The following is a 72,089-nucleotide window of genomic DNA, read 5'->3' as shown; positions in this document are numbered from 1 at the left end:
TGTGACATCGACCCTTAGAATTGCTTTGGGTTTGCCGTTCTTACCATGTTTTTTTTCTTACCATAGGCTGTACAGTGCAGCCGCTAGGCTACACACAACACTTTGGGGGGATTTATCATCCTGCATAAGAGTAGACGGAAAAAATTAACAACATTTTTGTTTAAATGCAATGAAAATTTAGGGATCTTTTTTTAAGTTTGCAGCTCACACCAGAGAGGGGCCGAAACAGTGGGTATGGCTGTGAACAGACAGGGCATGGCCTCAGGTGTCAGATTGACAGGCGCCTGAGGAAGGAGGAGCCTGTCCTCCGAAACGTCCGCAGGACACCAGGTAGACGCTTGGGTGTGTGAGCAGCCTGTGAGCTGAATTGTACCAAGTATCCTGGAATAAATTATATTTTGGATAGTATCCAGAGTTCGTGGATTCCTTTAATCACAGGTATCCCGCTCAGAAATAGCAGGTACAGGTGTATTTAACACCAGTTTACTCTCACTATTTTCTTTGTTATATGGAACTTAAGGAATTGGTGGAGATCCAACAGTGAGTGCATTGCCTGTAGGCGGATAGTGCGATTGACTTTCTTATATATAAACTACAGATTCTGGTAACACATAAACACAATAACCCTTTGCGATCCTTCAGCTGTGCAGCTTCCATATACTAATACACAATACAGCGACATCTAGTGGCCAACTCTTAATACTACTTCCATCATAATAAGACCACAAAAAGTACAGACTTTTGTGAAGGGTGTATGTAACAGTAACACCTGTTGAATACTGGTTCATAAATAGAACTTAGACCAAAAATCTGTGAAAAATCGAATTATTCACAAAAAAATAGGCGCAAAGCCCTTGATAAATTTCCCTCTTTGTCTTTTTTACAATTTTTTACAACCTTATTAACTATATAACTACAACTGTTTTATTGTGGATTCAATGATGTACAAAGAAATAGGTAAGTAAGGAGATAAAGTTTACTTAAAGTGACACTGTCCCCCCCTTTTGTGCATTCTGACATCTCTACACAGGTGTAAAGGGTAAATTTAGCAGTTTTCACACCCTATTTTATATCATACGTCATGGTGCTTGTTCAAGTAAAAAGTGACCTTTTATGAACTGCAGATTGGTTTAAGTGGGCGGGGTCTCGCTACATTAGCCCCACAACACCACCGTTGGCCCCGCCCCCTTGGCGGCCATTGGTGGGCCGACCTAGAGGGGGTGGGGCCTAGACCTTTAGGCCAGCCAGTTCCAATGGCTGGCGAGGGGGCGGGGCAAACAGTGGCGTTGTGGGCGGGGCTAAGTGGCGCTAATGTCGTGAGGCCCCGCCATTTAACATAATCTGCAGTTGATAAAAGATTACTTTTTACTTGAACAAGCACCATGACGTATGATATAAAATAAGGTATGAAAAACGCTAAATTTATCCTTTACACCTGTGTAGAGAAGTCAGAATGCACAAAAGGGGGTGACAGTGACAGTGTCACTTTAAGTACAAAATAACAAGTGACGTACAGGATATCCAAGAGCGTAAGTAAATAAAAATGTTTAAAAAAAACAAACATAAAAAAACACACTTAGATATGAAGTAAGAATCTTACAAACAATCCGGGGGAGCCCTTTGTTGGCCCATGTTCAACTCCCGGAGGCTGAAAGTAGTTTTACACAAACATGTCTCCCTCTTATACACTCTCTAAGCCTTCGTTAATCATCCAGAAAAAAAAATCTACTTTTTCTGCTGATACAACAGAAGTACATCTGTCACATTGGAGCCCCATGTGCAGGAGGGTGTACTAAACCATTGTTTTAGTGCCAAGTCTGGTAGCCCCCTGGTTCATTTTAGGGTGAGCTGCTCTCTTGTGGCATTGTGGTCCACCCTTGGTGCACCTTCAAAGCCAACATTCTCCTTGTGGTCAGCCACATGTGGTGATCCTCGGTTTCCACGCCACTTATTCACAATGGTGCCATTTGTCCACTCAAAATAGACCTTCACCACAGCGGCACATGAACAGCTCACCGCGATCCTTGCTCCGAAAACCAAAAATGATTCCTTTTACCTATTACAGCAACAAGGGATATGTGTGAGGACCATCTATCGCACATCTTATCATATTGTAAACTCAACCAGCCACAATACAGGACTTTCTTCATGAGCTATGTGGTGCTTAATTTGAAAAAGATCAGGCCTTTAGATAATATTGTACCTACAGAATGTAATAGACAACTTCTGTTGTGGTATTGCCAAAAACATTTTGCTTTTTTTTTTATTTGAAAAAAGTTATCCATCCCATTAATGAGACTATCCTGTCCATAGACAAACCTACTGTTAAATTGTTAAAGATTTGATTGTTACTGTATGGTAATATACCACATCATTTATCATCGAGGTTCAGCTGCCTTATAGAATGCTGATCAAGCGCAATGCCTTACGAAAGATGTCCCTGACTGCTGTGTCCTAATGGCCGACATGTTATCTACCTTCTTTTCCTCGTGACTGTTTGGCAACAATGTTGAATTGTATTTTTATCTCTCTGTGTTTGTTTGTTTTCTGTAGTTCTCTTTGTCACCTTTGTCACAGTCACATTGTTCTTTTTCAAGGTTATAGAGAATTTTGGGTCTCAGCAATCTCCTTAACCCCTCAATGCCTTTTTAGGCCCTGGGACGATCATTGGTAAGGAGCGGTGCTAGAAAATAGAAAACCACCTATCCTCGGCTAATGGGAACATTTGTACGGCTTTAAAATTTACTGCTATTGGCTGTACATCACCTTGTGTAAACGGGGGATATTCGGCAAATAGCAATACATTTAAATGGCCGCACAAACAATACAGCGATTGTTTATCAGCCCCAGCTGCACTTTCTGAAGGCACTGCATAAGAGTAATTTACAAATTTCCGCTTTAAGGCTGGGTTCACACTACGTATATTTCAGTCAGTATTGTGGTCCTCATATTGCAACCAAAACCAGGAGTGGATTGAAAACACAGAAAGGATCTGTTCACACAATGTTGAAATTGAGTGGATGGCCGCCATTTAATGGCAAATATTTGCTGTTATTTTAGAACAACGGCTGTTATATTGAAATAATGGCCGTTATTTACGGTTATATGGCGGCCATCCACTCAATTTCAACATTGTGTGGACAGAGCCTTTCTGTGTTTTTAATCCACTCCTGGTTTTGGTTGCAATATGAGGACCACAATACTGACTGAAATATACGTAGAGTGAACCATAAAGAGAGAAATGCTTTTTTCTTCTTGAGAATGAGAAATTAGTGCATCACATAGAGATTACATAGAGCTCACAGAGTATTACAGAAAGAGAAGCAGTCACACACACACAATGTAAGGTAAGTTAATTTCTCTGCACACTGTCACCACCAGTTTCTTATTGAACAAATATTTTTTAGTGATATTTATGCTAGTAATCATATGTTTTTTTTTTGTTTGTTTTTTTGCTCCTGTGGTTACCATTCTGAGAAGCTCTCTCCTCAAGGGATGTTGGTATTGCTGAGTATGGGCCCTTGCACACTACGGAAATTTCGCGGATAAGCTCCAGTGGATTCCGTGCACTCGCCCCCCCCCCCCCCCCCCCCCCCCTTGCTCCTGTGTGAAGATCTGGCCGTCCCATAGGCTCCATTCTATTCAGGCAGGTTCCACCATCTGCCCAGAAAAGAATTAACATGTCAATTCTTTGGATGGACGGCAGAATCCACTGGACCATAGAATGGAGCCTATGGGACGGCCGGAGCTTATCTGCGCAGTTTCCATAGTGTGCAAGGGCCCTATGGGTATGTGCACACTGAGGAATAGGTGAGGAATTGAAGAGGAATTTGCTATTAATTTCCACTTGAAATTCCTCCTGTAAAATATGAACAGAGCAATGTCCCATTGTGTTCAATGGGATTTTCATTCTGTTGTTCACACTGCAGAATTTCCAAACAGAATTTTCTGCTGCAGATCTGCTTTCTGCCCAAAGAATTGACATGTCAATTCTTTGGCCAGATTCTGCTTGAGGAATCTTATAGAAGTCAATGGGGGCTTAAATTCTTGTATTCTGATTGCATTCCGCTCGAATTCTGTTCAAATTCTGCTCTTATTTAGAGATGATCGAACAGCGCTGATGTTCAGTTTTGTACAAACTCGAACCATTGGTATGCACAGTGTGCACATAATCTTTCTTTCTTTCTTTCGATACGGTTAGTGGCGACCCCTTCCCCACCAGAGCAGCGCACGTCTTCCTTCTCCCGGGGCCGCGCGCAATGACGTCATTTCATCATGCGCCGCCTGCAGGAGAAAAGGCTAGAGGGGAGAGAAGAGGACCTGGGCAGCGTGGGAGCGGAGAAAAGGTGTGTGGGATGTTAATTTTTTTATTTGGGACAGGCACTCGGGGTTAACTAGGCTACCAGTGACATGACTGGGGGGGGTGTTAACTAAGCTACCAGGGACATGACTGGGGGGGGTTAACTAGGCTACAAGGGACATGACTGGGGGGTTAACTAGGCTACCAGGGACATCACTGGGGGGGCTAACTAGGCTACAAGCGGTATGACTTGGGGGTTAACTAGACTACAAGCGGCATCACTAGGGGCTAACTACAATAGCAGGGGCACTAAAGGAACAATACTTTGCCTTGCCCCGGATGCTGCAAACCCACGCTACTAACTGCCGCGCACAGTATGCGGCCCTCGAATGATTTTATTAATGCCCGACCGGCCCTTGACATGGAAAAGGTTCCCCACCCCATATCTAATTGTTTATCATCTACATTAAGCATTGAAATTGCAACACAAGTAGTCATGAAATGCTGGAAATGACAAGATCAATAGACATGTTAATGATATGTAAATGATGAAAAAGTTGAAACAAAATAAATAGATTAAGTGTAGACGCCACGGGCATAAATACACGCACTTACATGTCTTGGCATACTATCAGTGAGGTTATTATGGTTGTCTGAGGAAAGTTCCACTACACTGAAAGCACTTGGGCACACAAACCATCAGGATCCGCTGCTGGCAGCTCCCACTGCAATTACCAACCAATGACATCCTATGGGAGACAGGTCTGGAGACGCTGCAGGCTCACATTAGCAAGAAAAACATATGGTTTGGCAATAACCATGGTGAAAAACAGTTCCTGGAACACGACCAAATCAAAGTAACACTGAACTGTTAATCTGCCTGGAATAAAAACTGGTAGATTCTGGCTACTGGGAGTAGTACCAGGACCGGTATTTTTAAAGTGTCACTGTCGTTAAAATTAGTTTTGCAGAAATCAATAGTCCAGGCGATTTTAAGAAACTTTGTAATTGGGTTTATTAGCCAAATATGCCATTATCTGCATGTAAAAAGCCTTTTCCCAGGTCCCCCCCTCCTCTTCTTTCTGTCATCCACTCCTCAGAATCAGAAAATCTCGACTGTTTTTCATCAGTCGGATCTGTCTGGTCTATGAAGAGGGGAGGGGAGAGGGGGAAGGAGTGAGATTAGCCGGCAGCTGAGAGCCGAGAACAAAGGATTGCTCAGCAGAGGAGCTATTCAGAGCCCTAATTAGTGGTCAGAGAGGTCCATGGTGCCTGTCAGAGGAGAGATGCCACCATGTGAATGTAAATTAACTCTTTGTTCTGTTTTGCTGCTTTTACTTTCTCTTTCCATAGGAAAACCATGAAGACAGGAGGAGAGCTTCAAACTGCTTTTTCATGATAAAAATTCCTTTTTCGGCTAATAAAACCAATTACAAAGTTTCTTAAAATCGCCTGTACTATTGATTTCTGCAATAAAAATTTTAACGACAGTGACACTTTAAGTGCTTTATGAACTATATGAGGGATTCATTTTTAGGCTGTGATCTGTAGTTTGTATCACTACCATTCTAGGGTAGATATATTTTCAATTTCTTTTTATTTCATCTTTTTTTCTAAAGGTAAGGTGACCAAAAATGTGTAATTCTGGAAGCGTTAATCTAAAAAAAAAATATGTTCTTCGTGGATTATCCCTTTTAACGACTGAATCATATGAAATAGCACTGTACCATGCAGAGGCTGCTGCAATCACAGGTCTATATTAGCTCGCCAGCTTAATGTTACACCTTCCATTTCCGCAATGAGATGTATATCGGAAGAGATGTAACCCCTCTGGAAGATTATTAAAGGAGAAGTCTAGCGATTTATAAAACCCGGCAGTGACAGAGGAGGAAATTGATTACAAGTACGAACTTACCTCTCTCGGTGCATGTGGTGAGCAGCGGGACCGGTCCCAGGACATCAAAATGTCACAACTCAGGGGAAAATGCCTGTCCCGGCTGTTGGATTGGCCGCTCAGCCAATCAGTGACTGGAGCGGTGTCCTGCCCCAGTCACTGACTGGCTGAGTGGCCAGTCCATCAGCCGGGTCGTGACGTGTCAGCTCTGGAGATCCCAGAGCCCGGCGGAGTACCTAATACTGACCTCTAATGTACCCCTCTATTATCTGTGAGCTAGTCTGAGTATGTTCTATTATTAACCACCCTCTGTGTCCTATCACATATATTCTTCCCTAGTCCACCAAACTTGGCATTTGGTACAGTATCAAATGTCTTTGAAAGGTCCAGATACACAGCATCCATAGGCGGATTATAATAAGGCCAATCTGGGTTACCGCCCGGCGCTCCAGGGGGCCCAGTAAGATTGCCCCATAATAATAAAGTGACCGCTGCTGCCTGCTAGACTGCCAACACTTGATTGCTTGTTGCAGAGCAGGAGCCGGGGCGCCAGCAAGATGCCATGTGCTATGTGCCGAAGCTGGACACTCACATCTCTGTGCATGGCTTTAGTTTGTGCTGCTTCCCAGTGGCTCTTGTGCAGAATGCGTGGGTTGTTCCTGCGCTAACACTTCCCGTGAGTATAACACTGCAGGGATATAGGGCACAGCACTGACAGTTCAGACCCAGGGAGGAGCGGCAGACAGCGGCCATGTCTATAGTAAATCAAGGCAGAGAAGTGCAGTGGTAAAGACTGAGATATATATCTGGCCACTAGGAGGCAGTGTGTCAGAGGAGCTGTTGTGTTGTGTCCAGTGTATGACACATAGGGGGAGATTTATTAAACATGGTGTAAAGTGAAACTGGCTCAGTTGCCCCTAGCAACCAATCAGATTCCATCTTTCATTTTCCAAAGAGTCTGTGAGGAATGAAAAGTGGAATCTGATTGGTTGCTAGGGGCAACTGAGCCAGTTTCACTTTACACCATGTTTGATAAATCTCCCCCATAAATCTCTATATGTATAATCTGTGCTCCTAACTGTCTTATATGCCTTTATGTCGGGAAGGGAGAGACTACTGACCGACTAGGATTCAGTCAGGAGGACAACATGGGGAAAATGCCAGGCTAAAAACCCTGGATATGTTTGCCTGTGGTTGTGAAGGGATTAATGATCATGTCTGCTAAATAATTAAGAAAATTACTATATTTATAGCCAAAAAGACCTGGAAAAACATCTATATAACTGAGGTGGGGCAGTGGCTTGGAAGGAGCCGTGGTTAGTGGGTTGGGGGCAGGCCTCGAGGGAGCATGGTTAGCAGGGGGCCCTCAATTTCTGAACAGCCCGGGGCCCATGGTAGCCTTAATCCATCCCTGACAGCATCCACAGCTTGGTATCTGCATATGTGCTGGTGCTCTGATGTGTCATCTGGTAATGAGAAAGTACTGGTATGAGAAAGATGGTAGTTGGGTACAGTAGTGCATAGTATACTCTACTCCTTGGTGCACTTATATAGCTGTCTACCTGCTATTTTACCACAACCGTATTGAGTACTCAGAGTGCCCCAATGGGCTAAAATACCAACCTTGAATGGTTCTATTAGCATATTGAAAAAGCAGAAAACACCAGAGCACCATATGAAAGGCACCATGTGTTGGTCTGTAAGGGTCTTACTGATTTTATGGTTAGTTCACATGTCACATCAGGCCAGTAGAAGCGCGTGGTTCTGTCATTTTGTCTCCCCCATGTTTGTCGGTGATTGCACACAATAAACGACAGTATTGCATGAAGAGGTGAGTGCCGCTGTCTTTATCTGCAAGTGCATCCATGTTCCCACTATGGGGGACATGTATGAAAAGGCGTAAATGCCTTTTTTAGGAGCAGATGGGGAAAATCGGCATAAAAATATTCGCAAATGGTATTTTTGCGAATATTTTTTTGCATCTGCGCCACCTTCGCCACTGGGGCGGAGAGGGGGCGTTACGGGGGGTGCGGCAGCACGCAGAGGGGGCATGGCCTCTGAGTGCGCCGCATTTATCATTTTTCCGGTGGAAAAATTATACTGAAACCTACGCCAGCTCTGAGCACGAACAGGCTCTGTGGGATCGGGATTTATGTAGAGGCAATGCACTTCTACATAAATCCCCTGAGCTCAGGAGCTGCGGGGACATTTGTAAGTAAAAAACGCCGGACTTTATAAATGTCCCCGTATGTCTTTCTAGGACGCCCATTATTTTGAGTCCAAATAATGGCCATTATCTCCAATTGGTTTGGGGGTTTATTTGGCATATTAGTGGCTGGTTTAGGCAATTATTTCCTGCACTAAAGGACTGGCAGTACCCTGGTAATAAGTACACAATTTCTAAAAGGACTGTTTATTCTATTGTTTTCTCCTCCCTGTTTGTCTTTCTTATCTTATATTTGACAAATAGTTTTCTCTAATATGGTAACCATTGATCGGCAAGGAGTACAGCCAGGAGGCTCTGGTTAACCCCTGTCAGCAGACAACTATTGACTTAGCTGGGAAAAAAAAAAAAGGATTGGTTGATTTGGGCCTTGATTGACCACCCAGGTCATGTGATGGATAAGTGTGTACGTGACGCTGGGGAAAAAGGGGGAAAGGCCAATGTGAATTGAGAATGGGATGGGTGAGTATAAAAAGGTGTGTCACCCTGCAATCCCAGGGACTCAGGAACTGCACGTATGTTATGCTATCTGCTGGATTTCAAGACACCTGTAGAGTAAGTGCAACAGAAGCCTGGGCTGTATAGCTTTATATGTAATCCTGTATATAGCATTCATCTCTTTGTATTCTTTCCTGCTCTTCGCTCTGTGGTGTACATGTGCTGAAGTGAAGCTTAGCGTACAACGTGTAGAGATTTAGTGTGGCATGGGAGGGAATTGCCTGCATCTCGCTGAAGGAGCTTGTAGAAGATTGTGTAAAGTGAAAGTGTATGAGACGCACACCTGGGAGAATCAACAAAGCCGCTGAAGATGTCTATAAGCAGGACTTTCCCCTATGTCTGATATTGGCCAGGTACTGTCTGTATAGGAAGTGCTGGAGGGACGCTGACACCCTCACAGTGAATAGCACTTCTGTCCTGGGGACAACTTCACAACCGCGTATCAAGCTGCTACATGTTATCTTCCTTCCGGATCTCTTGACTTTCCTTATAAATATATACGTTATTAGGCTATGTTTACACAATGTTTTACCACGACAGTTAGTAAAACCGTGGCCGTTATTTTGAGTATCAAATAATGGCCACTGTATAACATAATTTGGCTTCTCTACGTTTATGTTCACCATGGACACCTTTTTACATCCTTTTGGTTGTGGCTATTTTTGAAAGTCCAATTCAATATAGTGAAAAATTACGGTGAAAGGACAGTGCAAAAAAAAATCAATGTGTGAACAATAAAATAATGCTGCGAACAGCGGCCTTTATATTATACATTGTGTGAACATACGGTCGTTGTCTTCAATGTGGATATAAATCACAAACTTACTTTTATAATCTCTCACGCTGTATGTAAATTTTGGGCAAGTAGTCATCTAGTCCCGGGCGGGTTTAGCTCTGTAATCACGCCCCTTGGATGTGATTGAAAGCACTGTTCTCCTGTGGTGTCACCTGGGGGCTGGCATTGCATGGCAGCGTGCAAATATCTTTACTATGCCGCACATGCGCAGTACAGCAGTGTCTTCACCCACTGTACTGCGCAGGTGCAGCGTAGTAAAGACGTCACCCCCGAGTGACGTCACAGGAGAACAGTGCTTTCAAACATGCCCAGAGGGGTGTGATTAAAGCACTAAAACCCGCCCAGGACCGTGACTAGATGGAGGAGCCACACGCCCAGATGACTACTTGCCCATAATTTACATACAGAGGGGAGATTATAAAGGTAAGTTTACGGTTTATATACACATGGGGCGCAGGCTACGAAGTTATGTTTGGGAAGCAGAACCCCACAAAGATCTAGGGTTACCAACAGCCAGGGGCGGATTAACTTTACCATGGGCCTCGGGCTGTTCACCAAGCTTGGGCCCCCCAACCCACTGTAACTATGGCAGCACTAGCTTTAGTCTTTCTCCTCCATAATGCAGCCTGTAAAGGACCTGTGGTGACATCATTGTCACATGATAAGGTCCTTCAGTATGTTCTCTAATGTTACTGCATTGTCTCCTGGCTACAGCTTTGCCCTGATTTGTGCAAAATTGCAGTAAAAAACTGTGATTTTTATGCAAATCATGGCAAAACTGTAGCCTGGAGATAATACACCACTGAAAGTATAAGTCTGTTTGGGTGGCCATGGGCCCCTCATTAGCTCAGGGCCCCGGGCTTCTGCCTGAAACTATAGGAGATGGACAAAACATCCCTATTTGTACATATTTAACTCTTCCTGACACGCCTGCCATTATCGGTAACTCCCCTTCATTCTCCTAGTCACGCAGTTTATATACTGTTGATTAACTTTATCACTTGTACTTTTCTAAAATCTGTATATTTGTTTTAGGGGTGTGAGAATAGCAAAGGGAATGAATGGTAGACAGGTGTGTCTACAGTCCCTTAAAATACTGCAGAGTTTAATGCAAGTCCAAGGGCATCAGTATCAGTGAACAGACACCAGGACCAGAGTGTTTTTTGGCTACAATTTAGTAAAATGCTCTTCCGTCCCTCACATGAAGCTTTGGCTTTTGGCCACAGCTACGTTTGTCTACAAATGTTTTGACGGACTCTGTGTAGTGACACATGATCAAAGAAATGGTAGACCTTGGCACAGCCATCAGTTTACCCTTACCGGGTGCATGTCAGAATTACTTTCCCTTTTGAACTCAGGTCTGACATATGACACCACTGATAAAAGTAATTAAATGGATCAACAGCAATATTAGCCAGGTGACAAAGAAAAATAGGGTGTGTTACTGGTGATGGCATGGTTGTCAGGAAAAGCCCAACTGTAATATAGGGGTGTTCTGGTTATTTTGACTCTTTATAATAAATAAAGGTCAATTAGAGATTATAGGGAGGTGGGAACACAGAGGAGGCCCTGCTTACAGTGTTACAGTATACCAGCACTGAAAAAATTGGACCCTTTTAGTGGTCACCCCTCTTTACCTTGTGTAAATAAGCCATTTTTCTAATCATCACCCGGTTCCCACCATCTGCGCTGGTTTCCTGACATGCAAAAAGGGCCGCCCTATGCACTGGAGATGTCCCGGTGCCCCCAGTACACCAATATCCCCTCCGCTCGGTATGTATGGGAAGGGGTAAGCTGTAGCCAGGTGGTTAGGGTGTAGTAGGGTCAGGGTTTAGCCTCTGACCACCAGCTATATGGAGGGCAACTATATGGAGATAAAATTACCTGCATCTCCGAAACCCATTGAAAATCCTTCTCTCTATTCACTTTGTTTATTTATATAATAGTAATAAACCTGAATGTTGTTGGAATAATATGGAGAGACTCTAAAAATTATGAATATGAATCTTTGCTTACAGGATGGATCTACACTCGCTAGTTACGGTCCTCTTGGTGATTCTTATAACCAGTTTGATAGCTAAGTATGCAAAGCTATTGATAGATAGGTCCAAGCTACCACCGGGGCCAACTCCTCTTCCCATCATCGGCACTATTCACAAGATGAACTTCAATGATATTGCGTCATCATTTTTGCAAGTGAGTAAAGAAAGAAATAAACCTATAGCACACAGTAGAATTTCTTAAAGGGAAACTATCAGCAGGTAAGAAGCTCCTAACCTAGTTAAATGTCCCTATAAAGCACAGGGCACTTTTCTTACCTTGAGCCTCAGTGCTGTTTTTGAGAACTTTGTAGTCTCTCAAATATGTAAATGAGGCAGTTTGGGCCCACCCTCCTAATGAATATTGGGGTAGCGCTCTACAGTGATGAGCACCAGAGTGACGGAGTGAGGTCAGATGAACATTAGGATGGTGGACCGGCGATGGTAGATAAGGGCAATAGTCCTGCCCCCAGTGCACCAAAGGATATCAGTCAAATGGCAGACCTTATTAGTGATGGAATATTGCAATGATTATTAGGGGGTTGTATCTGGTGGTTTCAATCTTAAAGGAGTTATCCACCAGAAAACTGTATCTGAGCATTTCCCTCTGTCCTGCCGCTGAACTCCACCTCCCCCTTCGGGGAAGTTCACGTGACTAGCATCTCTGGTCCTCTGTCTCTGCTTTCTGTAATGCCAGACAGCCAGCCAGGAGGGTTTTTACAGTGAGGTCACTGCTAACTTGACCTCAAACGGGGGCGGCTGGCAGTGTAGAGACAGCTGACCAGAGAGGCTGGTCACATGAGCGTCCCCAAAGGGAGGGGGGAGACGGGGTTCAGTGTTGGGACAGAGAGGAATGCTCAAAGTTTTCATTTGTCTTGAGCAGAAGGAAGCACAGTCTGATCTCAAGGAAGAAGACTGATAAGGTGATAAACCATTGATCAGATTGTTAGTCTGCACCCGACAATGTCCGTTATCTGGGTGTAAAATTATGCACGTCCAAACTCCAAATTAAAAAAAAAAAAACTCAAGCAGCCATAAACAAAGAACAAAGACATAATGTGGTTGCGGCCTAGTAAAGTATAATTTTCCTAATTATATGGTTCTGTGCTCTCAGTGTCTGGGGTGATGCCCACCATGTAATTGTTTTGGGTGAACATGCCTTAGGGGCGTATTCCACAGAGCGATAATCGACCGATTATCGCTCGGTGGAATAGAGAAAATGATCAGCCGATGATCGTGTCATCAGCTGATCGTTTATTTAGGCCCAAACCTAAAATGATCAGTCACCCACCGCGCATCGCTGCGTAGAAGAGCGGTGCGCGGTGGGCGACCGTCGATTCAAGAAGCATACATTACCTAGCAGGGCTTCTTCTCCGCTCCGTCTTCATCCCGGTCCCACGCGCAGCAGCAGCTTCGGTGCGGCCTGACTGAGTTGTCAGACCGCTCAGCCAATCACAGGCCGGGACCACCGTGGGCAGTAATTGGCTTAGCGGTCTGACAGCTCAGTAAGGCCGCTCAGGAGTTGATACTGCGAGCGGGACCGGGATGAAGACGGAGCGGAGGAGAAGCCCTGCTAGGTAATGTATGCTGCAAGGGCTGCAAGGACATCGGTAATGATGTCCCTGCAGCCCTCACTAAATGATCATCGGGCCATGGAATAGGCCCAGTAAACAAGCGCCGATCTAGCAGATTATTGATCAGCCTGTGGAATAGGGCCCTTATAGTCTACTGGATGGAGCATGTCAGGGGACCATGTCAACATCTTACCTTGTCTGGTCTGGTTCAAATAATTTTCTGTTTTCCCTCCTAGTTGTCAAAAAAATATGGTGACTTGTTTACAGTGTATGAATGGGACCAACCAGTGATCGTGGTATGTGGTCCTAAAGCCATCAAAGATACTTTAATTGACAATCCTGAAGAGTTCACTGGCCGAGCCTATTATCCTACAGTTTTTGATGTTACTAAAGGAGATGGTGAGTCCGGAAAATGGTTTACTTTTGTTTGTTTCCTAAATTTAGTCAGTTGTCAAATGGGCTGGAACTCAATTAATAATCAAAGTGAATATCAGGTGAAAGGCAGAATTTATAGAGTATGTATTTGGAATAGGTACATTCACTTCACCTCTGTATAATCACTCCCATCACCTGATATTTACTCCCATTATTAAAATCGAGTTCATGCCCATCTATTAACTGAATTGTCAGGCAAACTTTAAACCCACATATCTTAAAAACGGGGCGGTGGGGGGGTTCAAGAAGCTCAGAGGTGCAGCCGATAGCAATGCAGAGGTGCAGCCGATGACAATGAATGTTAATGGCCGTCCGACTGATACATCGATCGTTCGTGTGGCCCAGCCATGAGATTAATCATGTCTTGTAAAGTCATTGAAAGCCAGCGCTGATCTCGCTGATTGGCGATTGTTTGCGCCCTTGTTTCTGGATCCCTAATGTCTAGGGTTATTAAAATAAATTGTTATTGCAAGCTTTGCATAGCTCGTAATAGAATGATAGATTTGCTTTCTTATAGAATTTTCTTTTGTTCTACAGATATAGCATTTAGTAATGGTGAAAAATGGAAGGAGCTGAGGCGTTTCGGCATGCAGACATTGAGCAATTTTGGATTTGGAAAAAGTAGTTTTGAGGAAAAGATTCGGGAGGAGGGCTCATATCTGATTGATGTGCTGAGAAAAACAAATGGTAAGTTTTAATAACTATTCTTGAACACGGTTCTAGCTTGATATTGCAGTGTTACTTAGCGGAAAAGGAACTGCTTTTATTATTTCACACAACATAAAAATAAATTGTTTTCAAATCAACTGGTGTCAGAAAGTTATGATGATTTGTAAAAGACCTCTTTTTAAAATTCTTAAGTCTTCCAATACCTATTAGCTGCTGTATGTCCTGCGGGAAGTGGTGTACTCTATCCAGTCTGACACAGTGCTCTCTTCTGCCACCTCTGTCCGCAATAGGATCCGTCCAGAGCAGGAGAGGTTTTCTATCACGACACAGAAAACATAGCAGGACAGAAAGTGCCCTTTTCCAACTCTAACAATTGGTGAAGTTCTAAAAACCTCCAATCAAAATTTTGTCACAAGTTTTTTTTTTCAAGTGACAGGGACACTTTTAAGTCCTGATATTGGAAAATATTAGAATGTTTGTGTAGTTGGTCATCAACTCTTTCATGTATGAAACCATACTATGCTTGTTGTGACAGAGGAAACCCTACGGTACTATAAATCCTGTTCTCGAAGTCTACCTAAACTGCAGAAAAAATCTTTACAAACAGGTGTCCTATTTGGAAAACTATGATGAGACTTTGCTTTTGTGCCCTTTGACCTCTAGTTATTCTATTGATTTGTTTTTAATTGTTATTTTAGGATCCCCAATAGATCCCAATCACCGTATAGAACGCGCTGTATCCAATGTATTTTGCATTTTGATGTTCGGCAGCCGGTTTGATTACAATGATGAACAATTTCAAAAGATCTTGAAATGTGTTGGCGAAAACTTCAAGTTAATGAGCTCATGCTGGGGAATGGCAAGTATTTCCTAAGATTCCATAGGGTATTTCTAATACAGGGGTACCATGGTTTAAGAGTAACTTGGTTTAAGAGCTCCCGGTACTGGGTGGGAGGGAAAGTTGGGGAGGGGTATGGTCTACATAGGGTGGTCTACAGCCCTGTACTCTGACTCAGGAAGTCTCCCTCACCTTCCAAATCATAGCAGATCCACTTCAGGCTGAGGGGACATCAGGGGACAGGACTATGGAGGTATTCTCTTTATATCTGGTCTGTACCTGACTGTGGCAATAGACAGCTAAGGGGGTTCTCCAAATTTCTTCTTGCTCAGGTTAGAGAATGCTAGAGGACTTCTTTAAAAGGCCACGGATGACAATACCTTAGGTCAACAGAAAACACCTGTGGTGGGGTACTCCATATTCACATGTGTGTAACTGTGTAAGATGTGTATTAGTATATTTAAACTGACCAGGCCATTGTTTTTTTTAGCTGTACAACGTATGCCCAAGTGTGATGAGACACTTACCTGGACCTCACCGTAGAATCAAGGAAAACTTTGGTACCCTGGCGGAGTATCTAAAGTCAAGGATGGAAAGTAAAATGAAGACTCTGGACAGTAATAACCCGGGGGACTTTATAGAAAGTTTCCTGATCAAAATAGAGAAGGTACAAAAAACTGTTATTGTCCCACATGTCGTAGAGCAGTTCTCAGTACTCTAAGTACAAAGTAATATGGAACAGTACTTACTACTCTGTACGCTGAATCTTCATATCTTCATCTTTTCCTCAAACACAGGAAAAAAAGACCAACGCAGCAATTTTTAATACCAATACTTTGGTAATGACCTCTGCGAGCCTGTTTTTTGGTGGGTCAGAAGCAGTAACTCAAATGCTGAGATTCATGCTCTTATATCTCATGAAGTACCCCAGAGTAGCAGGTATGTGAGTTAGGTCTTAATAAAAGAGTATTAAACACAATGCAGATCTTGAAAGGACAATATGTAAAAGGTATATTTTTGATTTTCTTAGAAAAAGTCTACAAAGAGATAGATGATGTACTTGGCCAACGTCCACCAACATACGAGGACAGACACAATATGCCTTATACAGTAGCTTTTCTAAATGAGGTCCAACGATATGCTGATCTAATACCAATGGCCATTCCTCATAAACTGATCATGGATACTCAGATTCGTGGCTATAAAATCAAGAAGGTAAATATCAACCTGTGCTATGCTGGTTTCACACATGGCAGTTTTTTTTGGAGAACTGTCACTGCAATTTTTGTGTCAAAACCAGAAGTGGATCTAACAGGAAAGAGAAGTACAAGTCTCCCTCTTACGTTTTCTATCCCGTTTTAATCCACTTCTGGCTTTGACATAAAAACTGCAGTAGCTTTTTCACAAAAAATTGACAAGCACTAAGAAGAAAAGAAATATAATACAAAAAGTTCACTTCTGTCTTTAATATTTTCTAAAACGCAGGGAACAACTTTCATACCATTACTTAAAAGTGTGAACAGTGATAAGACACTGTTCGATAACCCGGAGAATTTTGATCTGAACCACTTTATAGATGAAAATGGGAAACTTAAGAAGACAGATACCTGGACGCCATTTTCTGCAGGTGAGGATGAAACTAAACTTCCTGTTCTGTAGAGATTCCTTTCCAGCAGTGTCCTCCTTACCATCACATATAAGATTAAAGGTAACTACAGTATATAGATAGTGGAATAGGTAAAACTCACTGCTCAGCCTCCCCCTCCCTAAGGAATGACCTCTGACAGTTCACAGAGCATGCTCAGTAGACTTTTCCATTCTAGTGAATAGGGTCTGGGTCAGTCTATAGTGTGCATGTCTATGGGGCTTGCTGTAAAGCATGTTTGTGAGTGTAGGTATATATGTGTATGTAAATATGTATACATGTGAAATATATATTTTTATATATATATATATATAGATAGATAGATAGATATTTAGATATATATGTGTATGTTTGTGTCACAATGTGTATATGTAAACTCATTTTATAATATAATATAGAATATCATCTATTTTTTCCTATACATTCACTGAAATCTCTTTATAGGTAAGAGAATGTGCTTTGGCAAGAGCTTAGCAGTTGTGGAGATCTTCATTTTTACCACCATGATGCTGCAGAGCTTCAAAATCAAGTCACCAGTGCCTCCTGAAAAGATCTCAGTCACCCCAGTGGGAGTTGGGTTTGGACATGTTCCTCCTAACTTTGAGGCGTGCTTTTTACCCCGTTATTAAGATGACACGATTATAACGTCTCTGAATATGAGACATTTAGAGTTGAGCGAACTACGAGCATGTTGGGGTCTGTCCAAACTAGAGATGAGCGAACCGGGTTCGGGTTTGAGTCCATCCAAACCCGAACGTTCGGCATTTGATTAGTGGCGGCTGCTGAACTTGGATAAAGCTCTAAGGTTGTCTGGAAAACATGGATACAGCCAATGACTATATCCATGTTTTCCACATAGCCTTAGGGCTTTATCCAACTTCAGCAGCCACCGCTAATCAAATGCCGAACGATCGGGTTCGGATTGACTCGAGCATGCTCCAGGTTCGCTCATCTCTAGTCCAAACCCAACATCCAATCCAAACATTTGATTAGCAGTGGCTGCTGAAGTTGGATGCAGCCCTAAGGAGTCCTGGAAAACATGGATACAGCTATAGGCCCTCTCGGGTTCGGACGATTTCAAGCGTGGACGAAGTTTGCTCAAATCTAAAGACTTTGTGTAATTAGAGAGAAGCTTAAAAGTGCAGTAAGCGACTTGGTTTTGGGAAGAACCATAAAATATTCTCAATATTACTCAAAAATTGATTAGCTTATGAAATATTCTGTATTACTATGTAAGGTAAGAGGCATTGTACGAGATTAGAGGGTGGAGTCCATGGGTTGCCTTGGGTAGTAAATCTCTATTAAAGTAAATAGGACTGTGCTGTAATGCGAGACACCAGACATCCTAAGGACAAGAGTGGCAAGTCTCATAAATCCCTTTAGGGTTTAGTAGTATATGGTTGTGTTTGATGTAAGCTATTAAAGGAATGGTTAAAGATCAATTTAAGTATCAAATGGAATTGTGAAATGCATTACATAGTGATAAGACAAAGTACTGAAAAGCTGGGCCACTATCCGGGTAATACTGGTGATACTTATGTCAGGGCCCAAGCATACAAGGGACCCAAACTCTCCAATGGGCAGGTATTCACCCCTTATTGATTAGTTGCTGCTGGGAGTTACAAAGTTTTGCTTAAAATTATATTCAGGGCATAACTATTGGCATTCTACATCTACCATCTCCCAGTACATGATGTCCCCGTATCATTAGAGATGAGCATTTGTAACAAACTTTGTAAAAAAACTTGATTTGTAATCACTCACAATTTAATACACACACACAAAAAAAAAAATAGCCTATACATACTTGTCCACATTTCCCCCATGTCTTCCTGCAGGTCTCTAGTGTCCCCCACTACTTATGACAGCATGTATTCGTTCCAATGTTGTTGTTGGAGAGGAAAAACAGCAACATTGCAATGAAAACATGCTGTCATAAGTAAATATACACAAAAGAAGCTGGTGGGGTAAAAAGCAACCGACATGGGGATCGCATCTATGGAAAGTTAGCATACTAAAAACTTTGCAACTGCTCAATCCCATAAATAAATATAAATTATATTATTTTAAGGGATTAAAAAAAAGTTTGGGTTTGTCCAAACCAAACCAGAACTTTGTTTCAAAGTTCAGCGAACCTTGCTGACCTCTACTCATCATATATCATGTAAGTGTGAGGTACAGGCCCCAATTAGTACTTTAGTCCCCCTTCCATGGATTTACAAAAATGTGGACCTGCAAAATAGTTACATTATTCTAGAATTTTTCATAATTGATGAGTTTCTGTTTGTGATAAGAAGTATAACAATCATCCTCCCAAGATGGAGGTCATTGGGGACAATCAAGAGTTCAGGGTACAGAAGGCCCAGTTATTCAGCCCTGCTAAAATGTGTCCATTGATGTCATTATTTGCTTTACTTATTATATAAGTTGCATACAGTAAGTACATTGTAATACTTTTATCATAGCGGAAATGTATGTGTCTTTAATTTGTTTATATCTTTGTGTCATATTGGAAATTTCATGCATTGTGTGTTTTGTATATCTTTGTGATGTTGTATTCTATAGGTTGTGCATAGTCTCAAAATAAAATTCTTTGCTTTCTCTATTCATTGTGTTACTTTATTGGCGACTATTTGCGCTGTTTACTATATCAGAATTTATTGAAACTTCCAATGGATTTGCTATGACTACAGGGTTTATACTATGGAGTAAGCACCCATATGGTAAACGGTTGGTTGGTTGGTATGGTAAAGGGCTGATAACATGGGCATTGCTCTATGACTATTACAACATGACACAGTCAGGCTAAACAATGGGATATATGATGCTTTCTTGTGACCACTATGGGCAAGGAAATGCATCTATGATTTGTTGCTCATGTTGCTGCTTAAAGATAAATGAATAACAGGTTACAAGAATCTAACCTTCTGTAATGTTCCCTCAATTCCCGGGGCATTGAGGAAGCAGGTAGTTTTATTACTTTCACCCTCACTGCTGTTTTCCTGCAATCCTGTTAATATTCTAATTAGGTGGTTAGGTGCCCTGGGGGCAGTACTACAGCCTTAGGGTCCTATTACACTGAGCGATTTTTAACGATTAATGACTAACGATAAACGATCGCAAATGAGATTGTATATCGTTAAACTGAAATCGTTTACCATATTACACAGAACGATAATCGTTATTGCGATCGTTACTATGATCGTTTATTCCTTCTGATCCCAGAAAAACAATGAACAATGTGCAATTACACTGAACGATTAGTGAAAAAATGCGGAACTCGAGCGAACAAACTTGGAATTACAGCGAACGATTAACGTTAATTTTAGGTTCAGATCTATATCAACGATCAACGACATTCAAACGATTTTTCAATCGTTGCCTGCAATTGCACAGTACAATTATCATTTAAATTCTAACGATTTAACGATTTTTGCACGATAATCATCCCATGTAAAAGGGCCCTTAGGTGCAGCATCCCACCACTCTTTGTGTATATTGATCCTGCGTTCTGCAGTGAGTGCGGCTGGAGTGATGTCACTGCAGAGCCCTGCCTTAATATCCATAGGGAGGCAATGAACGAGTGTGACCTGGATGCCTAAAGCACTATGCACACTCCTGATCCTGTCAGCTACTGCACAGGCACCTACCTGTGCCTGCAAAGATCGGTGCTGTCTGTCAGCACCAATATTTAATACTCTGCTCACTAGTGCCCATGCCCAGTCCTGTCATTGAGATACGTACTAGAGCTGTCTTTCCCATTGGGCAGGGTAGGCGGCGCCCGGGGGCCAATGACTCATGGGGGGCCCCTTTACGCACTACTGTAAAACAATATAAACACAGGGCCACGGACCGCACTGCAGGCCACCCCACCCCGCCTGCCACACTTCCTAGTGGCTGTGCTGCACTTCAAAAAACCCTGTGACGAGAGGCCAACGCATTACATTATCATAATCATTGTGCGTTGGTGCGGTTGACATGTGGCTGGGAAGGCAAGATGGGTCGCAGAATTGTAGGGGTTTGGTCAGCGGAAGGGGGGGGGGCATTCAGCTTACAGCTCTACCCATGGGCTCAAAATACTGTTAAGACAGTCCTGATGCATACTAGGAGCAGGAGACGGCAGAGCATGGCGGCACAGGGCACAGGAGTGTGACAGCATGGGGCAGACACAGGCAGTGACCAGTGAAGTATTAGGAGAACGTTTTGGAGGAAGTTGCAGGGTGGGATTTGTAGTTTCCAAGAGATGACAAGCACAGTGTCTGAAAACTACAAGGGGGAATCAGGACCCGTATGAGCTTATTGTACTACTATTGTAATACCATACCCAAGTAAAATGTATAAAAAATATAATGTGCTGGCCAACCCCTTTTATTTCCTTGTTTTTCCTCATAAAGTCCATGTAGAGTAGTCGATTCATTTTGACATTTGCTTAAAGGGAAATTTCGACGATCCCAGAAAAATTTAAAATGCACAAAAAGCAAATAGGTGCACTCACAATCCCCCACTGATTGTATGACACCTTTCCCATTTGTCTATGCTGCTACTAGTTCCATGTTCAAACTTTAAAAAATTATCCCAGTTTTCCATCACGGCACTCGGCATAACATATGCTGCGAAACCGGAAAAAAATCATTTGCGCTGTCAAATTGAAAAAAAAACGAATTTGTTTTGATTTCGGGGAGTTTTGCATTTACGCCGTCCGTCCTATGGTAAAACTGACTTGTTATGCATGTTCCTCAAGTCGTTACGATTACTATGATATATAACATGTATGACTTATATTGTATCGGATGGCCTGTAAAAAATTCAAACCATTGTTAACAAATATACGTTCCTTAAAATCGCTCCATTCCCAGGCTTATAGCGCTTTTATCCTTTGGTCTATGGGGCTGTGTCAGTTTTTGCGCCATGATGTGTTCTTTCTATTGGTACCTTGATTGCGCATATACGACTTTTTGATCGTTTTTTATTAAATTTTTTCTGGATTTGATGCGACCAAAAATGCGCAATTTTGCACTTTGGAATTTTTTTGCGCTGACGCCGTTTACCGTGTGAGATCAGGAATGTGATTAATTAATAGTTCAGGCGATTACGCGCGCGGCGATACTAAATATGTTTATTTATTTATTTATTAATTTACATTTATAAAATGGGAAAAGGGGGGTGATTTGGACTTTTATTAGGGGAGGGGATTTTTTATTAATAAAAACACTTTTTTACTTTTTTTTTTACTGTAACTAGAAGCCCCCCTGGGGGACTTGTATATAGACAGCACTGATCTCTCATAGAGATCAATGCTGTGTATATACACAGCAAAGATCGATTAGATCGGTCATAGATTACTATGGCCTGCTGCAGGCCATAGCAATCTATTGCCGAGCCGGGATCAGCGTCATTCCGACGCTGAGGCCCGGCATGGGCAGAAGAACGAATCTCCCCCCCGCGATCGCATCGCGGGGGGGAGATCCGTCCCACTAGACACCAGGGATGTGTTTACCTAAGCCTCTAAGTGCAGCTGTCAGGTTTGACAGCTGCACTTAGAGGCTTAATTAGCCGGCGCGGCAACGGGACCCGCGCCGGCTAATAGAGGCACTGCCCGGCTGCACATGTCAGCCGGGATCAGCGCCGTTCAGAGCGGGGTCCCGGCGGGACCCCGCTCTGAACACCCCGAGCGGCACCATGACGTATCAGATACGTCATGGGTCGCTAAGGGGTTAAAATCGCTATATTCCCATCCTTATAACGCTTTTATTGTTTGGTCTATGGGGCAGTGTGAGGTGTCATTTTTTGCACCGCGATCTGTTCTTTCTTTTGGTACCTTGTTTGCTTATATGTGACTTTTTGATCACTTTTTATTACATTTTTTCTGGATTTAATGTAAACAAAAATGCACAATTTTGCACTTTGGCAGGGTTTTGCACTTACGCCGTTTACCGTGCAGGAATGTAATCATTTAACAGTTGAGGCGATTACGCATGTGGTGATACCAAATATGTTTATTTTGTTTATTTATAAAATGTAATAATTTTCACTAACAGTAATTAGAAGCCCCCTGGGGGACTTCTATTTACACAGCATGGATCTCCCTGGGGGACTTCTATATACACAGCATTAATCCCCCTGGGGGACTTCTATATACACAGCACTGATCCCCCTGGGGGACTGCTAAATACACAGCACTGATCCCCCTGGGGTACTTCTATATACACAGCACTGATCCCCCTGGGGGACTTCTATATACACAGCACTGATCCCCCTGGGGGACTTCTATATACACAGCACTGATCCCCCTGGGGGACTTCTATATACACAGCACTGATCCCCCTGGGGGACTTCTATATACACAGCACTGATCCCCCTGGGGAACTTCTATATATACAGCACTGATCTCCCGTTAAGATCAATGCTGTGTATATAATAGAGCACCGATCCATCAGATCGGTGCTTTATTATAATGGTCTGCTGCAGACCAGCTACATGGATTGCCGAGCCGGGATCAGCGTCATTCCAACGCTGAACCCCGGCCGGCTCATTACAACGGATCTCAACTCCGCGTTCGCATCGTGGGGGGGAGATCCCTTACTAGACACCAGGGACAGGGGGCAGAGTCACTATGGGGAGCCCTGTCTGATCCCCCTTAACGGTCGCATGACGGGTATACAAGTCATGCTTCGTTAAGGGGTTAAAGGGGTTGTCCAGCGGAAATCTTTTTCTTTCCAATCAACTGGTTTCAGAAAGTTATATAGGTTTGTAATTTACATCTATTTAAAAATGTCAAGTCTTCCCATACTTTTCAGCTGCTGGATGTCCTGTAGGAAATGTCTTCTTTTCGGTCTGACACAGTGCTCTCTGCTGCCACCTCTGTCCGGGACAGGAACTGTCCAGAGCAGGAGAGGTTTTCTATGGGGATTTGTTACTGCTCTGGACAGTTCCTGTCTCGGACAGAGGTGGCAGCAGAGAGCACTGTGTCAGAGGGCAGGACATACAGCATCTAATAAGTATGAGAAAACTTGACATTTTTGAAACTTTTTGAAACAAGTTGATTTGAAAGAAAAACATTTTCGTTGGACAACCCCTTTAAGATGTTTGTAAGGGTGAGAAACATATGATTCTACATTTAGCTTGTGTTAGTTATCATTGTTTGCTGTTTTGGGTGTGTTTTTATAAGTGCTGTATGTTGTAATGTGTTAAATAGCATTTAGTAATAGTTCTGTTCTGTTCTATGGCCCTGCTTCTATATTCCTTGTGGAGCTCTTTTTTTGTATTTGTGAAGTCAGAAGTCTGATTAAACAATAGGTACCCTTTAAATGGAACTGCATAGCAATTTTTTATTATATTGCGACTATTAAATGGTGGCCATATTGCTATAAGGGTCAGTGGCAGATGCCACCCTTTTATTTCATCACATGACTTCTGCAGTACCCCCTCTCAACAGACATTAATCAGATGCAGCTTATACAGTATACTTATATTGGAAGAAATACGTACTAACCTGATCACATTTGGATTGGACATGCGAACCCTCCCTACAATGATATTAACCCATTAAGGACGGAGCCAGTTGTCATTTTTGCGCTTTCGTTTTTTCCTCCTCATGTTTAAAAGGCCACTGCTCTTGCATATTTCCCCCTACAGACCCACATGAGCCCTAATTTTTTGGGACACCAATTATACTTTGCAAATACAGACTTAATTATTCTATAAAATGTGCTGGGGGGAAAAAAAACTGAAAAAAATTATATGTGCAGTGAAATTTGAAAAAAAGGTGCAAGTTCTCTCTATGGTAAAACAGACATTTTATCTATGTTCCTCAAGTCAGTACAATTACAACGATATGTAACTTGTATAACTTTTATATTATTTGATGGCTTTTAAAAAATTTAAACCTTTTAAGAAAAACTAAATGTGTTTAAAATCGCTCTATTCCCATCCTTATAACGCTTTTATTGTTTGGTCTATGGGGCAGTGTGAGGTGTCATTTTTTTGCGCCGCAATCTGTTCTTTCTGTTGGTACCTTGTTTGCATATATGTGACTTTTTGATCACTTTTTATTACATTTTTTCTGGATTTAATGTAAACAAAAATGCGCAATTTTGCACTTTGGCGGGGTTTTGCGCTTACACCGTTTACCGTGCGAAATCAGGAATGTAATAATTTAATAGTTTAGGCAATTACGCATGCAGTGATACCAAATATGTTTATTTTTTTTATTTATAAAATGGGAAAAGGGGGGTGATTCAAACTTTTATTAGGGGAGGGGATTTCTTCTTAATAAAATCACTTTATTTTATTTTCACTAACAGTAATTAGAAGCCCCCTGGGGGACTTCTATATACACAGCACTGATCTCCCTGGGGGACTTCTATATACACAGCACTGATCCCCCTGGGGGACTCCTATATACACAGCACTGATCCCCCTGGGGGACTTCTATATACACAGCACTGATCCCCCTGGGGGACTTCTATATACACAGCACTGATCCCCCTGGGGGACTTCTATATACACAGCACTGATCCCCCTGGGAGACTTCTATATACACAGCACTGATCCCCCTGGGGGACTTCTATATACACAGCACTGATCCCCCTTGGGGACTTCTATATACACAGCACTGATCCCCCAGGGGGACTTCTATATACACAGCACTGATCTCCCATTGAGATCAAGGCTGTGTATATAATAGAGCAATGATCCATCAGATCGGTGCTCTATTATAATGGTCTGCTGCAGACCAGCTACATGGATTGCCGAGCCGGGATCAGCATCATTCCAACGCTGAACCCCGGCCGGCTCATTACAACGGATCTCAACTCCGCGATCGCATTGTGGGGGCGAGATCCCCTACTAGACACCAGGGACAGGGGGCACAGTCACTATTCAAATGCAGCTGTCAGCTTTAACAGCTGCATTTGAATAGTTAATTAGCCGGCCGCGGCGGCTAATACCCACGGTCCCTGGCTAAACATAGCAATCGGCGACCGCGGGCTGCAGAGAGGGCTCACACCGGCAGCCCTCTCTGAGCCCCTCTCTGAGCCCCCTTAACGGCCGCATGACGGGTATACCTGTCATGCGTCGTTAAGGGGTTAAAGGGATTGTCCAGCGGAAATCTTTTTCTTTCAAATCAACTGGTTTCAGAAAGTTATATAGGTTTGTAATTTACATCTATTTAAAAAATGTCAAGTCTTCCCATACTTTTCAGCTGCTGGATGTCCTGTAGGAAATGTCTTCTTTTCGGTCTGACACAGTACTCTCCGCTGCCATCTCTGTCCGGGACAGGAACTGTCCAGAGCAGGAGAGGTTTCCTATGGGGATTTTTTACTGTTCTGGACAGTTCCTGTCTCGAACAGAGGTGGCAGCAGAGAGCACTGTGTCAGAGGGCAGGACATACAGCAGCTGATAAGTATGGGAAGACTTGAGATTTTTGAAAATAAGTAAATAACAAATCTATATAACTTTCTGAAACAAGTTGATTTGAAAGAAAAACATTTTCATTGGCCAACCCCTTTAAGATGTTTGGAAGGGTGAGAAACATATGATTCTACATTTAGCTTGTGTTAGTTATCATTGTTTGCTGTCCTGGGTGTGTTTTCATAAGTACTCTATGTTGTAATGTGTTAAATAGCATTTAGTAATAGTTACATATTAAGTGGATTCTGTTCTATGGCCCTGCTTCTATACTCTGCATTTGTGACATGTCAGAAGTCTGATTAAATTATAGGTACCCTTTAAATGGAATGTCAAAGCAATTTTTATTATGTTGCGACTATTAAATGGTGGCTATACACCATTATATATATAATATATACTGTATGAATATATATATATATATATATATATATATAGCCACTGTTTATTTCCATCAATTGCAAACAGATTCCAAACAGAATAACAAGATGCAGAAAACACATAGGGGGACATTTATTAAGTCCGGGTTTTTTTACGCCGGACTTATAAATGTCCCCGCATTTCCGGCGCTACGGGGATTTATGTAGAGGCGGACTGCCTCTACATAAATCCTGTGCGCTCTGGTGCGCACCGCCGAAAACCTCCCCTCCCCCCCTCCCTACCCCCCGGCGTACCCCGGTGGAAAGTGCCGATTTGCAAATATTTTATTCGCAAATCGGCCATTTGAGAATAAAATATTGCGCAAATCGGCACTTTCCGCCAGGTACGCCGGGGGGCAAGGAGGGGGTGTGAAGGGGGCAGGACGGAGGGCGCGCACCAGAGCGCACGGGATTTATGTAGAGGCAGTCCGCCTCTACATAAATCCCCGTAGCGGCGGAGATGCGGGGACATTTATAAGTCCGGCGTAAAAAATAACCCCCGGAACGCCAGATAATACATGTCCCCCATAGAGTATATAGCATATCTCCCAGCTTTATTGGCGGCCAAATAGGGACACTTGCGGTTCATGCTAGGAAAATTTTACAGACATTTCTATACTTTTTAATTCAAGGATGCATCCACATATAGAGGATCTAATGCAGATTGATGCAATCACACATACTGGGCCTGCTGCAGATTGATTCAATCACACATCCAGGACCTGCTGCAGATTGATGCATCCACACATACAGGATCTGCTTCAGATTGATGCATTTAGTTAGATTGAGATCTGCAAATCTGCAGCAGATCCTGTATGTGTGGATGCATCAATCTGCAGCAGGTCCTGTATGTGTGATTGCATCAATCTGCAGCAGATCCTGTATCTGTGATGGCATCAATTTTTAGGATCCAACTTGCACCATATGATAGAATTATATGCTTTATACTTGCTAGAGCAACATAAAAAGGTTTATTAATACAAATCTCATTTCTAGGTCAAAAAGAGGGACATGTAAGGGGCAAAGAGAGACAGAAGGACGTGGGTCAAAAGTAGGGACTGTTCCTCCAAAAGTAGGACACTTGGGAGGTATGTATAGCGAGCCAAAACGCTGTTCTACAAGTTTGAAACACTTTTGCAATATTCCTAGAATGGTACAAACAAGTACAGTAATAACTTGTGAATCTATAGCCCCAGGATACATTGCACCATATCACATTAATCTTCTAATCTTTTCTATTACACTCTCAGTGAAGGAACATTTTTAGGTGATAGGATAATTAAAAAATAAAATAAAAATACAAACATTTTGCAAATGTATTGACAAAATTGCTTGTCTAGAAAAATCTACTTTTTTTTTTATCCTGTGGATAGGGGAAAAGTAAGGCCCCATTCACACGTCCGTGTCAGTTTTTACTGTCAGGAAATCCTGATCAGGAGACCTCAAATGTCATCAGGATAGTATCAGGATTTCCTGACAGTAATCCGTTTTTACCATCAGGAAACCATCAGGAAAAACCTTCAGGATTTCCTGATGAGATGGTCTAGTATGCCAACATAAATCACAGGTACCCGTGTACCTGGATGGCCACAGGCTGCAGAACTACAACTCCCATCATGGCCTGTCAGCAAGGCATGATGGGAGTTGTACGTCTGCAACGTGGATGGCCACAGACTGCAGAACTACAATTCCCATCATGGCCTGTCAGCAAGGCATGATGGGAGTTGTAGTTCTGCAGTCTGTGGCCATCCAGGTTGCAGAACTACAATTCCCATCATGGCCTGTCAGCAAGGCATGATGGGAGTTGTAGTTCTGCAGTCTGTGGCCATCCAGGTTGCAGAACTACAATTCCCATCATGGCCTGTCAGCAAGGCATGATGGGAGTTGTACGTCTCCTACCTGGATGGCCACAGACTGCAGAAGTACAACTCCCATCATGGCCTGCCAGCAGAGCCATGATGGGAGTTGTACTTCTGCAACCTGGATGGCCACAGGCTGCAGAACTACAACTCCCATCATGGCCTGCCAGCAGAGCCATGATGGGAGTTGTACTTCTGCAACCTGGATGGCCACAGGCTGCAGAACTACAACTCCCATCATGGCCTGCCAGCAGAGCCATGATGGGAGTTGTACTTCTGCAACCTGGATGGCCACAGGCTGCAGAACTACAACTCCCATCATGGCCTGCCAGCAGAGCATGGTGGGAGTAGTAGTCCTAAGGGGTAATCTCACCTGTCCCGGATCCTGCTCTGTCGGGGCCGCGAGGTTGGCGTCCGGGTCCGGGTGCAGTGCTGAGGTCCGGGCAGCGGCGGCGGTCGGAGGTGTGGAGCATCCGGCGGGCGGCCCGGTGGTGAGTTCCGGGGGGGGGGGGGCGGTGTTCCGGTGGTGAGCGGCGGCGGCGGGTATGGGGGCGCGGGCTGGTTGTCGTGGGCTAGCGGGTACTGGGGGTTAGGCGGCGGCGGCGGCGGCGGCGGCGTGGGGCGGGGGGCGTTGGGGGATCTGCACCGCACTCTGGCGGCCAGCCCTGTAGTGCCGGGCAGAGTGTGCGGTGCGGAGCGGGGGGGGGGGGTGGGGGTGTGCGGGTGATCGGACGGCGGCCGGGGCTGGCTCTCTACCAGTCCGGAATCGCGGGCACTTTCCTGATATACATCAGGAAAATGCCCGTGATTCCGGCGCTCCCATAGACTTCTATGGGGGCGTCCGTGCCGGATTTCCGGACGAAAATAGGACAGGATCTAAAAAATCCGGTCCTATTTTCCGGAACGGACACCCTTCCGGAAAAATCCGGAAGAGTGTCCGTGTCTAATGTTAGTCTATGAGTCCGGAAATCCGTCCGGATTTCCTGATAGGAAATCCGGACAGATTTTCCGGACGTGTGAAGGGGGCCTAAGACATTGTGGGGGTCTGACCTCTGTACCCCCGCCAATCTCCTTATCAGGCCCCCAGCTGCTTGGTTATAAATAGAGCCTCAGCCGCGGGTACAACACATGACCCGTGGCTCTATTCATTCTGATGGAGTCGCTGGAGAGAGCCGAGTAAGAACTCGTCCGGCTTACTTGGCTCTTTCCAGCAGCTCTGTTCTTTCTTATGGAGCCGCCAGAAACAGCCAAGTAAGCACTCTTCAGGCTTACTCACCCCTATTTCGGAAGCTCCATAGGAATGAATAGAGTTGCTTGTCACATGCCATACTCTCGGCTCTATTCATAACAAGAAGGCCAGGGGCCTGATATGAGATCGGCGGGGGTGAGGGGTAGACATCTTGATAATAAAACAAGTTCTATGTACATCCCGGGAAGGTCAGGACATTTCCTTTCTGGACACCTGATGTACTTTCACACCCCATTGTAACCAATTAGCGCTCACCATTACACGAAGAGATTTTTAACGATTAACGACTAACAATAAACGATCGCAAACGAGATTGTTTATCGTCAACCTAAAATCGTTCACCATACTACACAGAACGATGGTCGTTAGATACGATCATTACTATGATTGTTTATTCCTTCTGATTCCAGAATGGACATAATGGACTATGTGCAATTACACTGAACGATTAGTGAAAAAGTGTGGAACTTGAGCGAACAAATGTGGAATTACAGCGAACGATTAGCGAACAAGTAACAATAATTTTAGGTTCAGATCTAAATCAACGATCAATGACATACGAACAATTTTTTGATCGTTGTCTGCAATTACACAGAACGATAATCGTTTAAATTTGATCGATATAATGATTTTTCGCACGATAATCGTCCTGTGTAAGGGGCCTACTCCATGCAGCGATAATCAGCCAAATCGGAATAGAGACAACGATCAGCCGATGATCGTCTCATCAGCTGATCGTTTATTTAGGCTCAAACCTAAAATCATCGGGCACCATCCGCATATTGCTGCGGGAAATAGCAATGCGGGCGGGTGACCGACAATCTTACAAACACCATATATTACCTACACATGTTGCAGGGCTTCTCCTGCGCTCCTTCTGCCTCCCGGTCCCGCGCAGAGCAGCAGCTTCGGTGCGACCTGTCTGAGCTTACAGACCGCTCAGCCAATCACTGGCCTTGGCGTTCCTGGCCAGTGATTGGCTGAGCGGTCTGGCAACATGTGTAGGTAATGTATGGTGTTTAAACAAGGGCTGCAAGGACATCAGTAACAAAGTCCCTGCAGTCCTCACTAAACGATTATCGGGCCGTGGAATAGGCCCAGTAAACAAGCGCCAATCTAGTAGATCGGTGCTCGTTTACATTATTGATCGGGCCCCCATCGGCCCATAAAATAGGACCCTAAGGGTGCGTTCACACCTACAGGATCCGCAGCAGATTTGAGGTGAAGTTTTAGGTGAAATAAATAAAAAGCGTTTATTTCAGATATCACAAATATAACGAGTTTCCAGAGGCTAAGCTCTCCTCATCAGATACAGTGTATGGGATACAGTAACAAACAGGGGATATGAAAACTGAGCAAACCACAGTTTGTGAATGCTTTGTACAGTACGTCTGACTAAGGTGAGGACCCTTACATAAACCTTCCCGGGCAGACAATGTACCTACATGCCAAATATTTGGGGTCAAACAGTTGTGGGGTTCGAACACTTAGAGAATGGACAGACTTTCACTTATATAATATACAGTAGTAGCTGTGTCTTATCACAAAAAAGAAAACACAAGAGCTAACACTAGAGGAAACAGGTGAGAAAGATGCAAAAAACATGTTAAGGCTGGGTTCACACTACGTATATTTCAGTCAGTATTGTGGTCCTCATATTGCAACCAAAACCAGGAGTGGATTGTAAACACAGAAAGGCTCTGTCCACACAATGGTGAAATTGAGTGGATGGCCGCCATATAACAGTAAATAATGGCCATTATTTCAATATAACAGCCGTTTATTTACATATTTTCCATTAAATGGCGGCCATCCACTCAATTTCAACATTGTGTGAACAGAGCCTTTCTGTGTTTTTAATCCACTCCTGGTTTTGGTTGCAATATGAGGACCACAATACTGACTGAAATATACGTAGTGTGAACCCAGCCTTAGTAAGGGTGCGTTCACACGTACAGGATCTGCAGCAGATTTGATGGCCCAGATTTCAATCTGCAGCAGATTTGATGGCCCAGAATTGATTTGCTTTGAATCTGCAGCTTCAAATCTGCGCCATCAAATCTGCTGCAGATCCTGTACGTGTGAACGCACCCTAAGGGAATTTTTTTTATTCATATACCTTTTTTAAGCTTGTACTTTCTGCGCAATGTATGATGCATATTTTTTTTACTGCATGTTTCTGTTGAGTGCTTCTTACGCCACCTATTGAGCAAAGTAGATGTGGGCAAAAATGAGGCCTTTAAAAAGCCTGCCCAAACTCTTTTACTTCTCTATATAAAGAGCCAAATGAAGGCTGTTTTTCTCCTTTTTCATGATTCCTTTCATTTTAATATAAAATGTACAGCAAAATTGAAAGAAAAATTATTTGTGAGGTGAAATTAGGAAAACAAACAGGAATTTTGCAAATTTTGGGGATTTTGGGGGAGATTTATCAAACATGGTGTAAAGTGAAACTGGCTCAGTTGCCCCTAGCAACCAGATTCCACCTTTCATTTTCCAAAGAGTCTGCGAGGAAGGAAAGGTGGAATCTGCTGCAATCACAATACAATGGGGCAGTGAAAGTGCTAAACCACTGCCACCAGCGGGATCGTTGGTGTCAGCCATTAGCAGTGGGCATCTGCTACACCTAGCAGCCGACCCTTGCCGTCTATAGAGGGGGTTCAGCTCATGAGCCTGCTCCATTTACCATGGTGTATATAGCTGGATGGATGATGTGAAGGGGCCGGAGGTACCATCTAAACACCAGTAGCGAAATCCAGATTGTTTTTTTCTCTACTGAGTAGGGTTTTTTTCTGACTTAAATTTTAATTTTTCATTTTTAGTACATCAGCATGAGCATAAGCTATTGTGAATAGACCCTTACACATATACACACACAACTATATATATGTCTAGTGATGCTCCAGCGTCAGGATAATGGAAAAAAGTGAAAAGGGTTTTTTTAAGAACTTAGGATGTTCACTATTATCATTATTTCTTTCTCTTTTTTTTGCTTTGTTGCTTTGTACCAGGTGCTTTGATAGATTCCATCATCTTTGCTGCAAAATGCACATGACATACACTTGTCTGTGGGGAGCCAATGTGTAATCACAGTGTTCACCTATCTGTGGCATCCAACTATTGTTAGGTAAATTATGTCTTTAGGGTGCTCTGATAGCATGTTGTTATATTTTCTTAAAATGTCCCTCCATCTGATGGCCTACATGATATCTATCATATGTGTAAATCACTTTATTTGCCAAAAATAACCTTAGTTCAGAATAAGGGTGCCTTCACACACACCAAATCTGCAGCAGATTTGATGGTGCAGATTTGATGCTGTGTTCAGTAAATCTGCTGCAATACGGTGTGTGTGAAGCTACACTAAAGCTCATAAATCTTGGCCATTATTTGCCTAATTTTTCTGCAGTTTGCTGCCCACTTTCTGTTTTTTTGGGGGAAAATTACATCTCCAGGAACAGAGAGATCAGGCCGGAACACAGGAATAGGATGTGGTGCTTAGCTAGTGCTATGCAGGGGAGAATACCTGGACTGTGAACATGCAATCTGAGTCTGTCAACCTCCTTCTTGCTTTGTTCCAGAAGGTCCACACTTAACCTGAAAGGTAAAATCAAGTCTACCTTATTATCTCTGCCCACCCATAGAGTTATGGACAGCTGTCCAGTGTGTTAAGACGTTTTTTTTCTATGTAGTGTAATCTCCTCTCCCTACATTGAGGTAGTCAACATTATCAGCAGTTTGCTGCTTAGACCAGGGCTGATTTTGTGATGTAATTTCTATCTTGTCATGATATTGTTGTGGTTTTACTTTCTGCATTAAAAAGCACCTTGCAAAGCCAATATTTCAATAACCCGCTTCTCCCTTACATGCCCTCTAAAGTCGTCTAACTTGAATCATCCACCTGTATAGTGGCATCCTGTTCAGTCCATTGCACTTTCTCCGGCGCTATGTCATGGCTTGACTTACAGGTACACTTTACCCAAACTAAAGGATGAGGGTGAACACATCTGTATTTCATTTTTTTTTATTAAAACACGGATAAAAAAAATAAAAGGGGGGAGGGTGTTCTTTGTACTTTGTTCTATAGCTTCTCCGTTTCCTTTCTGCAAGTTTGTTCTCGAATCAAAAACGAGGGACAACATTCATCCGATAGAACTGAGGTCTTGTACCATTGGTGTTGGGCTCCGGCCTTATGCTCAGATTCTTTCTGTCTAAGTTTGGCTCCAAGGTAAACTTTTGCAGTATAGTGGTTAAAAAAAGGAAGAGCTCCATGCGAGCCAGACTTTCTCCAATACACACACGCTTCCCTGGGGAGACAGAATGAACATACACAATAAGAATAGGCTATGCTACATCTAGAGGGGTTGTTTAGTTTTCCTATCTACGAGCCAGAGAGAAGAGCGATTGCAAGCCGATTATAGCCGAGGCTGGGGTTTCACTGACCCCAGCCAATCAGCATAAGGTGTTAGTAATGTGTTTGATTGTGACTGACAGCTGACACACCAGTGGGCACCTCGGCCGGACCTGGAATCTCAGCATCAATCATTTCTAGGGCTGGGAATCCAGGTTTCATAAGTACCTTCCCTGTGTCTTCTTTGTTGCCTGCGTCTGTTATTAACTCGGACTTCTGACTTCGCTCCTATGGTGTTGTGTTTGTCTTGTTTTGTTCTGTGTTGCACTTTGGTAAAATCAGGGACTGCCATTCAGTTGTCTGTTGCCGTTTAGGGCATCTGAGGCAAGTAGGTAGGCACAGAGGAGCAGGTGCCAGTGTCAGGGCTCACCTGTCCTTGTGTCTTCCTGTCCCTATCCTAACAATCCATGGGCCTTTGTAATGAATGGACATCATTCATTTTTATAGTGAATTTAGTATATAGTACAACAGTGCTAAAACTAAGTAAAACAATAGGATCAGAAACGTGCATTGCAAAATAGTACAATGGGGGCATACCATCAAGAATCCATATTAAAACAGGCGGGAAAACAACAACAACCAATACCAGTCCCGTATGGCATACATTGGGACACTACAGGTATAAATTAGATTATTTTTAATTCATAATTATATTTTATTCTATTAAAGCGACTCTGTATCCACAATCTGACCCCCTCCAAACCGCTTGTACCTTCGGATAGCTGTTTTTAATCCAAGATCTGTCCCGGGGTCTGTTCGGCAGGTGATGCAGTTATTGTGCTAAAAAATACTTTTAAACTTGCAGCCCTGTGTCAAATTGGCGTGGGCTAGAGTGTCTGTGCTCTAGGCTTCTGATGCCTCCTCCTCACCCTATTCATCATTAGGAATGCACCTGGGCAGGATTTCTCCTAATCATCACTTGTCTGAACACTGCACCTGTGCTGGATCATTAAGGCACATGCGCAGTGTTCAGACAAGTGATGATTAGGAGAAATCCTGCTTGGGGCGTTCCTAATGATGAAGAGGGTGGGAAGGAGGGGAGGAGAGGAGAGATGATGCAGGCCTACGGCCCAGACACTCTAGGCCACACAAGTTTGACACAGGGCTGCAAGTTTAAAAGTTGTTTTTTAGGACAATAACTGCATCACCTGCCGGACAGACCCCAGGACAGAGCTTGGATTAAAAGCAGCTATCCGAAGGTACAAGTGGTTTGGGGGGGGGGGGGTCAGATTGTGGGTACAGAGTCCTGTTATTAGTCTTTTACAAACCCAGCCACCAACACGTATCAATTAAGATGACAGAAATATTTTCATTCACCAAACCCCATAATTATTAGAAAGCTCAACTTCGGCCATGGTTTATAGATAATGTTCAGCATTTAACAATAATAAAATAATAATAATAATTTCTTACCTGCAGAGAACGGCATAAAGGCGTCATTTTTCCTAAAGGAACCTTTTTCATTAAGAAAGTGTCCCGGGTCACACTCATCTGCATTTTTGAATTGTGTGGGGTCTTTTAGAACCGAGGTCAGGACTGGAAAAACCATTGTTCCCTGCAAGTAAATGTAAGAAATATATAGGCCAAGAAAACCAGAAGTAATAAAAGCCAGGCCTGGTTGGTTGTTGAAGTAGTAGTTGAGTAGAAGAGGTGATTCATAATTTTAAGAATATCGGCACACATTCTGTGGCATCGGATGCCTTAGAAAGTAGTGTCTCTGAGGTACTGATAAACTTGTAGTTATAACTACGAGAAGTATAAGATAAGAAAGTGTTAAGGGGTACTCCAACGAAAAACTCTCTTTCAAATCAAGTAATTTCAGAAAGTTATACAGATTTTTTTTTCTTTTTAAAAATCTCCAGTCGTCCAGTGGTATTTTCTTTTTAGTCCGACACATTGCTCTCAGCTGCCACCTCTGTCCGAGAGACGAACTGTCCAGAGCAGGAAAGGTTTTCTATGGGGATTTGCTACTGCTCTGAACAGTTCCTGTCTCAGACAGAGGTGGCAGCAGAGAGCACTGTGTCAGACTGTAAAGTAAATTACAAATCTATATAACTTTCTGAAACCAGTTGATTTGAAAGACAAATATTTTTACCGATGTACCCCTTTAAATGTCAGGTAGAAAGATAGAAACTATAGGTAAGTGAATCTCCTGAAATTCAATTTGTGATGATTTGTACAAATCAATTTAATTTGAATTGGATTCAATAGCTGATTTAGAATTATACAGGAGTCCTTAGTCCTGTCTACTGAGCGTCAAATCACACAATGCACCTGGGCCTATGAACGTGAACTGAGTTTGAAGGCATGCATTGTACACCGCTACCCTCTGTGTACTGGTGAAGGAAGGGACTACATTTGAGTCTCTGCTCCTGTACTCTGTTATCTTAAAATGGAAGGATCCAAATTAATTTATTTACCTTTAATAGGAACATGTAAAGAACCATGACAGTCAAGAGACAATGAAGAGCAGAAAAGTAAACCTTAGGGATGTGATATCCTCTGAAGGTCGTGTCCTTGCTGGCAGCACGAGGGACTCCTGCAGGAGTAATGTCAGCAATTCTCTGGATCTCATGGACTGTAGCTTCTGTATAGGGCATTTTAGTCTTGTCTTCTATTGATGGACAGCGATCTCTGCCTATCACATTGTCAATTTCTTCATGGATCTTTTCTGAGTAAAACAGAACACAAGATATATTTGTAAGTCTAGTACCATAATGTAATTGGGGAGTGCAGCAGTCCACTCAACTCTCCGGCCAGCAGAACATCAAACTCATTCACTCCATAGACTATTATAAAGAGTCAGACTTAATTGATAACTGGGGACAGATATGCGCTGCTTTGCACTCCCCCTGGCTTAAGATCTCAAGGTCACAGCAGGTCTCAGGAGTGAGACCCAGTGCGATCACTAAGTTTTGACGCGTTTGCAAATAACAGTAACACTTTAAGACAAATAAATCTACCATATTAAATCACACGTCATGTTCTGAAATTTTTCTCCCTTGGAAGCATTGCAAACACTGCCACCATATCGTGGTACACAGAGTGCCACACATAAGTAAGTGCGCCAATGTGCATGAGGCAGAGCGAAGCTTGTGGAAAAGTTTGTTTCCCTATCTGTGTCTCTAAATAGGCCTCCAGTCCTTACACCAATGGAATGTAAAGCTCTCGTCTGACAAGTATTGGTGATGATGATGCCGAAGTCCGTATACTTATCAAAGAGCAAATATAGATATGTAGAGCAATATCTGTATGGATGTTGATGGCTTAGGGTGGTGTTACATGGGCCGAGCAGGGCCCGATAATACCTGTAAACGAGCGCCGATCTGCTAGATCGTCGCTCGTTTACTGGGCCTATTACACAGCCCGATAATCGTTTAGCAAGAGCTCCAAGGACATCGTTACCGATGTCCTTACAGCCCTTGCTAAACTGGCATACATTACCCATCCACGTTCCAGGGCTGCTCCTGCCGTCCGCTTCTCCCGGGGTCCCGCACGCGCTCTAGCTTCACATCGGCCTGTCAGCTGATAGGCCGCTCAGCCAATCACAGGCCGGGACCGCCGCGGCCTGTGATTGGCTGAGCGGCCTATCAGCTGACAGGCCAATGTGAAGTTAGAGCGCGCGCGGGACCCCGGGAGAAGCGGACGGCAGGAGCAGCCCTGGAACGTGGATGGGTAATGTATATCGTTAGTCGCCGCTCGTGCACCGCTATTACACGCAGCGGTGCACGGTCGGCGCCCGACAAAAATAGGTTCTAACCTATATCAACGATCAGCCGATGATCGTTGTCATCGGCTGATCGTTGCATTTATTACACGGAGCGATAATCGGCCGAATCGGGCCAATTCGGACGATTATCGTTCCGTGTAATAGGGCCCTTAGTCTTTGTCTAGGGGCTAGACATCAGTAAGGGGCATCACCCATTACTGGACACATTTAGGCAGGAGAGATTCCTAACCACTGGTTTTTAGGACATATTGGGGAAGATTTACCTGGTGTAAAGTAGAATTGTCTTAGTTGCCCCTAGCAACCAATCAGATTCCACCTTTAATTTTTTCAAAGATTCTGCGAGGACTGAAAAGTGGAATCTGATTGGTTGCTAGGGGCAACTAAGACAATTCTACTTTACACCAGTTTGATAAATCTCCCCCATTATCTTTCTTTACGTACCTATACAAAACACCCTACTTGACTGAAAACAGTGACAGTTTAGGAAACATACAGTACCTATGTAACCTCAGACTGTCCACCAAGCGTCAAACCATTTTACCTATACTTATTAGTCAATCACAGTTATTTTGTTTGTATTATTTGTCTAAAGAAGACACTGTGGGGACAAAGTATAGTATATTAGAGTACCGTATATCTATTGGTCCGTCACCCCTGTAGTTAAATACCTCTATGATGTAACCACCCGTAGACTTGGGCATATATCCTAAATCTTGTAACACTGCAGCAAAGTTTGAACATTTTACCACAAATTGAGCTACAACCCTAGCTCTGCTGTTTCTGATTATTCAGGCCATCCAGCTTAAAGGAGAAGTCCAGGGAAAATTTTTATTAAAGTATTGTATTGCCCCCCTAAAAGTTATACAAATCACTTACTATACACTTATTACAGGAAATGCTTATAAAGTGTTTTTTTTCCCCTTCACTTACTACTGCATCAAGGCTTCACTTCCTGGATAAAATGGTGATGTCACTTCCTGGATAAAATGGTGATGTCACTTCCTGGATAAAATGGTGATGTCACGACCTGACTCCCAGAGCTGTGCAGGCTGCTGGAGAGGATGATGACGGGGGGACACTGAGGGACACAGGGCACTGAAGGGGCAATGAGCACCCCTCTGCCATCATCCTCTCCAGCAGCATCAGCCCGCACAGCTCTGGGAGTCGGGTCGTGACATCACCATGTTATCCAGGAAGTGACATCACCATGTTATCCAGGAAGTGAAGCCTTGATGCAGTAGTAAGTGCAGGGAACAAATACACTTTATAAGCATTTCCCGTAATAAGTGTATATTGTTGATTTGTATAACTTTTGGGGGGCAATACAATACTTTAATAAAAAATTTCGCCGGACTTCTCCTTTAACACCTGCCTGAGCCCTGTCCACATAAAAAAAACCTTTAATCTGGGCAATCAATGTCATGTTGAAATTATAGCTACTTGGGATTATAGATGTTTCCCTATTATATCAGTATAAACATTTGACCATAAGACCATAATTGTGAACTATGTCTTTGACTATTCTATTCCACATCTGAGAACCAGCAACATTACAGGAAACCTGATGACATTAATGGCTGATGTTTCAAGACAGAGGTGTAACTTGAAGTTTATGGACCCAATGCAAAAATTGGTAAAGGACCCCTAATTGCGTACCATTTATAATACCAGCACCCTCTTATGCCAGGACCTTAGGACCCATCTGAAACCAGGGGCTAGATATGACTGTTACCCTAGCACCCTTTATACCTACCACTATGAGGGGAGCATGATGTATTAATTGCACATAAAACATATCATTACCTTGTATATCAGGATATTTCATGAGAATAAGAAATCCGTATCTCAGAGTTGTACTTGTGGTTCCTGTTCCAGCAAAGAATAAGTCTAATATTGTCGCCTTTAGGTTTATCTCATGAAATTCTGTGTCTGGATTCTTTCTCTCCTGAAATATTTGAAGTTATTATTACACACCTAGCCTTAAAAAACTTTTCACGACTGGCCATTAATATTAGATTGCAGGGGCTGCAACACATGACATGATTGGGGTGTTAGGGCCCCATTACACAGAGCGATAATCCACCAAATCAGGCCGATTCAGCAGATCCTCTCTTAATGCAGTAAAGACAACAATCATCAGCTGACTGTTGTCTTTATTCCACCGTCTGCAAGGCCAATGTGTAATCGTGATATGCGGTCGATGCCTGGTGACTGTGAAAAAAAATAAAATAAAACTGTATACATACCTCTCCGCGCTCCCTGGTGTCCTTCTCGCTTCTGCCCTATGCGCACAGCCACTACTGGAATTTCTGAGCCAGTCTCTAAAGTGACAGGCCGCTCAGCCAATCACTGGCCGAGACGGGACACCACTGCAGCCAGTAATTCACCGGCCAGCTCAGAAGTTCAGGTGGTGGCTGTGGGACCGGTCAGAAGCAAGAAGGACCAGGCAGAAGCAACAGGTCTGTTTTCAGAAATGTAAATATTCCTAAAAGGGTTATCCAGTGTTTTTATTATATATTGCTGGCCTGTTGGTAAGATTAATAAACATGTTGGTGGAGATTTATCAAACATGGTGAAAGTGAAACTGGCTCAGTTGCCCCTTGCAACCGATCAGATTCCACCTTTCAGTGAGGAATGAAAGGTGGAATCTGATTGGTTGCTAGGGGCAACTGAGCCAGTTTCACTTTACTCCATGTTTGATAAATCTCCCCCATTATGTTTACCCCTTCGTGCTCCCCTGGTGTCCTGATATGGCTTCTCTGGTGTCCACTGTTGAGTGCAGCTCGGCTACTTCAGAGACAAACTTCTCAGTTGACAGGCCACTAAACTAATCCCTGGCTAAGACAAGACAGCCTTGTGGCCAGTGATTGGTTGGGAGAGCTGTCACTCTCAAAACAAGTTTGTCTTGTTAGTAGCGGAAATGCAGTTAGCAGATAACACCAGAGAAGCTGCATCAGGACACCAGGGGAGCAAGGAGAGGTAAACATAACATGTCTATTATGCTTACCAACAGGGCAGCAATATATTAGGGATGGTCCGAACCTGCCGAGGTTCGGGGTTCGTATGAACCACTGTCTGGCCGCTCCGTGCAGCGGGTGGTTACAGCGGGAGGACCGCCTGGAAAACTGGCATACAGCCTATGGTTATGGCTATATCCCAGTTTTCCAGGCGGTCCTCCTGCTGTATTCACCCTCTCCACTGAGAGGGCAGACAGCGGGAATCATTTCCGTGAGTTCGGGTTCGTACGAACCCGACCCGAACCAGGTTCGGACCATCCCTACAATATATATAAAAAAAATTAATGCTGTATAACCCCTTAAATTGGAGTCAAAGCAAGAACACAAAAACTTACAACCAATGACATGATTGTTTTTAATGTTGTATAGTTAAACTCTGGCTGCTACCAATCATTTATATGTCTTTAAATCTAAGATTATCTACTAACCCACCTCTTCCATCTTTATAAGAAAGCAATCTATGAAGTCACGAGGGCAGTTCTCATCCAGGGTGGCTCGATGGGCATCCACCATCTCTGTAATAAATTGTTTCTCACTATCGATAAGCTTATACATCCTCTGGTGAGGACCGGGAATGTGCGGCATTATGTTTGGGAATAAGATTTGGAGCTTAATAAAGACAAAAAAAGAGTAATATCTGATATTAATATACATGTGTTGGTTAAGTATTATATGTATTCACATTATATGTTTGGCTATAATAATAATTTTTAAAAGTATGTCCACCTTTACATACATTCTTTTGTATTGGTTTAAAGCATTTAAAACAAACAATGAGGCAGCGCTGCTGTATTTTTAAATATGTATATAGTTTAGTTTTGTTTCTAGAGGGCAAATAGAAACCATCTGAAGTCTGAGCCAGGGAGTGAAGCCCACAGCTGCTATACAGTTTAGCTATATTTAAAGGGGTATTCTGGAGAAAAAAAAATATTTTCAAATCAGTTATTGTCAGAAACTTACCTGACCAGGATCCAGCGCCGTCCTCAGCCTCCGGGCCGCGGTGCCGCCTCCCGAGTGACGTCACGGATACCCAACGGCGTCCCTAGTAACCAGTGATGCCGCGGGCTCTGTTCATTCAGCCACTCAGCTGAGCGGTGTTTGACACTCTGCAGTCTGCAGTCTGACACTCTGCACTCTGTTACAGCTGCACATAATGAAGACTCGGGAGTCCGGACCAATGATGTTCTGGTCCAGGCTCCTGGTCTAGTATTTAAAAAGCCAGCGGTTTACTGATTGCTGACTATAAGGTTAACTTCCTGGTCCCACCTCCCCTGTCTACTCCTGCGATTCCTGTTCCTAATCCCTCTGTTTTCTCAACTTGTTATCCGACCTCCCGCCTGACTAGTTGACTATCCGATCGGTTGCTGATTTTTTACCGCGTTGACTATCCTTATTGTGTTTGTTTGTCTGTCCTGTTGAGTGTTCCACATATACAGCATAGGGAACGCTATTGTGGTTGTCCACGGCCGCCTAGGGCAGACTGAGGCAAGTAGGTAGGGACAGTGGGTGGGTTGAGACTCAGGGCCCACTGTCTTGTTGTGTCCGTACCACCCTGTCCTGACAGTTATACAGATTTTTAAATTACTTAAAAATCTCACACCCTACAGTACTTATCAGCTGCTGAATGTCCTGCAGGAAGTGGTGTATTCTTTCCAGACTTACACGGTTCTCTCTGCTGCCACCTCTGCCTGTGTCAGGAATTGTTGAGAGTAGTAGGAAATCCCAATAGAAAACCTCTCCTAAATTTCTTACATGTCTGTGCAACATATAAAAAAAATATTTAAATGATGGTAATGTTTTAATGGCTCTTTTACTCCAATTCTGTGCCAAGGCTGAGAACATCTCTTAAGTCAAGGTGTACAGACATTTCAAAATGCCACTAATTGAAGTTGCCAGGGGTAAAGATACTCTTTCATTTTACTGAATACATTTTTAGGCTATGTTCCCACACAGTATTTTGCTCAATATTTTGGTCAGTATTTTTCAACCAAAACCAGAAGTGGATTGAAAACACAGAAAGGCTATGTTCACACACTGTTGAAATTTAGTGGATGGCCGCCATATAATGACAACAATTGCAGTTATTTTAAAACAATGGCCGTTATTTACCATTAAATGACGGCCATCCACTAAATTTCAACAGTGTGTGAACATAGCCTTTCTGTGTTTTCAATCCACTTCTGGTTTTGGTTGCAGAATACTAACCAAAATACCGAGCAAAAATACTGTGTGTGACCATAGCCCAACATTGCACCCATATACATTGTAAACATTTTGTAATACTTACCATGCCTAAACTGGAGTTAAACAGCTTGGAAATATCCTCAATGTTTGACATCAGAGTTAAGAATTTTTGATCTTCATAGTCAAATCTTTCACCAAACACAACGGAGCAAATGACATTGGAAACAGCAAGGTGCAATAAATGTGTTGGGTCCATCGGAGTATCTGTTAGTAAATATAAGGAGGTGGTCAGTTTTTATTAAATATAACATATAATATCATAGGAATGTGTTAAGGTCTGACCATAACTCTCAGATTAAAGGGTTTTTCCAGGACACAATACATCTGATGTGTGTGGGGGCAGCCTTACAGCCCCCCAGTCAAAGGTTATGGGGGAAAGAAGGATTAGACATTAGTATTTACAGGTAAGTACAGTAAGGTTATAGGTCATTAGTAAAGATGAGCGAACCGGGTTCGGGTTCGAGTCCATCCGAACCCGAACGATCGGCATTTGATTAGCGGGGGCTGCAGAACTTGGATAAAGCTCTTACGTTGTCTGGAAAACATGGATACAGCCAATAACTATATCCATGTTTTCCACATAGCCTTAGGGCTTTATCCAAGTTCAGCAGCCACCGCTAATCAAATGCCGAGCGATCGGGTTCAGGTTCGAGCATGCTCCAGGTTCGCTCATCTCTAGTCATTAGTTATTTCATAGGTATGGCCAGCCTCAGGGTATGGAAATGAAACCACCTTTGTCCTTCATCAATTTTTCTGCGAAGCATCGGGCTTCCTCTTGGATCCTTTCTTCAATGCTCCTCTTTCCCATTCCAAAATTTCTCAAAGTTGTCAGAGAGAATCGCCGAAGAATTTTCCACCTTTCTCCATTGCTTTCAATGACCCCTGTAAGTTTAAGCAAACAGTTTCTAGAATTAGAGAAACATATATTAAGTTAAAATCGAAAAAAATGCCCCTCCTGTTACTTGTTGTGTTTTGCATCTCATCCCCAATCACTTCATGGCAGCCGAGCAGCAATACTAGACACAATCCAAGCAAAGGAGTGGAGCTGTTTCTGGAACATGGGAATTATGGGGGAGATTTATCAAAGTGGTGCAAAAGTGAAACTGGCTCAGTTGCCCCTAGCAACCAATCAGATTCCACTTTTGATTCCTCACAGACTGTTTGAAAAATGAAAGGTGGAATCTGATTGGTTGCTAGGGGAAACTAAGACAATTCTACTTTACATCAGTTTGATAAATCTCCCCCTATGTTTTTATTTTCTTTTAACCCCCTACCCTTATTAATGACTTCTAACTGAAGAATGTCCAGAAATTAACAGAGCAAACAAAGCAATTTGCTGTTTCTACTGTAGATTCGCTCATCTCTATTAAAGATATGAACCCCTAGACGACATTGCCCCAGAGGAGCGATCCACACGTCCGGCACCGGCCGGGGTCTGCGCCGTAATGGCGCTGATCCCGGCTCGGCACTCGATTGCTTTCGGCTGTAGCAGCTGAAAGCAATCCAGTGCCTATCTCATTGATCTATACTTTATAACTATACAGCAAAGATCTCAATGAGAGATCAGTGTACATATACTAGAAGTCCCCCAGGGGGAATAACCCTAACCCGAGGGGTCTTTTAGCATAAGTGTAAAAAAAAAAAAAAAGTGTTTTTATTAATAAAAAGCCCCCTCCCCTAATAAAAGTTTCAATCCCCCCCCTTTTCCCATGTTATAAATAAAAAAAATAAATAAAATAAAATTGCCGCATGCGTAATTGCCCGAAATATTAATTTATTTAATTCTTGATCTTGCACGATAAACGGCGCAAGCGCAAAAAAATCTCAATCTCGCATCAAATCCAGAAAAATTGTAATAAAAAGCGATCAAAAAGTCGCATATGCGCAATCAAGGTTTCGATAGAAAGAAGACATCATAGCGCAAAAAATTACACCTCCCACAGCCCCATAGACCAAAGGATAAAAGCGCTATAAGCCTGGGAATAGAGCAATTTTAAGAAACATATATTTGTTAACAATGGTTTGAATTTTTTACAAGCCATCAGATAAAATAAAAGTTATACATGTTACACATTGTTGTAATCTTAACGACTTAAGGAACATATATAACAAGTCAGTTTTACCCCAGGGCAAAATGTGTAAAAGCAAAAACCCCCGGAAATAAAATAAATTTTTTTTTTTTGTTTGTTTTTTTCAATTTCACCACACATTAAATTTTTTTCTGGTTTCGCAGTGTACTTTATGAAAAAATACAGTCTGTCATTGCAAAGTACATTTAGTGGCGCAAAAAATAAGGGCTCGTGTGGGTCTCTAGGTGAAAAAATGCAGCTGCTATGGCCTTTTAAGGAAAAAACGAAAACGCAAAAATTTCAATTGGCCCAGTCCAGGGTTAACAGAAATATATATCATTATCATAGTCATTTTGTTTGTCTTACCAAAATTCTTATAAAGCAAGTCTCCTGCTCCTGTTTCTCCCCTATCACTAAACGCATCACCTTGGTCCACCAATGCTTCCTTCACTGCATCGTACCCGATTAGTATTATGACACGAACGTTTGCCATGTAGAGGGTGTAGACCGGTCCATACGTCTCACTCAGCTGGAGAGATAGAAACCATGAACAATACTTTATGTGACACTAAAGGGTCTTTTACATGGGCCAACTATCGGCCAGGAGTATTGCGAGAAATGCTCCTGTGGCCGAAAAGCGGCCCATGTAAATGTGACAGCGATCAGCAGAAGACGAGGCAAACACACCCGATAATCAGCTGATCGTCTGAACCTGCGTTAAACTTTATTTTATCTCCCTATGTAAACAGGGTTTGTGCGGCCAAGAACAATAAAGAAAAACTGACAGCAGGGATTTGTGTATATATATATACTGTATATATATATATATATATATATATATATATATATATATATGCTTTCAGTTTCCAGATCACAAGCAGTGTATACTTACCAGCCACACTGCTTGTGTGCTTGTGATCAGGCATCCAGCTCTTCTGTCCTCAGGTCACTGATGAATTTTCAGGCCACCACCTCATGCCGAATGATTCACAGCCGGCTAAGGCAAGGCCTGAAGATACAGCCAGTGACCAGAGGACTGAAGAAGCAAGATACGGTATGACAAGCAGCATGGATGGTAAGGATTGACTGCTTGTAATCTGGAAACTGTCAGATATATACACATATATACTTTCAGTTTCCAGGGCTGCCCGAACCATACAATGATTATTTGCGCAGCCCATCCACTTGATTCTTCACGCCGAGTAAAGGCACTGCAAACAAGTGCCGATCTAGCTAGAAGGACCCTTAGGCTGCATTCCCACGTTCCGTGATCCTGACGGATCACGGACGTGGAATGCATGTACTGGAGCCCCCCCCCCCCCCCCCCGCGCGCCTGGACAGTATCTGTAATTAGATGCTGGGAGCGGGGGAGACTGTATTCATAAGCGCCGCGCTGTAGTAACAGCACCGCGAGGCTGATTCATTACAGCGCGGCGCTTATGAATACAGTCTCCCCCGCTCCCAGCATCTAATTACAGATGCTGTCCGGGCGCGAGGGGACTCCGGTACATGCATTCCACGTCCGTGATCTGTTAGGATCACGGAACGTGGGAATGCAGCCTTAGGCTATGTTCCCGCACAGTATTTTTGCTCAGTATTTTCGAACGAAAACCAGAAGTGGATTAAAAATACAGAAAGGCTATATTCACACACTGTTGAGTGGATGGCTGTGATTTAATGGAAAATAATTGCTGTTATTTTAAAACATTGGCTGTTATTTGCCCGTAAATGACGGCCATCCACTTTTAACATTGTGTGAACATAGCCTTTCTGTGTTTTCAATCCACTCCTGGGTTTGGTTGCAAAAATACTGTGTGGGAACATAGCCTAATGGTGTGTTTAAATGGAGAGATTTATCTGAAAGATTTTTGAAGCCAGGAACAAACTATAAACAGGGAACAGGTAATAAAGGAAAGACTGGGATTTCTCCTCTTAGATCCATTCCTGGCTTAGGCTTCAAAAATTTGTCAGATAAATCTCTGTGTAAACACACCATTAGGCGATGTTCCCACACAGTATTTTTGCTCAGTATTTTGCAACCAAAACCAGGAGTGAATTAAAACCACAGATAGGCTATGTTCACGCACTGTTGAAATTTAGACGATGGCCGCCATTTAATGTCAAATAATGGCCGTTATTTAAAAACAATCGCCATTTCTTTGTAATGCTGAGAGGGTTAATCTGAGGTCAAGTTGCTTATGAACTCACTGTGATAAATAGGGATGGTCCGAACCTGCCGAGAGTTCAGGTTCGTACGAACCTCGGCAGGTTCGGACCATCCCTAGTGATAAACCATCCCAGCATTACAAAGAAGCTTTAATATTGCAGATAAAGCCTGTTTACATCAGCCGTCTCCAAAGGAATGGGGGAGGATGGGGAGACAAAGAGAAAAACTTACACATATATTTTTGTGTTTTCAGCAGAAAGCAGCAGCTGAGAACTGGGGGAAGGAGACTAAATAGATAATAACAAGTATGGAATGAATTGTTAGGCTCACCATGGGCAACAACATATCAAAAGTTAAAGTTGAGAGTTTTCTTTATAACGACAGGTACACTTTAAGATTTAGTGGAATACCCCTTTAAGTACATTCAAAAAAATTGAGACTGTATATATACAATAAATAGAATATCCTTTATCCCTATGGCTTCACACTTTACTCGATCAACCACACGTAAGCTATTTCTACACCAGATCTATAGTAGGAATTGCTATATAACTTATTAAGGGTAAGATCACATAATATACTTACCTTAACTAAAGACTGCGCTAGTTCAGAGGGGCTGATCTGACAGAGGTTCCCCAGCAGGGGTAGTGGTGTAGGTCCTGGGGGTAGGTTACTGTATTTCACCCTACCCCACCATTTAATAAGATAGATTAGGAGAGTGACCCCAGTAGCCAGGAGAAGTGTTGCCGCAATATTCAGAGCCATCCTGCTCTCCAGTGATCCCGTCTCTGTTCAATGTCCTACTGTATTTTTACATGGCCGGGAGCAGGGCAACAATCCAACACGTGATCAGTGAGAACAGGCTGGGTGTGTTCAGAGTGCAGGGCTATAGCTCTACTGCAAAACATAGTGTGAATGCCAAAGTTATTAACCTCTTAAGGACACGGCCTATTTTGCTGCTCCACACGTTCTGTTTAGTTTATTACCCTCCTGAGAGCCACAAGTGTTTTTTGTTTTTTTAAATACATTAAAATGATTCTTAATTTCTAGATAGGCTAGCAGCTGGGTTTTTTTTTTCCACAAAGCTTATCACAATAGAGAAAACCACCAATACTTAAACTAGCAGAAAGTGGTGTGAAAGAAAAATATGGATAAAACATATAGGGAAAGGGAAAGGCTAGGTTCACACAACGTCAAACAACGGCCGTTAACGTCTGTTTTTGCCGCTATTTAACTGACAGCAATGGAAATGCATTGAAGTCAATGGGAGGACGGACGTCCAATGCACACAACGCCTTGAAAAACGTCCGTTTAAATATAAAAAACGGCCGTTTTTTGGACGTTGTGTGAACCGGGATTCACCTCCTTGTTACTGAATGCAATGGTGGTCAGCCCCTGACCTACGGTGGGGCCGCAGCGTGCAAGGAACCTCCAGGCCAAGTTTCTCCAGCCTCTGCTGCCCTCCTCCTAGCCACAAACTAAGGAGATGGAGAAGCTGAGCTGTAAGCTGTTGGGGATTCTTTCCAGGACTCCTAGCCTTAGAGCTAGTGGGTCCTTGATGGCGCTAGGGATGAGGGTAAATCTCTGGACTCGAACAGTGGGCATACACCCCAACTCCTGGGCCGTGTGAAGAAGGCCCTCTCGTGAACTTGCCTCAGCAGGTAAATTTCCATGTGCAGAGACACTATAACTTTCCTCCCTGTCGTGATCTGCACTGACTGGACCCGCCACAGGACCCTCCCTATATACCTTCTTTGTCTGGCCTTCCCTTAACTCTTAGCTCTACCCCCCCATCCTCCTGTTACTCCTTCTGACCTCTCCTTAACCCTTTTAGCTCTCATACTCCCCTCGTCATGAGCTGTCTGCACTCCGCGGCGGGGCTTGCTTTCTGGATGCATATCTAATACCATGTGTCTCCCTGGTCTAAAGGCCCTATTCCACGGAACGAATGTCGTTCGTATTCGGCCGATATCGGCCGCTACGAACGATAATCGTCCCGTGGAATAGAGTGCAACGATCAGCCGACATCGTTCATGTCGGCTGATCGTTGCAGTCGCTTGTTTTTCAACATGTTGAAAAACAAGCGACTGATACAGCAACGATCTGCTGCCGTCGCTCCGTTGAATAGGAGCATCGGCAGCAGACTCTGCTGTATCCTATGGGCTGCCCGGACGATCAGCGATCACCCGGGCAGCCCCCCCGCAGCTCCCCGCCGCCCCTCCCGCACTCACCCGCTCGCTGAAGTCGCGTTGAATAGCGGCGGCAGCGAGCGGGGAATGAGGAGCAAACGAGCGCTGAGAGCGCTCGTTTGCTCCTCTTAACGACCGGTGGAATAGGGGTATTACATATATCAAACAACGAGAAATTGGATTCCTTAAAGGGTCACTGTCCTTTCCAACAAGTCCCCTCTTTAATATCTTAACATTTGATCTAATATGATCTAATAATAATAATAATTATTATAATTATAATTATTATTATTACTAATAATAATAATATGATTTCTAACATATATTTGCCAAAATTACTCCTCACCGGAGAATAAAGCTCTTAAATCTTGGTCATGAGGTGTCTAATGTCCCTGCAATCTACCGCCTACTGCCTGTTGTTTGGGGAATTACATCTTTAGCAGCAAAGAGACCAGGTAGAACACAGAAAGTGAGGGTGGGGCTTATGGTGCTTTTAGACAGAGCGATAATTTGCCCGATCGCACGATTAACGATTTTGAATGAACGATAAGTTTTTTATAACGATCAGCGTTTAGATGGAACGATACATTGTACGGAAAAATCTCTTTGCGATCGTTTTGCGATCGCTTAAGCCAATCTCACGCATAGGTTAAATCGGTGAACGACTGTTTACACGGAACGATCTGCAAATTTTTTGCGAACGACGAACGACAATTTAAGAACATGTTGTAAGATCAAAATGAACGATTTCTCGCTCGTCGTTTGATCGTTCGCAGCGTTTACACGTACGATTATCGTTCGAATCCGATCGTTATCGCGCAAATTCGAACGATAATCATTCCGTCTAAAAGCACCATTAGTTAGTGCTGTGCAGGGGAGAAAACGTGGACTGTGTACATGCAATAAGCAACAGCTTTGGAGTCGAGTGCGGTTGTTATATACTTAACTACCTCCTCCATGCTATGAACCAAAGGGTATACACCTTTAAAAAAAAAAATCACAAAATCAAGGCTACCCTATTATTTCTGACCACCCATTAAGTTCTAAGCAGCTGTCCTACATGAAGATATGTTTATTCTTTCTCTGTACTCATTGTCTCTTGAATATAATCTCCTTTTCAACATAATTATCAGCTATTTACTGCTTACACCAGGGCTGCTTTTGTGATGTAGCTACTTCCTTGTTGTGATCATATTGCTGCGTTCCTTCTGCATTAAAAAAGCACCATCAAAGTCAGTGTCTTTCTCCCTCACATGCCCCTCTATAGTAGTCTAACATGAATCATCCACCTGCATAGTGGCATCCTGTTCTGCAGTACTATGTCAGGGCATGGCAGACATTAAAAATACTTTCAAAGTACAAGAACACTTTAACCAAACTTAAGAAAAGTTCCGGGTGGGCACATCTGTATCCCATTTTTTTTTTATTGAAACATGGATAACCAATACAAAAGCTAAAATAAAAATGAAACACATTTTTTGTGGAAAGTCTTCTTATTTTGTAAGTACTATAGCATCTTAGTTTCCTTTCTGCAAGAAGTTTGTTCTCAAATCAGAAACGAGGAACAACATTCATCTGATATAACTGAGGTCTTGAAGCATTGGTGTTGGGCTCCGGCCTTATGCTCAGATTCTTTCGGTCTACAGTGGGCTCCAAGGTAAACTTTTGCAGTACAGTGGTTATAAAGAGAAAGAGCTCCATGCGGGCCAGGCCTTCTCCCATACATATGCGCTTTCCTGGGGACAGAATGAGCATAGTCAATAAGAATGAATTATGCCAAATCTAGAGGTGTTCTTCAGTTCTCTCATCTACATGCCAGAGAGAATGGGTACCATATTATAAGTTGTTAAGTGCCACACAGCAGATGCAGAAATTTACACCAGCTCCAGACCCAGTGTTGATTTTTGCCATGATATATGCCTGGCAAGCAGGAGTAAGTCATGGTAAATTAGCTGCAAGATGAGACTACACCTCCTCCCCACCTTGCCGTGTCTTGCTTCCCATCAGGCAAGCAGAGCCTACATCGGAGGGAAAAAAAACGGTGCCTTTCCCTGATGTACACCAGGCATATATTTCATAAATTCCGCCCCAAAATTTTGGACAGACTTTAGCACCATTGTTCTTTCCCTAAAGGGTATATGCATATTGGTTGGCTTCCAGTGGATTCCTGATATATAAGGAGTACTCACTGAGCTGACCTGTCATGCCCACTGCAAGGTGCAGGTCCTTTGAAAAGTCTGTAGCTTGGCAGTCTCAAAGTGTCTAGGCCCAGCCTAAGGCCCTAAAAGTCCTAGTATGTTATGGGGTTCCTGTAGTGCTTCTCCCCACAGTCGCCATCTCTTTCTGTAGAACTCTTCTATTCCCCCCTCCCCCCTTAGGTAAGTGGACTAGGATTGATGGTCTAGGAAGAGATGTGCCCCAACTGATCTGATATATTTTCATTCACCAAACACCATATTAAAGGGGTGATGTCACAAAGAAAACTAGGTCTATAGTTATGTTATAGTTATTATGTTAAATGAAAGCATTTCTAAAAAAAAATGTATTGATTGAGAGATATAGACTCACTAATTCCCACTAATGCCTAACAATAGTAATGAAAATTATTAATAGACACTTATTATGGGAAACGCATAACGCATGTTCTGGTCAGCAGGAGCCGGCAGTTTATGTGACGTGGCATCAACTTTAAAGAGACCTGAACACTTTATGCTGTAGTAATGCGTTTCCCATAATAAGTGTCTATTAGTAATTTTATAACTTTTAATGAGCAATAACATACCTTAAAATTATTGTGCCCCCACTTCCTCTTTAAAGGGGTAGTGCGGCGCTAAACAATTATTCACAAAATAACACACATTACAAAGTTATACAACTTTGTAATGTATGTTATGTATGTGAATGGCCTCCTTCCCCGTGTTTCTCCCCACCCACGCTAGACCCGGAAGTGTGGTGCATTATACTCCTCCGTCCGCCATCTTCGGGAGGCCAGCCAAACCGCTCCATCCGTCCCTCATGCTGGCCCCCCTATGCCACGTCATAACTGTGCTCAGCCGCGATTGGCTGAGCACAGTTATGCTCAGCCAATCGCGGCTGAGCTGCTGATGAGCGGCATTGGGGGGCCGGCCGACGGATGGAGCGGTTCAGCCGGCCTCCCGAAGACTAATTCATTGTCCTAAGATGGCGGACGGGGGTCGACACGAGATGCGGTGAGTATAATGCACCACACTTCCGGGTACACGGGCGGGGGCGGGGAAGGGGGCCATTCACATACATAACACACATTACAAATTTGTATAACTTTGTAGTGTGTTATTTTGTGAATAATTGTTTAGCTCCGCACTACCCCTTTAAGGCCCGCCAGGCATCCACTTTCTTGGGTTACTCATGCTCAGTTTAATCACAGTCACCTGATCTGTCAGATTAGTACAGGCAGTTGGTTTTCACTTTACATACAAGCAAGGGGGATTGGGGCAAAGTGTCTCTGCGCTGTTGTATGGCAACAGCAGGGTTGCACTTCAGAGAGGTCAAAAAACACATAGGGCCAAAAGCCCAAAGGGTCTCCTCTTTTGAAAACACCCCCAGATCAAAAAATAGCCAATTACAATAAAAACTTTATTATATGCAATAAAATAATAATATGTTAGAATACGTTAAAAACACAAACAACACCTCCAGAGATCAATGAGCTAACTTGTCCCTACAGGGATCTATTAAATAAAATAGTCACTTCAATGACCATTACACCAAATTGTCCACTGCGGAATAATACCAATAGTGACACCGTTCAGTGTCAATAATAATAAATGAATATGCAAAACAAGAGACCGTGGGGCCTTACTTAAGAGTCTCGAAACACAGGACTAGCCAGATATCCCTCCGGGAAGGACCCAGCCGAGAGGTGGCTCCTGTAGGGAAACCACCAAAACCACCATATAAAGTGGCCCTATAAGTCAATGTAATGACAAGGGAAAATGACAAGGGAAAAACAGGGCCAGGTATCCATCCACATACAGCTGTTTTGGGGTGTTGCCCCTCATCAGTATGGAGCAGGATTCTGGCTAGGTGGGAGCAATGTCTAGTAGAGCCATAAGAGAAACAGATCACTGGTCTCAGGGAGCTCAAAGCGCTCAATGCAGTGAAATCCTGGGTGTATTGCTTCCTGGGAAACATCAATATGCAAAACAAGAGCCCATGGAGCCTCACTTAAGAGTCTCCAAACATAGGACTAGCCAAACACAGCATTATCCCAGCAGGATCAGTCTGTGATAGCTATGGTTGTATTTTAAATCACCCAAGCATGGCTGTTATAGAACTGTGTGCCTGCTCAATTTGTTGCTACAATAAATGGGGACAATAGACAGTCCCAGCCATAGTTTATAGATAACAATTAGCATTTACGGATACTAAAATAATAATAATAATAATAATCATCTCTTACCTGCAGAGAATGGCATAAAGGCATCATTTTTCTTAAGGGAACCCTTCTCATTAAGAAAGTGTTCAGGATCAAACTCATCTGGGTTTTTTAATTGTGTGGGGTCTTTCAGGACAGAGGTCAGGACTGGAATAACCATGGTTCCCTACAAGTAAAGGTAAAAAATATGTAGGTCTAGAAAATCAGAAGCATTAAAGGTCAGGTCTGGTTGGTAGTTGATAAGAAAAAGTGATTAAAAAATCTGGCATCAGATGCCCTCTAAGGTAGTGTCCCTAAGGTACTAATAATAGGTATAACAAGAAGTCAAAGATTTTAAAAGGAAAGTTTTAAATGTCGGTCCTGATTCATAACAAGAAAGAAACCAAAACTCCCAATGACTCTCCCGAAATTTAGTTTGAATTTACTTATATAGTTAACCTTATTTCATTTACATTCAATGTCTGATTTAGATTTGTACAAGAGTCCTTGGTCCTGTATTGAGTACTAAGTGACAAGACATACCTGGCCTGGCGAATGTGAGTATCTCTGGGTGACATGACACATTCAGTAGGTAAAAGAGGTACTCTAACAAGATTAGTTTTGTTTTTTTGCCAATACATTGTGTTAATAAAATTATTTCACTTTGTATCATAACTTTATTTAAAAAAATGTATTTTAAAATTTTTAGTTTTTTCTTAGTATATATATATATATATATATATATATATATATATATATATATATTTGACTGCCAGCAGTAAGGGGCCCCCTCTGCTGCCAACAACGTTTGGGTCAAGAACTTCAGAGCTATGTCAACTATCTAGCTCAACAGTTCCTGATCAAGCGCTGCTAAACAGCACAAAGCAGAACAGGTTCCGTTTACCCCCCGTCTGCAGAAGGGAACAGGACCCTGCTCAGCAGTGCTAAATCAGAGCAGGGGATCGGGAACTGCAAGCCAGTCAATGGAAGTGTGCAAGTACATAGAAAATAGATAATAATAAAAAAATTATATATATATATATATATATATATATATATATATACACTCACCAGCCACTTTATTAGGTACACCATGCTAGTAACGGGTTAGACCCCCTTTTGCCTTCAGAACTGCCTCAATTCTTCGTGGCATAGATACAACAAGGTGCTGGAAGCTTCCTCAGAGATTTTGGTCCATATTGACATGATGGCATCACACAGTTGCCGCAGATTTGTCGGCTGCACATCCATGATGCGAATCTCCCGTTCCACCACATCCCAAAGATGCTCTATTGGATTGAGATCTGGTGACTGTGGAGCCCATTGGAGTACAGTGAACTCATTGTCATGTTCAAGAAACCAGTCTGAGATGATTCTAGCTTTATGACATGGCGCATTATCCTGCTGAAAGTAGCCATCAGATGTTGGGTACATTGTGGTCATAAAGGGATGGACATGGTCAGCAACAATACTCAGGTAGGCTGTGGCGTTGCAACGATGCTCAATTGGTACCAAGGGGCCCAAAGAGTGCCAAGAAAATATTCCCCACACCATGACACCACCACCACCAGCCTGAACCGTTGATACGGCAGGATGGATCCATGCTTTCATGTTGTTGACGCCAAATTCTGACCCTACCATCCGAATGTTGCAGCAGAAATCGAGACTCAGCAGACCAGGCAACGTTTTTCCAATCTTCTACTGTCCAATTTCGATGAGCTTGTGCAAATTGTAGCCTCAGTTTCCTGTTCTTAGCTGAAAGGAGTGGCACCCGGTGTGGTCTTCTGCTGCTGTAGCCCATCTGCCTCAAAGTTGGACGTACTGTGCGTTCAGAGATGCTCTTCTGCCTACCTTGGTTGTAACGGTTGGCTATTTGAGTCACTGTCGCCTTTCTATCAGCTCGAACCAGTCTGCCCATTCTCCTCTGACCTCTGGCATCAACAAGGCATTTCCGCCCACAGAACTGCCGCTCACTGGATGTTTTTTCTTTTTCGGACCATTCTCTGTAAACCCTAGAGATGGTTGTACGTGAAAATCCCAGTAGATCAGCAGTTTCTGAAATACTCAGACCAGCCCTTCTGGCACCAACAACCATGCCACGTTCAAAGGCTCTCAAATCACCTTTCTTCCCCATACTGATGCTCGGTTTGAACTGCAGGAGATTGTCTTGACCATGTCTATATGCCTAAATGCACTGAGTTGCCGCCATGTGATTGGCTGATTAGAAATTGAGTGGTAACGTGCAGTTGGAGAGGTGTACCTAATAAAGTGGCCGGTGAGTGTGTATATATATATATATATATATATATATTTATTTTAAAACAAAGTTATATTACTTGCCAGAAAGTGCCCTATCAACTGTGCTGAGCTCACTGTGCCCACCCCAGCAAGGAAGGGGTTAAACGGGTATTCCCCCCCAAAAAATTTTTGCATTAATACGTTGCCCACCCGTAGCTTTCCATCTTTCCAATATAAAGTTATTACGGATTCTGCACAGTTTTGCTGTTATCTAGATGCACTCACCCCCACCGTTTGCATAGAATCATCAGCTCTCAGTCCACTCCGACACGCTCCCTGCTCCTGGCCCCGACCCTCCGAGACGGCATCACGTGTCCTCCCTCTCTTCAATGGGCTGGCTTCTAACCCTGCCTATTGAAGTGAGGGAGTACACTGACAGCTGCTGCTGTCTCCCGACTGCCTCCCCCCAGGTCACCTGTGTGCCCCCTCGCCCCTGAACACACCTGTGCCCCCCCCCCCCCGCAGCTCACCTCGGCACCCCCCGCCCCCCCTCCGGGACTCACCGGCACCACAACCCCCGTTCTCACCCGCGGCACAACCACCCCCGTTCTCACCCGCAGCACCTCGGCCCAAGACCTCCCCATCTCACCCACGGCACGACCACCCCCGTTCCCACCTGCAGCACCTCGGCCCACGAACTCCCCCCCCCCCCGTCTCACCCGTGGCACAGCTGGCAGCGGTGGTACCAACACCCCCGGACCGCACACAGCTCAGTACAGCACCCCCCGCCGCCGGCTACTTTGCTTGGTTGCCGGGATGCGGGGGGTGCTATGGGGCGCTCACTAATCGTCCGATCCCCCCCCCTCCTCCTATACCAAGTACATCCCCCCCCCCCCTTCCGATACCGAATACATCACCCCCTCATCAGATCTGCAGCACCGGGCCGTCTCAGCTTCCATCACAGCAGCTGCAGCAGCTCACCGTGCTTTGTCCCGCACAGAACGCTGTGAGCTCCTGCTGTGATGGAAGCTGAGACGGCCCGGTGCTGCAGATCTGATGAGGGGGTGATGTATTCGGTATCGGAAGGGGGGTGGGGGATGTACTTGGTATAGGAGGAGGGGGCAACCAAGCAAAGTAGCCGGCGGCGGGGGGTGCTGTACTGAGCTGTGTGGGGTCGGGGGGTGTCGGTACCGCCGCTGCCAGCTGTGCCACGGGTGAGACGGGGGGGGGAGGTGGGGGAGGGGCGAGGTGCTGCGGGTGGGAACGGGGGTGGTAGTGTCTCCCCCCCAAGCCTTCACCTCCTCTCCCCCCCCCCTTCACATCTCTCTCTCCCCCCCCTTCACATTTCTCTCCCCCCCTTCACATCTCTCCCCGCTTCACATCTCTCCCCCCTTCACATCTCAACTCTGCTATGCAACGCACACAACTCTGCTATGCAACACACACAACTCTGCTATGCAACGCACACAACTCTGCTATGCAACGCACACAACTCTGCTATGCAACGCACACAACTCTGCTATGCATCGCACACAACTCTGCTATGCAACGCACTCAACTCTGCTATGCTACGCTCTCAACTCTGTTATATCTTGTGGATATCAGCTCTGCTACATCATGGACCAATCAGACGTAAGCATTGCATGATGGGAGATGTAGTTTTCTGGCTGGAGCCATGTTGGATATAGTTCGGCTTTCTAAAAAACTTGTACCTCAGGAACGGAAGCAGCTAGAAAGACGGGAGACGGCTCAAAATTCTCAGGGGGACTTGGTGAGTAAGACCAGCTAGGTTCGGGAGCATTTTATTTTTTTAGCTCTTGGGGGGAATACCCCTTTAAGTAAAGCTTCTATTTTCTATCTTCTTCATCCTGTAATCAATCATCCAATCAGAGGCTGAGGCCACCGAGGGAAACCGATGTAGCCACTGATTGGCTGAGGGGAAACTGCAGGAGTCTCTGCTCAGCCAATAAGCAGCTGCAGCATTGTTCTGTCTCAGCCGCTGATTGCAGTAGGAAGAAGATAGAACACCCCACACGCCGGGGGGGGGGGGGGGGGGGGTGTTAAGTTTAAACCCGCTGGGGGCCAGACTGGAACTTTTTGGGTCTCATTACTATTTAAGAAGAATTCAGTTCGAATAAACAAATTGATTTGCCCATCTCTAAGAAACGTGTAATGAGACAAGGAAGAGCAGCATACTGTACCTTAGGAATGTGATATCCTCTGAAGGTTGTGTCCTTGCTGGCGGCATGAGGGACTCCTAAAGGGACAATATCAGCAACTCTCTGGATCTCATGGATTACAGCTTCTGTATAGGGCATCTTAGTCTTGTCTTCTATTGATGGACAGCGATCTCGGCCTATGACATTGTCAATCTCTTTGTGGATCTTTTCTGGATTTTAGTAAAAGAGAATACACCATATTGTAATTAGACCCATAGTACGATTAGAACCAAATTGATGATTAAAGATAAAGTAAAGGTCTTATCATAAAATGATACAACACAGATTTATAATACGGCACCCATAGAAGTCTATGAATCAGACCCCTCTAATACCTCGGTCCGGAGGTGGGAAGCACAATGTATTATTTACACATAAAACATATCATTACCTTGTATTTCAGGATACTTCATGAGGATAAGAAATCCGTATCTCAGAGTTGTACTTGTAGTCTCTGTTCCAGCAAAGAATAAGTCTAATATTGTCGCCTTTAGGTTTATCTCATGAAATTCTGTGTCTGGATTCTTTCTTTCCTAAAATATTTGGAGTTAATATTAGAGACCCATATACCCTGACGACTTAAAGGAGTTTTCCAGCCATAAAGGGGTCGTGCCAGGAATCAAATAAGGTAAAATCAGATGTGTTCCTTTACATATATGTGAAGGAACACAAAAGGGCTGTTGTTGGTAAAATAACTTACATTCTTGTATTGTTTCTCTTCCTGACACAGCCCCTTAATGAAATTCTCAGGATTGACCATCAATATTAGATTGGTGGGGGTCAAACTTGCAACACTCCCAGTGGTCCATGATGGTGTGGGGATGGGGTGTTAGGAGTTGGACACCTGCTGATCTAATTTTGATGGTCCATCCTCAGGATCTGTCATTGCTTTAAGATTTTTTCATCAACTGGCACTGGTACAGGGATGCCAGTTCTGTGGTCCTCAGTGTGACGAAAACCCCTTCCCTCTGTGATGCGGCTCCATTAGAATCAATGAAGCTGCGTCACACTGGGGGCAGGCAGGCCCGTCTCCAGTGCTTCAGACCGGGCCCGTCTCCGGGAAAAGACCGGCACTGTGTGCGGGAACAAGGCCGCAGTTAAAAAAAAAAAGGACAGCAGCACCGGCATGCCCGCGCTGGCACCAGTCTATTGATGTAAAAATCTTAAAGGGGAACTCCAGGTAGAGGTAAAAAAAATGAAACTTCTGCAGAAGCAAATAGCATTACTTACCTGTCTATCCCAGTTTTGAAACTACCAAAAATCCATTTGTTTTGGGGGATTTTGTTCTGTATTGTGTGGCTGTACTTCCTGGTTGAGCAGTGGTACACAGTACTAGGTTCCGTAATGCAATGCTTTCCCTCAGCTGTTCATCACAGTCCCCCACCCTGCCCATTCCCTGCCCAAATCTGTTGCAGAACTTCTAGGCTGTGTTCACACATTGCAGTTTCATTGTGTTACGGAATTATTTGCAGTAATTTATAATCTCATTGCCCCCCCCCCATAGCACACTGTATTCCCTACCTGTAACATCAATATTGTAATAAAGTAAAGAACTTTTTTAATTTAAATAATTTTTTTTTCTTTTGATTTCTACGCACATATTATGATCGAGCATCTTTTATCTTTGATGTTGAGTCCCACAATAAGGACTTTATCCGATATAATCTTACATGGGATATACGGTTTATGCATTGTTTTTTTGTCCAGGTGGGATTGGCAGTGCCGGCTCTGATCCTCTCTGCCGTTTAGCATCATTTACTTCTGTTACTGCATCATTTTTGTGAATAAGCTGCAGTACTGCAATGAAACTCCAGCATGTGTGAACACGGCCCTAGTTTCAATGCAGAGTTTTGCACAATCAGCAAAGTTGCAGCAGCTGCTTCTGGCCAGTCAAAGATGGTGAATCACTCAGGGGATTGGGGGCTCCAGCCAAACCTCCTGTGACATCACGCCCTGCCCCCTGTCTGCATCATCAGCCTGCACTCAGCAAACACACACAATGTGAGCCATGGAATATTTGTCTCCTAAGGTGGGAGAGCAGAGGGAGCAGGAGACAATGTGGATTGGCACAGAGGCCATTTTTCTTTACTTCCTGGATTTCTATCAGTAACCAGTGTGGCAGAACCACACAGATATGGTAATACATTGTATAGACACATCTATATAACTTTTAATGTACTTATAATAGAGAACAAGTTTCCCTTATGTGGAGTTCCCCTTTAAAGCAATGTACCTGATGGTACATTCACTTTAAATAAGAGTCAAAACAAAAACAATAAAACGTGTAACCAATGACATGATTGCTTTCAACCTTGTATTTTCAAATATGGTAAAATTCTGGCTGCTATGAATCATCTATACATCTTTAAATCTAAGGTTATCTACAAACCCACCTCTTCCATCTTTAAAAGAAAGCAATCTATGAAGTCACGAGGGCAGTTCTCATCCAGGGTGGCTCGGTGAGCATTCACCATCTCCGTAATAAATAGTTTCAGACTGTCCATAAGTTTATACATCCTCTGGTGAGGACCGGGTAAGTGTGGCATTATACTTGGGAACACATTTTGGAGCTTATTAAAGACAAGAAAATAATGGAAAATACAACATTAATATACATTTTTGATTAAGGCTAGGTTCACACACAGTAAAAAAAAAAAAGCTAAACATGATTGTAATTTTGAAAGAAAATAAAACTGTGTGAACACAAGAAAAAAACTGCAATTTTTTGCAAAAACAGGTCCTATATAATGAGCATGTTCATTATTTGGATGTTCGTAATCAATAACATACATTATTATGTTATATGGTGCGCGCACTGCCAAACCCATTTCCCGTTGACTTTATTATATTGAAAATAGGGCTGTACTTTAACCTCAAAATTACAGCCATATTTTACTTTTATTTTATGGTGTGTGAACATATAGTATTTCCGTCAGTCTTTTGGTCAGTTTTTTTAAGATCAAAACCAGGAGTGGGTTGGAAACACAGAATGGCTATGTTCACACAACGTTTTTTCAGCTCCGTCATTTTGAGTCTAAAATAATGGACGTCATTTTGCTGTTTGGCCTCCCCTTAGTGCAATGATGGCTGTTGGTACTTTGGTCTAGTTTGGGGTTATTAATTAGGCTTTGGGTGTGTCTTAAAGGAGAAGTCCGGCTAAAATTTTAATGAAAGTATTGTATTGCCCCCCAAAAGTTATACAAATCACTAATATACACTTATTACGGGGAATGCTTATAAAGTGTTTTTTTCCCTGCACTTACTACTGCATCAAGGCTTCACTTCCTGGATAACATGGTGATGTCACTTCCTGGATAAAATGGTGATGTCACGACCTGACTCCCAGAGCTATGCGGGCTGTGGCTGCTGGAGAGGATGATGGTAGGGGGACACTGAGGGACACAGGGCACTGGAGGGACACTGAGCATCCCCCTGCCATCATCCTCTCCAGCAGCCACAGCCCACACAGCTCTGGGAGGGCAATACAATACTTTAATAAAAATTTTCACTGGACATCTCTTTTAATTGAAAAGTCCCTTCACTTTAATAGTAAAAACGGAGAAAGAACTGTGACAAAAGAATCACTGTGTGTGAACAATCAATAAAAAACGTCCAGTGTTTGCAAAAGACGTCTGAAAATAATTGTCATGATCATTATTTTGACGTCCGCGGCGATAACGTCTGTTATTCAGTACAATGTGTGCATTGGATGTCCATCTTGCCATTGACTGCAATGCAGCCAGAAAGGTAAGTGTGCTTTATAATATTCACACAACCCATCCCCGAGCAAATCTAAAAATAAAATTGACGGCCATCATTTAATGACAAATATTATTATACCAATATATCTATTATCTGTCATTAAATTATGGATGTCCAATAAAAATCTCCGTCATCTTGACAGTGTGGGAACATAGCCTAATGGTTCTTTTGCTCTTATTCTGTGCCAAGGACACATCCCTAATGTGAGTCAAGGTGTTCAGACATTTAGTCAAAAGTCTGTCTGAGCTATTGGTATGTTACTAATACAGGGAGACGGTAATTGTATCCGTATCTGGACATATGTAATATACACCAGGCAATTTACTTTCAGGCATCTAGGCTGAAATAGCGATAGCACCTATAGGCTATGTATACACTTCAGGAATTTTGAGATTTTGATCATTATTTACAGCCATCATTAACAAATGACGTACGTCTTTTTCCCAAAGTTTAAAGCGTAACTATAATTTCAGGGTCATTTTTCTGAAAACATTAAATATTAACAGTACAAGCGATTTTAAGAAACTCTGTAATAGGTTTTATGTACTAAAAGAGTTTCCTTCTGTACTGAAAAAGCAATCTCCCAGCCTCCCCCCTCACATCAGAAGAAGCAGGATTTCTGTCACCATTATGTGGCTATGGAGAGGGGAGGGGCTGTTAGGAGTGACTGAGCACGGAGCAGTCCTGCACAGCACAACACCCTGCAATCTTCTCTCAGTAAGTTCATAGAGAAGCACTGACCTTTCTGACACCTGAATTTAGCGTTTTAGGTGCCCAGAGAGTCTACAAACAGCTGACCTTCATGTCACCTCTTCCTGCTCCCTCATCTCCCTCAGCCCCTCCCCCCTTTTTAGGCTTACAATGGAGAGAGCAGAGCCCGTCTTCACTGGCTTCTCTGTAATGAAGACGTGTTTGCCTGATAATGCACAGATAAGAAGTCAGGGGGGGAGGCTGGGAGATTGCTTCTTGAGCACAGAAGGAGGCTTTTTTGGCTGATGAAACCTATTACAGAGTTTCTTAAAATCGCTTATACTACTGATTTCTGCAATAAAAAAAAACATGACAGTTACGCTTTAACCATAGCCATAATACTATACATTGTAGATATTTTGTAATATTTACCAGCCCTGAAACAGAGTTGAACAGCTTGGAAATATTGTCAATGTTTGACATAAGAGTCAAGAATCTCTGATCTTCGTAGTCAAATCTTTCACCAAACACAACGGAGCAAATGACATTGGAAACGGAGAGTCGCAGTATATCTATTGGGTCGATTGGCGTATCTGTTAGTAAATATAAAGAGCTGTCAGGTTTTTATTAGAGATGAGCAAACCGGGTTCGGGTTCGGCTGCTGAACTTGGATAAAGCTCTAAGGTTGTCTGGAAAACATGGATAAAGCCAATGACTATATCCATGTTTTCCAAATAGCCTTAGGGCTTTATCCAACTTCAGCAGCCACCGCTAATCAAATGCCAAACGTTCCGGTTCGGATGGAGTCTAGCATGCTCGAGGTTCGCTCATCTCTAGTTTTTATATAATATTACATACAATATAATGTAAACATAGGAAAATCTGCCCATGATTATCAGAATAGCCTCAGAATATGAATATATATATATATATATATATATATATATATATATATATGTACAAGGTGCAAGCTCAGATGTACATACTGTATGTTGTCAGAAGCCTTGGATCCCTACATTGTGTAGTGGCTATGTTGTGTTACTGCAGCTCAACTCCCATTAAAGTGAATGGGACCTGAGGTACATCAACACAGCACAACTTAGTATATCCAGACAACACTGCTCAACCAAACAGCTGATCCAATCAGGTATTGATGACTCACCTTGGGAATAGGCTATCAATTAAATTTTTAAGGAAATGCCATTAATACTGGCTGTACACATTTATTTGAAGAGATCAACCATTCATCTAGTGTGTGGGGTGTAAAGGAGGATTGGACAAATTGAATTTCAACAGGCTTGATCCATTATGGTCCCTGTTGAGTATGCATGTTCACAGGTAAGTACAGGAAGATGGTTAAAAACAGGGTGTTGACCCACTCACAAGTGACCAGAACTGCATGTAGATAATTCCAACACTCTAAAGAAATAGATAGTCCAGCATACTCTGTAGGTCAAATTTGATGTTCCATGGTGTGTACCATTTTTAAATGCATCCAAAAAATACGAAGATTTTACGAACTACAGAGTATGCTGCTTCTTTGGACAGTAAGATGGTTATTGGTTATAGTATGGCCGGCCTCAGAATATGAAACATATATTTTTGGAAATGAAACCACCTTTGTCCTTCATCAATTTTTCTGCAAGGCATCGGGCTTCTTCTTGGATCCTTTCTTCAATGCTCCTCTTTCCCATTCCAAAATTTCTCAAAGTTGTCAGAGAGAATCGCCGAAGAATTTTCCACCTTTCTCCGTTGCTTTCAATGACCCCTGTAAGTTTAAGCAGTTTCTAGAATTAGTAAAACATGGATGTTTAAATTCAAATAAAAGAGCGCCCCTCCCAATACTAGACACAATCCAAGCACAGGAGTGGAGCTGTTTCTGGAAGATGGGAACTATGTTTTAATTTTCTTTCAACCCTGGACCGCCTACCCCTAAGAGAGGGCTTAAGACAGCCTCCTTCGATCGCCAAATAAAGGTAGCCCAGGTGGCATAGCAAAGAACCCAGGCTGCCTGTATAATGGATCAATGTATAATGGATCTCGATGTGGGGGCCTGATCCAGCCACTGGACCATCTATGACACCCAAGATGAGCCATTTAAATGCCGCTGCCAGCGGCATTTAAATGGTTAAGTATCTAGCACAGAGGATTGCCCCAGTAGAGAGCTCTCTTTACCATCTTACTGGCACAATGACTTAATTGTACATTGTGGTGAGGGAAGGTGTTAAATTATTCCACTAGATAATGATGTAAATGCAAAACAATATCAAAGTCTGATTTTTGGCCACATCCTATCCCAAAAAAATAAATAATAAAAAGTGATTAAAAAAATACAATCTAGGTAAAATAGCTTTGGGAAAAACAGAACATGACATTACACAGCTCTGCACAGAACGAGTATACCTTGCAGTACTAGCAAAGTGGCATTTTCTCTCTCCCTAAGAGCGACATATAGATCTATGAATTTCTGTATAGTACTATTCCTCCCCCATTTGCCGAATATTATATAAATTAAAGTGTCACGCCGTCATAACTTTCAAAATCTAAATTTTTTGTAGATGTGAAATAAAGCAAGTTTACAAATGACATTGATTATTTTTATTTTTTTTTGTTGTTATCATGCTGTAAAACAAAGCTGTACTTACCAGAAATCCAGGTCCAGTCTCCTGAAGGCAGATTTTTAGTCTTGTGCTGGTTGAAAAAAAACGACTAAACACATAAAGTCCCGGTCAGTACACATCAATGACATGACTGCCTTCTCTCTGTGAGCGCTCAGATGATACACAGGACTTCCTGTTTTTTGACTCTTTGAAAAAAAAATAGTCAGAAAACAGGAAGTGCAGTGTTTTTCATGATAATTAAAATAAATAAATGTAAATAACAAACTTGCTTTATGTCACATCTACTGTTTATTTATATTTTGAAAGTTAAAACAACAGTGATACTTTAAAGAGGACCTGTCAGCCCCGTGCCAGGCTCCTAACCCCCAGCTAGATCCCCTTATACTGACCTCATCTCGCCAATTCCCGCTCCCGAAGCTGGTGCCGGGACGGAGATATCCTGGTCAGAAGCAGGCGCGCACGCTGTGGAGATAGGTCCGGTGTCCATACAGAATGAATGGAGCCGGACTCATCTCTGCAGCGCGCGCACGGCTCCATTCATTCTGTATGGACGCCGGACCTCTCTCCACAGCGCGTGCCGGCTTCTGACCGGGATATCTCCGTTCCGGGAGCGGAACTCGGTGAGATGAGGTCAGTATAAGGGGATCTAGCTGGGGGTCGGGAGCCTGTCACCCCGACACGGTGCGTGACAGGTCTCCTTTAACACAAATGTATAACCTGTATATATCATTATAAAATAATCTGCCATTTTCTTTCTCGGCTTACCATAATCCTTATAAAACAAGTTTCCTGCTCCTGATTCTCCCCTATCACTAAATGCATCACTGCGGTCCACCAATGCTTCCTTCACTGCATCGTACCCAATCACTGCTATCATCCGAAAGTTTGCTATGTAGAGGGTGTAGACCGGTCCATACATCTTACTCAGCTGGAGAGATAGAAAACATGGACAATACTTTATGTTACACTTCGGCTGTTTTGACATATTACACACCTGAGCAGGAGCCACATACTTACAGATGAGCATCTAGTACAACAAACTTTACCCAGACGGGTTAGGAAAGACTTTGGACTTTATAAGACATGATACTATAACTACCCAACGCCAACATATCCATGCATTACCATCCATTACCATTACCATGCATATCCATCCATAGTACAGGCGATTTTAAGAAATTTTGTAATTGGGTTTATTAGCCGAAAAATCCATTTTTATCAAGAAAAAGCAGTTTGAAGCTCTCCCCCCTGTTTTCATGATTTTCTATAGAGAGGGGAGGGGTTGAGCGAGATGAGGCACCAAAACAGGACAACAAAGAGTTAATTTACAGCTACATCACCGAGCTATCTCCTCTGAAGTCAGCACTGACCTCTCTGACATCTAAATAGAGGCTTTCACACAGCTCCCACTGTGTAATCCTTTGTTCTCTGCTCTCTGCTGGCGACTGATCTCCCTACTCCTGATAATGAGCAGTGAATAAGAAAGAGGAGGGGGGAGGGTTGGGGAAAGTGTTTTTGAATGCAGATAATGGCATATTTGTCTAATAAACCCCATTACAAAGTTTTTTTAAATCACCTGGACTATTGATTTCTGCAAAAAAAAAAAAAAAAAAACACCAAACAACAGTGACACTTTAACCCCTTAAGGTCAAAGCCTATTTTCGTTTTTGCGCTTTTGCTTATTCCATTTTAAGTTTAAAAGTCCATAGCGCTTGCATTTTTTCACCTAGAGACGTATATGAGCGCTTATTTTTTGCGAAACCAATTGTACTTTGCAATGACAGGCATTATTTCTCCATAACATATGCTGCGAAACCGGAAAAAAATCATTTGCGCTGTCAAATTGAAAAAACAACGAATTTGTTTTGATTTCGGGGAGTTTTGCATTTACGCCGTCCGTCCTATGGTAAAACTGACTTGTTATGCATGTTCCTCAAGTCGTTACGATTACTATGATATATAACATGTATAACTTATATTGTATCGGATGGCCTGTAAAAAATTCAAACCATTGTTAACAAATATACGTTCCTTAAAATCGCTCCATTCCCAGGCTTATAGCGCTTTTATCCTTTGGTCTATGGGGCTGTGTGAGGTGTCAGTTTTTGCGCCATGATGTGATCTTTCTATCGGTACCTTGATTGCGCATATACGACTTTTTGATTGTTTTTTATTACATTTTTTCTGGATTTGATGCGACCAAAAATGCGCAATTTTGCACTTTGGAATTTTTTTGCGCTGACGCCGTTTACCGTGCGAGATCAGGAATGGGATTAATTAATAGTTCGGGCGATTACGCGCGCGGCGATACTAAATATGTTTATTTATTTATTTATTAATTTATATTTATAAAATGGGAAAAGGGGGGTGATTTGGACTTTTATTAGGGGAGGGGATTTTTTTATTAATAAAAAAACTTTTTTACTTTTTTTTTTACTGTAACTAGAAGCCCCCCTGGGGGACTTGTATATAGACAGCACTGATCTCTCATAGAGATCAATGCTGTGTATATACACAGCAAAGATCGATTAGATCGGTCATAGATTACTATGGCCTGCTGCAGGCCATAGCAATCTATTGCCGAGCCGGGATCAGCGTCATTCCGACGCTGAGGCCCGGCACGGGCAGAAGAACGGATCTCCCCCCCGCGATCGCATCGCGGGGGGGAGATCCGTCCAACTAGACACCAGGGATGTGTTTACCTAAGCCTCTAAGTGCAGCTGTCAGGTTTGACAGCTGCACTTAGAGGCTTAATTAGCCGACGCGGCAACGGGACCCGCGCCGGCTAATAGAGGCACTGCCCGGCTGCACGTGTCAGCCGGGATCAGCGCCGTTCAGAGCAGGGTCCCAGCGTATCAGAGCGGCACCATGACGTATCAGATACGTCATGGGTCGCTAAGGGGTTAAGCTTATTCATTTCAATGGGTACATATAATGTTTCCTTTATTCTGCAGTGGTGCTGCAGGGACATAAAATACTTACTGTTGGATTCCCCCACAGACAGTTGATTGTTGATTGTTCCAGCATTCGGACAACCCGTGGCCAGCCTATTACAGTGATGGTGAACCATCGGCCCTCCAGCTGTGGCAAAACTACAATTCCAATCATGCCTGGACAACCAAAGATATGGCTTTGGCTGCCCAGGTATGATGGGAATTGTAGTTTAAACCGGAGGACCAAGAGACCCATCCAACAAAACACTGTAACATGAGGGAAATATAAAGGTTTGCATGCCAATTTTCTAGCATATCATTTTTTTGCAAAAGTTTTAAAGCAACTTTGTATCCACAATCTGCCCCCCCCCCCCCCCCCCCCCTCAAACCACTTGTACCTTCGGATAGCTGCTTTTAATCCAAGATCTGTCCTGAGGTCCGTTCGGCAGGTGATGCAGTTATTGTCCTAAAAACAACTTGCAGCCCCGTGCCTGACGGCCGGGGCTTAGAATGTCTGTGCATTAGGCTGGCACAACCTCTCTGTCCTTCCTCCCCACCCTCCTCCTTATTAGGAATGTTCCAGGCAGATTGTCTCCTATTCATCAGCTGTGTGAATACTGAACATGGGCTGGATCGTAGAGGCACCTGTGCAATGTTCAGACAGGAGAAAATGTTCCAGTGGCATTCCTAATGATGAAGAGGGTGGGGAGGAGGGACAGAGGGGTGGTGCAAAGTTAGGGCACAGATATTCTAAGCCTTGGCCGTTGGGCACAGGGCTGCAAGTTTACAGGTTGTTTTTTAGGACAATAACTGCATCACCTGCCGAACCGACCCCAGGACAGATCTTGGATTAAAAGCAGCTATCCAAAGGTACAAGTGGTTTGGGGGGGGGACAGATTGTGGGTACAGAGTCACTTTAATTTTATGCTTTTAGGCTTTTTTAAAAAAAAATTTTAGGCTTTTATGCAATGTTAGGCCTTTCTGTGTTTTAGATACTTTTGCACTTTTAACTAAGAGGCGTGGCTGTGGGTACTCCAGCAAAAAAAAAAAATATATATATATATATATTATTTGCAGTTTGGAGAGCAGGAGAGGTTTTCTATGGAGATTTGCTACTGCTTTAAACAGTTCCTGATATAGACAGAGGTGGCAGCAGAGAGCACTGTGTCAGACTGGAAAGAATATACCACTTTCTGCAGTACATACAGCAGCTGATATGTACTGAAAGACTGTATATTTTTTATTAGAAGTAAATTACAAATCTCAAGCATTTTCTAATTTTTTAGCCACAGTTTTTGTACGCAACTTTTCAAAAAAGTTGCAACATTTTAGTGAAACTTTCCACTCAATATTTGACATACAAACCACATGGGAAAAAAAACATTAAAAGCTGCATAAATTAAAGGGGTTGTCCAGCAAAAATCTTTTTCTGTCAAATCAACAGCAACTGTCCAGAGCAGGAAAGGTTTTCTATGGGGATTTATAGAAAACGGAGACAGAGTTCCTGTCTCAGCCAGAGATGTCAGCAGAGAGCAGTGTGACAGACTGAAAATATAACAACATTTCCTGCAGGACTTGCAACAGCTGATAAGTATGGAAAGACTTGAGATTTTTTAATAGAAGTAAATTACAAATCTATATAACTTTATGACACCTGTCGATTTGAAAGAAAAAGATTTTCACTGGAAAACCCCTTTAAGTTAAAATAAATCATACACTGCTTGATAGTTTGAAGGAGGAATTGCTGTATAACTTATTAATGGTAAGATCATATATAAGCGTACATACCTTAACTAAAGACTGTGGTAGTTCTGAGAAGCTGATTTGAAAGATGTTCCCCAGCAGTGGTAGTGGTGTAGGTCCTGGGGGTAGGTTACTGTGTTTTACCCTACCCCACCATTTAATGAGATAGATTAGGAGAGTGACCCCAGTAGCCAGGAGAAGTGTTGCCGCAATATTCAGAGCCATCCTGCTCTCCAGTAATCCCTGCTCTCTGTTTAATGTCCGACTGTATTTTTACATGGCCGGGAGCAGGGCAACAATCCAACACGTGATCAGTGAGAACAGGCTGGGTGTGTTCAGAGTGCAGGGCTATAGCTCTACTGCAAAACATAGTGTGAATGCCACAATAATTAACCTCTTAAGAACCAGCTCTACTTTTTCATAAGTAATGATGTTTGACGTTTTTTCATCACCTCCTGAGAGCCATAACTTTTTAAATTTTCTTTTGCCGTAGCCTGATAGGGACTTGAATTCTTCTAGGACAGGTTGTTATTTAATGCCGCATGCCATACATGTAACGCATTAAAAACTTTTCTTTATTTCTTTTGTTGTTTGACATCAATAATACAGTTCAGGTAACACAATATACCCGCATTGCAGTCATGTACAACTCAGTAAAAAATAATGTGATTTTTAGCTATTTGTTGATCAGTAAACCTAAACTATGTACATGCAATCTGAGCCTGTCTGCTTTCTCCTTCATGCTTTGCACCTAAGGCCTTATTCACATGTCCCATAAAATTGCCCGCAACCACAAACAATTTAAGGGGCCATTGAATCTATTGATACTATTCACACACACAAAAAAAATAGTGTCCTAGTGTGGAGGCAGATTTTGACACAGACTTCTCGATAGAACTCTATGGGATCCGTGTTTTTCACTGACTTCATGGATGCCACATCCATGGAATCCATGAAGAACAGGGATCCCATGTCACCTGCATCGAGCCTCACAGGAGTGCACCACTTATGTGTGAGAGTGTGTATGTTGAAGGCTCTTGACTAGAGATGAGCCAACCGGGTTCGGGTTTGAGTCGATCCTGAACGTTTGGTATTTGATTAGCGGGGGCTGCAGAACTTGGATAAAGCTCTAAGGTTGTTTGGAAAACATGGATACAGCCAGGGATGGATTAACTTTACCATAGGCCCCGGGCTGTTCACCAAGCCTGGGCCATCCCACCCCACTGTAACTATGGCAGCACTAGCCTGGCGTTCATAGTACAGGACAGATAATGTCATGATGTCCTGATTTGTGCAAAATTGCCATAAAAAAACTGTGATTTTTTGCAAATCATGGCGGAAGTGTAGCCAGGAGACAGTAGACCACTGAAAGTATAAGTCTTTTTGGGTGGTCATGGGCCCCCCAGAAGCTCAGGGCCCCCGGGCTGCTGCCTGAAACGCCCCTATTATAATCCACTACTGGATACAGCCAATGACTATATGCATGTTTTTCAGATAGCCTTAGGGCTTTATCCAAGTTCAGCAGCCACTGCTAATCAAATGCTGAAAGTTCAGGTTCGGATCGACTCGAGCATGCCCGAGGTTCGCTCATCTCTACTCTTGACAACTCTTTTCTCAAGCTATTCTGCATAGTTTATTCCAAGACATCAAGACAACGAAACAGAACAGCGATATACATCAGAGTAAGGCCCTATTCACACTACGAAATTTGTGCTGAGATTCCAGGCGGAACTCCTGTTACAATGGGAGGGCGCAAACAAGCACACACAAGCAGGTAGACAGGCTATTTGCTAATGCTTAAAATCGGAGCTGG

General features: G+C 43.1%; 3 protein-coding genes across 4 annotated transcripts; 1 reads left to right on the top strand and 2 right to left on the bottom strand.

Moving 5' to 3' along the window:
• The first annotated feature begins 8,470 nt into the window (after window positions 1–8,470).
• On the top strand, window positions 8,471–19,517 carry LOC138766026 (cytochrome P450 2F2-like). Of its 2 annotated transcripts, XM_069943302.1 has the most exons (10): window positions 8,471–8,973; window positions 11,731–11,908; window positions 13,562–13,724; window positions 14,298–14,447; window positions 15,128–15,288; window positions 15,758–15,934; window positions 16,065–16,206; window positions 16,298–16,482; window positions 16,753–16,894; window positions 17,357–19,517. In XM_069943302.1, the coding sequence occupies exons 1-10, from the start codon at window positions 8,936–8,938 to the stop codon at window positions 17,539–17,541; spliced, it is 1,521 nt and encodes a 506-aa protein (XP_069799403.1). In that variant the 5' UTR covers window positions 8,471–8,935; the 3' UTR covers window positions 17,542–19,517. The 2 variants fall into 2 exon arrangements, with proteins under 2 accessions (XP_069799403.1, XP_069799404.1); XM_069943303.1 differs by lacking the exon at window positions 11,731–11,908.
• Window positions 19,518–33,855: 14,338 nt separating this feature from the next.
• On the bottom strand, window positions 33,856–48,317 carry LOC138766025 (cytochrome P450 2H2-like). Its single transcript, XM_069943301.1, has 9 exons — window positions 48,071–48,317; window positions 45,685–45,847; window positions 43,982–44,131; window positions 43,293–43,453; window positions 41,438–41,614; window positions 39,792–39,933; window positions 36,742–36,929; window positions 35,672–35,813; window positions 33,856–34,154 (listed from the first exon to the last, which is right to left on the bottom strand). Exons 1-9 carry the CDS (start codon window positions 48,248–48,250, stop codon window positions 33,970–33,972), a joined length of 1,488 nt encoding a protein of 495 aa, XP_069799402.1. The 5' UTR covers window positions 48,251–48,317; the 3' UTR covers window positions 33,856–33,969.
• A 2,751-nt stretch (window positions 48,318–51,068) lies between these two features.
• On the bottom strand, window positions 51,069–70,572 carry LOC138766024 (cytochrome P450 2G1-like). Its single transcript, XM_069943300.1, has 9 exons — window positions 70,322–70,572; window positions 66,366–66,528; window positions 64,598–64,747; window positions 63,412–63,572; window positions 60,921–61,097; window positions 58,919–59,060; window positions 58,510–58,697; window positions 54,116–54,257; window positions 51,069–51,410 (listed from the first exon to the last, which is right to left on the bottom strand). The coding sequence occupies exons 1-9, from the start codon at window positions 70,499–70,501 to the stop codon at window positions 51,226–51,228; spliced, it is 1,488 nt and encodes a 495-aa protein (XP_069799401.1). The 5' UTR covers window positions 70,502–70,572; the 3' UTR covers window positions 51,069–51,225.
• Between the last annotated feature and the right edge of the window lie 1,517 nt (window positions 70,573–72,089).

Source organism: Dendropsophus ebraccatus, chromosome 10, assembly GCF_027789765.1.
Source record: "Dendropsophus ebraccatus isolate aDenEbr1 chromosome 10, aDenEbr1.pat, whole genome shotgun sequence".
Taxonomy (NCBI): domain Eukaryota; kingdom Metazoa; phylum Chordata; class Amphibia; order Anura; family Hylidae; genus Dendropsophus; species Dendropsophus ebraccatus.
This window is presented reverse-complemented; position numbering and strand designations above follow the sequence as displayed.

What these genes read in the sequence shown, in the direction of transcription:
- LOC138766026 (XM_069943302.1), top strand. Translation starts at nt 8,936, where the DNA reads ATGTTATGCTATCTGCTGGATTTCAAGACACCTGTAGA. An exon ending in TTGCGTCATCATTTTTGCAA is followed by an intron (nt 11,909 to 13,561) that starts GTGAGTAAAGAA and finishes TTTCCCTCCTAG; the next exon opens with TTGTCAAAAAAATATGGTGA. An exon ending in TGAGCTCATGCTGGGGAATG is followed by an intron (nt 15,289 to 15,757) that starts GCAAGTATTTCC and finishes TGTTTTTTTTAG; the next exon opens with CTGTACAACGTATGCCCAAG.
- LOC138766025 (XM_069943301.1), bottom strand. Translation starts at nt 48,250, where the DNA reads ATGGCTCTGAATATTGCGGCAACACTTCTCCTGGCTACTGGGGTCACT. An exon ending in TAGCGCAGTCTTTAGTTAAG is followed by an intron (nt 45,848 to 48,070) that starts GTAAGTATATTA and finishes CTATCTCTCCAG; the next exon opens with CTGAGTGAGACGTATGGACC. An exon ending in AAAATTGATGAAGGACAAAG is followed by an intron (nt 43,454 to 43,981) that starts GTGGTTTCATTT and finishes ATTTACTAACAG; the next exon opens with ATACTCCGATGGACCCAACA.
- LOC138766024 (XM_069943300.1), bottom strand. Translation starts at nt 70,501, where the DNA reads ATGGCTCTGAATATTGCGGCAACACTTCTCCTGGCTACTGGGGTCACT. An exon ending in GAAGTATCCTGAAATACAAG is followed by an intron (nt 58,698 to 58,918) that starts GTAATGATATGT and finishes ACTAAAATCCAG; the next exon opens with AAAAGATCCACAAAGAGATT. An exon ending in CTTTATGCCATTCTCTGCAG is followed by an intron (nt 51,411 to 54,115) that starts GTAAGAGATGAT and finishes TTCTGTCCCCAG; the next exon opens with GAAAGCGCATATGTATGGGA.